Source organism: Anguilla rostrata, chromosome 14 (assembly GCF_018555375.3).
Source record: "Anguilla rostrata isolate EN2019 chromosome 14, ASM1855537v3, whole genome shotgun sequence".
Classification (NCBI taxonomy): domain Eukaryota; kingdom Metazoa; phylum Chordata; class Actinopteri; order Anguilliformes; family Anguillidae; genus Anguilla; species Anguilla rostrata.
The window spans coordinates 22,861,540-22,913,381 of record NC_057946.1 but is presented as its reverse complement, the minus strand read 5'-3'; the positions used below and the strand labels follow the sequence as shown (position 1 = coordinate 22,913,381).

General features: G+C 47.2%; 2 protein-coding genes across 8 annotated transcripts in view; both read left to right on the top strand.

Moving 5' to 3' along the window:
* ass1 (argininosuccinate synthase 1) overlaps nucleotides 1-4,503 on the top strand; it is a 33,331-nt gene extending 28,828 nt beyond the window's left edge. For all 3 annotated transcript variants that reach the window (XM_064308100.1, XM_064308099.1, XM_064308102.1), the window contains exons 13-15: nucleotides 1,988-2,144; nucleotides 4,031-4,096; nucleotides 4,268-4,503. In XM_064308100.1, coding sequence (XP_064164170.1) covers nucleotides 1,988-2,144; nucleotides 4,031-4,096; nucleotides 4,268-4,316 — 272 coding nt within the window. In that variant the 3' untranslated portion in view covers nucleotides 4,317-4,503. The remainder of the gene's footprint in view (nucleotides 1-1,987; nucleotides 2,145-4,030; nucleotides 4,097-4,267) is intronic.
* Nucleotides 4,504-13,195: 8,692 nt separating this feature from the next.
* On the top strand, nucleotides 13,196-47,047 carry fubp3 (far upstream element (FUSE) binding protein 3). Of its 5 annotated transcripts, none has more exons than XM_064307032.1 (20): nucleotides 13,196-13,399; nucleotides 21,012-21,123; nucleotides 31,314-31,347; nucleotides 31,647-31,696; nucleotides 32,637-32,708; nucleotides 33,898-33,955; nucleotides 34,428-34,590; nucleotides 34,902-35,000; nucleotides 35,546-35,644; nucleotides 36,304-36,403; nucleotides 37,110-37,213; nucleotides 38,084-38,212; nucleotides 39,033-39,174; nucleotides 39,860-40,020; nucleotides 40,485-40,558; nucleotides 41,154-41,230; nucleotides 41,841-41,909; nucleotides 44,388-44,459; nucleotides 44,835-44,965; nucleotides 45,291-47,047. In XM_064307032.1, the coding sequence occupies exons 1-20, from the start codon at nucleotides 13,301-13,303 to the stop codon at nucleotides 45,297-45,299; spliced, it is 1,854 nt and encodes a 617-aa protein (XP_064163102.1). In that variant the 5' UTR covers nucleotides 13,196-13,300; the 3' UTR covers nucleotides 45,300-47,047. The 5 variants fall into 5 exon arrangements, with proteins under 5 accessions (XP_064163102.1, XP_064163101.1, XP_064163104.1 ...); XM_064307031.1 differs by having other exon boundaries at nucleotides 13,198-13,399; nucleotides 36,304-36,406; nucleotides 37,113-37,213; XM_064307034.1 differs by lacking the exon at nucleotides 38,084-38,212 and having other exon boundaries at nucleotides 13,200-13,399; nucleotides 36,304-36,406; nucleotides 37,113-37,213.
* The last annotated feature ends 4,795 nt before the right edge of the window (nucleotides 47,048-51,842 follow it).

The window sequence follows — 51,842 nt, the reverse complement described above, 5'->3', positions numbered from 1 at the left end:
GCAGCCTGTCTCTAGAAATAGCCCCTTTGTGGCAGCCCAGTCTGGATCAGGTGTCCTTATCTCATTGTGTGAGGCGCTGGTTTTCTCCTCTTCATCCGCATAATAGGATTGGAGCCATTGCAGGGCTGTTTACAGGCAGGGTGATTAAGCACCTATGAGACCTGCGGTAGGAGTGGGGGGGGGCGGAGGCGGGTATGATTTAAATCATTGGAGTCTTAGACTTGGGACATTTAAGATCCTCCACAACAACGGCTCAAGGGTTTGCACAGAGACTGACACACAGTGAGTGTGTGTGTGTGTGTGTTTGTGTGTGTGTGCTTTCTTTCTCACTATACACACCTTCACCGTACATGCTGACACAGCTTTGCAAACGGGCCATGGACCAGGTCAGTCTAGATGGATCAGTGTGGGCGGAATGAGGGGGTTTTAGTGGGTCAGTTTGGGGTGAGGGGGTTTGAGTGGGTTTGGGTGGGGTGAGGGGGTTTGAGTGGGTTTGGGTGGGGTGAGGGGGTTTGAGTGGGTCGTTTGGGGTGAGGGGGTTTGAGTGGGTTTTGGTGGGGTGAGGGGATCGAGTGGGTTTGGGTGGGGTTGAGGGGTTTGAGGGTTTGGGTGGGGTGAGGGGGTTTGAGTGGGTTTGGGTGGGGTGAGTGGGTTTGAGTGGGTTTGAGTGGTTTGGTGGGTGAGTGGGTTTGAGTGGGTTTGGGTGGGGTGAGGGGTTTGAGTGGGTTTGGGTGGGGTGAGGGGGTTTGAGTGGGTTGGGTGGGGTGAGGGGGTTTGAGTGGGTTGGTTGGGGTGAGGGGTTTGAGTGGGTTGGTGGGGTGAGGGGGTTTGAGTGGGTTTGGGTGGGGTGAGGGGTTTGACTGGGTTGTGTTGGGGTGAGGGGGTTTGAGTGGGATTGGGTGGGGTGAGGGGTTGAGCGGGTTTGGGTGGGGTGAGGGGTTTGAGTGGGTTGGGTGGGGTGAGGGGTTTGAGTGGGTTTGGGTGGGGTGAGTGGGTTTGAGTGGGTTGGTTTGGGGTGAGGGGGTTTGAGTGGGATTGGCCGGTCGCAGATGCAGTGTATTCTCAGGTTGTGTTCAGGGGCCAGTGTGGATTAAGACAGACAGAGGGAGAGGAGAAGGAAAATGGAGGGGGTGCTCAGATGTGAGCGAAGAAAGCTCCTGTGGAGAAGGGGTTTGTGGGGGGGGGGGCTGATTTCTTTCTGCCCAATGGTGGAGTCACCTGAGCCTGAGGAGGGCGTGGGGGTGGGCTCACCTGTGGGGGCTGGGGGGCAGTGGGGCAGGGTCACCTGTCAAGTGGGGGGAGTGTTCACCTGTAGGCTGAGACCAGCGTTTGTGAGAGAGAAACAGATGCAGAAATCTGCTCATAAAGGGCGGTGGGGGGGCATCTCCCTTAACCCCCCCCCCCATTAGCACAGGGTGAGGTTCCTCCATCTGTTTTCTCATTTAATGTGTCAATGCACTTTGTATTCAGTGATGTAAACATCTCACATTGGTCAGTTTGGTAAGCAAGTTAAAGAAAGGGCTGTTCTGATCTACACCGCTTCTGGTATTTGTTCTGCTACTGTTCTTTTGAATAAGTACCGGTTTTTAAAAATTAAACAAGATTGTACTGCCCCTCTTGCCTGTTTGCTTTAAAATTGCATGCATTTGGTCAGCAGTCACTCTCACCCAGAGCAACATGATTCATACAATAAGGCTGTCATTACAAAAACGTATTCTGTTATAAATGCAATGGCAGGTGTAAGTAAAGCTGAAATACTAATAATATGTCATACATTAGTTTCAAGGGAAGCAGCTGTACAGTAGTACCTGAAGACCACTGAGTGTGAGATTGGAGAGAGAGGCATTCTGGGTACTGTAGTCATAACCCTTTTTCTTGTGAGGAATGGTTGCTGCTGTCTGACCATGGCTGTGACGGGAGTTATCTTCCTCTCGGTTCCTCCCTCCCCACCGTTCCGTGCCTCTCACCCGTCTGTGTGCGTCCATAGGGTTCTGGTACAGCCCGGAATGTGCCTTTCTCCGCCACTGCATCCAGAAGTCCCAGGAGAACGTGGAGGGCAAGGTGCAGCTGTCCATCTTCAAGGGCCAGGTGTACGTCCTGGGGCGCGAGTCGCCGAGGTCGCTCTACAACCAGGAGCTCGTCAGGTGAGGTGTGAGTGTGTGGCAGCACGTACAGATCAGTGTGTGTGTGTGTCAGTGTGTGACAGCATGTACAGATCAGTGTGTGTGTGTATCAGTGTTTGACAGCATGTACAGATCAGTGTGTGTGTGTATCAGTGTGTGACAGTCCGTACAGTTCTGTGTGTGTCAGTGTGTGACAGCATGTACAGTTCTGTGTGTGTCAGTGTGTGACAGCATGTACAGTTCTGTGTGTGGCAGCATGTACAGATCAGTGTGTGTGTGTATCAGTGTGTGACAGCACGTACAATTCTGTGTGCGTCTGTGTGACAACATGTACAGTTCTGTGTGTGTGTGTCAGTGTATGACAGCATGTACAGATCAGTGTATGTGTGTATCAGTGTGTGACAGCCCGTACAGTTCTTTGTGTGTCAGTGTGTGACAGCCCGTACAGTTTTGTGTGTGTCAGTGTGACAGCATGTATGGTTCTGTGTGTGTCTGTGAGTGACAGCACATACAGATCTGTGTTTCAGTGTGTGACAGCGTGTGCAGTTCTGTGTGTGTCAGTGAGTGACAGCACGTACAGATCTGTGTTTATCAGTGTGTGACAGCATGTACAGTTCTGTGTGTCAGTGTGTGACAGCATGTACAGTTCTGTGTGTGTGTCAGTGTATGACAGCATGTACAGTTCTGTGTGTGTCAGTGTGTCAGTGTGTGACAGCGTGTGCAGTTCTGTGTGTGTCAGTGTGTGACAGCATGTGCAGTTCTGTGTGTCAGTGTGTGACAGCATGTACAGTTCTCTGTGTGTGTGTCAGTGTATGACAGCATGTACAGTTCTGTGTGTGTCAGTGTGTCAGTGTGTGACAGCATGTACAGTTCTGTGTGTGTCAGTGCGTCAGCACGTACAGATCTGTGTTTATCAGTGTGTGACAGCATGTACAGTTCTGTGTGTCAGTGAGTGACAGCCTGTACAGTTCTGTGTGTGTCAGTGTGTGACAGCATGTACGGTTCTATGTGTGTCAGTGAGTGACAGCACGTACAGATCTGTGTTTATCAGTGTGTGACAGCATGTTCAGTTCTGTGTGTGTGTGTGTGTCAGTGTGTGACAGCATGTACGGTTCTATGTGTGTCAGTGAGTGACAGCATGTGCAGTTCTGTGTGCATCAGTGTGTGACAGCCTGTACAGTTCTGTGTGTGTGTGTGTCAGTGAGTAACAGCACGTACAGTTACAGTGTATCAGTGTGTTAATACAGGCATAGTGCTCTTAGCAACCTAAGAGGCTCCCCCCAAAAACCTGCAGTATCGTTGGGTTACCACTAGGTGGCTTCAGCTCAGCTGCAGCTCTGTGCTCTGAGCCGCAAGACACACTATGTGCTGAAGAACAAAGCGTCCGCAGCCTTGAAGAGCGCAGCAGCATCATCGTGCGCTCGTCTCCGCGATGAACCGCCTCTCAGGGAGCCCGTATCAAAGCCCCCGCTAAGAATAAAGGCCTAAAATGTCACCGCCGTTTTTTTTTGTTTTTTTGAAGAGCGCATTTTTCCGAGTGTTTGGCAGCGATTGAAAGCAGCGCGCTGACTGCGTGGTGCCGCCTTCATACGGACGTTAGCGGAAGGTTACCGCTAACCACTTGAGTTCTATTCTTCGAGCCGTATATGAGTGCAGTGGCAGTCTGTTCATTTGGAACAAACAATACGCTGTTCAGACAAGGGCAGACACTGACAGCAGCTTACTTGAGTTTCAGTCAAAAGAAAAGCTGCCATTTCGTACCTGATTTCATTCGCTATTATTAAAATTTTCCGTAAGGAGGAGAATTAAAAGAATATAAGATGAATTTTCTGCATGTAGACCTGAGCGAGCCATTTGTAGCCCTGTTGTTGGTGATATGTATTGACCTCTGACCTTTGACCTTCCAGCATGGACGTGCAGGGAGACTATGACCCCTGTGATGCGTCGGGATTCATCAGGGTCAATGCCGTGAGGTGTGTGGTGCTATCAGTGAATGTGGCGCTGGATAGGGCACAAGAATAATCATTATTATAATCATAATAACAATTGTAATAATAATAGTCATAGTAATAATAATAGTCATAGTAATAATAATAATAATAATAATAATAATATTTGCCTGTAATTGTCCCTCTGTGTCACAGGCTGAAGGAGTTCCACCGCCTGCAGGGTGATCCGCAGCCCAAAAATTAAGAGGGCGAGCTGGGGACCCCGCCAGACCCCACATTTTCTGCCTGTAATGTAGGTTTTGGGGTCACTGGTTGCCCATGTCACGTTCCCCCCCCAACCCCCCGCGCCAAAGAGGAATGACCTCTGGTGGCCGGTGGCTTGGCTAAAGGTTTTATGTAGTAGAGTAAAAGATGATTAAAATCATTTCCAATAAAACAATTTCTTTGCCATTTTTTATGCGGTGCTAGGAGGGGGGGTGAGACACTGTGGGAGGGGGGTGTGTCACTGTGTAGGAGGGAGGTGAGACACTGTGGGAGGGGGGTGTGTCACTGTGTAGGAGGGAGGTGAGACACTGTGGGAGGGGGGTGTGTCACTGTGTGGGAGGGAGGTGAGACACTGTGGGAGGGGGTGGTCACTGTGTAGGAGGGAGGTGAGACACTGTGGGAGGGGGGTGTCACTGTGTGGAAGGGAGGTGAGACACTGGGGAGGGGGTGTGTCACTGTGTGGGAGGGGGGTGTGACACTGTGGGAGGGGGGTGTGACACTATTTTGTCAACTAGTTAAGGAGGATTCTATCTTATTTATTTGATAAATGTAATGCCTTCTCCAGAGGTTGTCATTTGTTCTCCACAAATCATTACTGTCTTAATAGCACAATAACTTAACAAATGGACATATGGGGAGAAATTAGATCAAGAAAAAAACACCTATTGCGACCACTTTTTCTTGTGGAATCTTTGTCTTGTATTGTTGCCATTGACTTACATTAAAATGGGTGGCTGAGATGCCTATCCTGGAGCCAACTGCACTGGCGCTAGTGAGCAACAAGACAGAGTTTCCAAAACGCAGCCTGGTTTTTGGCCGCTTGGGTGGGGCGGTTTCAGCTGTGGAGAGAGCAGCGATGGAACAGTCTCAGAGGGCTGATGGGTATTGTAGTTTCTGCTCCCGTGGCCCGAGCCTGTGAAGAACAGGACCCACACTGATGAACAGGAGGCTATGTGGGTTGCCGTTTACACATGGCTGCTCCGGATCTCTTTTATGAATGATGGCGGGTCCCGTAAACTGCGACGTGCGCTGCATTAGACGCGGGTTCCTTCGTGACTGAGGGCTGAGACGCCAGAACGCGAGGGCCTCCTTCGTTTGCGCACCAGATCGGCGCCAGAGCCGCTCTTCACTTCCTCGAACTGTACGCGAGTGGCAGACCGGCCGGCAGCGGTGCGGCATCGTCCCCTGGGTGGCGACGCCCGGCGGGAGGTCACCATCGCGTCTCCCCCCCCTCCCCCCAGCTTTCGGCTGCACCGCGGGGGGGGGGGGGGGGGGGCTCTGTCTGTTCAGCCAACTCTGCGGGTGTCTTCAGCCCCCCTGTCTAATTAGAGCACAACCCCGTCTGTGTGTGTGAGAGAGAGAGAGAGAGAGAGGCAGAGAGAGAGATAGAGAGAGAGAGATAGAGACAAAGAGAGAGAGAGAGAGGCAGAGAGAGAGAGGGAGAGGGGCCCTTCACAGCAGACCCCATGCATGCCCTGCTCCAGCTCCTGTTGAACAGTGCCCAGCTCTTCTGATGAGGCCTGTGTGGAGGCCGAGGCCTGAGAGCTCCGGTCAGTGATTTGCCCGTCACATGACACTGATAGAGATGCACCTGATTCGCTAGAGGTCTTACGTGTGACCATCCGCCACCTACGGACTACTTTAGATTTCATTTTTGTGTTCTTTGTGATGAGCTGTGAGAATCTTAGACCTTCAGTCCACATAAACATCCATCCACTGGCACAGGGTGAAGTTACCCTTTACTGCAACCACGTACACGCAAATGCACACACATATACGTTCCTTGTGTGTATGTGTGTGTGTGTGTGTGCGCGCTGAAAAAAATGCATCATTGGATAAAACTGAAATTTTACTTTTGTTTTTGTTAAATCTGTATTTTTTAGGTGTATTGAAATGAACCTAAAATTTTTCTATTGAGAACACCTAAAAAATATAGGTGTGACAAATTGTAAAGTAAAAATTTTAGGTTTGTCTGATGAAACCTTTTTTTTCAGTGTATCTGCTTCTGGTATTCTCTCTTTACTGGTAAAACAAATTTATAATTAACATCTGCTCCAAACAATGGCTTTAAAAAGAGTGACCATTTATCGAGCAGCGAGGACGGCAGCGGAAGGGTCCCCATGGACGCTCGCTGGTTGGCTGGAAAGCGCCTTTTTCTACAGCTCTGTGACTGAAGAGTGAATGTGTACGCACCCTTTGAGCAGAGAGAAAGGTTAAAGGTCACTGCACAGGTGGGACCATCAGTGGCAGAGATGGAGAGAGAGAGAGAGAGAGAATGATGGAGGGATGAGGGTGCCTTTAAAGAGCGAAGGACTGAAAGGAGAAAAAGGCGAGACGAGGAATGAAGGAGTGAGGAATGAAATGCGAAAGGGCGGCGGTGGGGGTGTGTGGGAGCGCGGTGGAACAGGTCGGCCCACAGAAATGTAAATTGTCCCTTTAAAGCGGCGACAATGCCTCCACTCCATTAACGGCCTTTTCTGTCAAGCGACATGATTTCGATCAACTGTTGCCTCCACCCAAGGACATGTTTTTTTTCCTTTGAAAGAACACCGAGCTGAAAAGGAATGACATAATGGTTCTGAAAGGAAAGATTCTGTTTACAAAAGAAAAATGTGATCTAAAATCTTTGCTGGCTACGCTATTTTGCAGAATTATTTTCATTTTATTTCATTTGGCTTATCGGTTCCAGTTGGATCTGATGTCATTTTGGGTTTTACTAAGAGTGAACACAGCAAAAGCCTATATATGATTTTAGGCTTATGAAAACCCATAAAAAATTGCTGTAACTATACCCCGTGTGCTGCTGTATGTGTTTTAACTGTGAATCAGCTGTGTCCTGTTTGTATCTAACATACCTGCTATAACTGTGCATGATCGTGATCCTGACCAAGGCAATGTTTTTGACCACTGTTTTCAGATATACTGAAAGAGAAACATGAATAATATGTGGGTGGACGGTTCCATATTATGTTTTAAAAAGCTTGCATTTTTTATGTTTCCCATGCAGCTGCCTTTTAACTTTGGGATTTTTATACGTTGTGCGGTGGAAAAAGTGTGTATCCTACCTCGTGTAATTGCTGTCACTGCTCCACTAGAGGGCGCGCATTCAAACAAGGAACTGTACCTTGATCTGAACTGTTAACTTTAATTATTATGCACGTGTCTTCCCAGTTTATTGCCGGGAATACAGAACTTTAGACCGCGAAAGCAACACAAGCATAGACTTTAGACGCCTTGACAGTTAGCCTATCTGTAAAAGTGAGCAATGTACCAATATTGAGACTTCATTTTTGAGAAAACAAGTACAAAAGAAAGTGAGCTGCCTGAATTTTCACCATCAAAAATGAGACACTGAAGACCGTCACAACCGTGTCCATCAGATGATAACTGCCGCTCAGCGCATCAGACCTGGTGACTGGTGGACTCCCATGGAACCGTCTCCTATCAGAATGCTGACAGCCATAGATTTCTCTGTGGTTCCTTAACATTGTAGAAGGTCCCACTGCTTTAATAGTACATTACAGTCTGTCAGCAGACGCTCTTGTCGAGAGCCATTCACAGCGAAGTGACAACACAAGTGTTCAGAGAGCATTCCTCCCTTTCAGCCTTCACAGAGCACGGACAGGAGAAGGGGATAATGCAGAAACTTCACCTCGTCAGTCAGTAGCCACTTCAGACAGATTAAATGATGAAGAAAGAGAGGAAGGAAGGCTGCTTCTGCAGAGTGTTCGGACCAGGTCCTTCTCCCTACTGCAATAGTGACGTATCATTCCCTGTAAGATGGCGGGAGACGTCACGCTTGCCTGCCAGGACTAGACTCCAACTGTGAAACGCACAGATGACTTCCGGTCAAGACTTTTCCGCCATTATTCAAAACAGCGAATAGAGCAACTTCACTGATATTTAATAATACGAAATCAGCTATATAATTTTGACACATCCTCCATGTTTCATGGAATATTTTTCCTTATTCTCAAAGGAAATTATCCTTTATAATTGCACCTTTCTGTATGTTCTTTTTAAAATTTGTTCAGATTTGATCCAACCAGGCAACAGTCTTACCTGTCAGCTCGTTGAGAGGCGATCGCACAAACAGCACAATTTAGCTGTAATATCCTCACCACACTGGGGCTCACAGTAATCTGGGCCAGTTTTGCAGAGCTGAGAGACAGAGGGAGAAGAACGGGAGGGAAGAGAGAGAGAGAAGAACAGGAGGGAAGAGAGGGAGAATAACAGGAGGGAAGAGACAGGGAGAGGAACAGGAGGGAAGAGAGAACGAGACCCTTAACCCTGTAGTGGTTAACCCAGCAGTGTCCTCCTTAACCCTGTAGCGGTTAACCCAGCAGTGTCCTCCTTAACCCTGTAGTGGTTAACCCAGCTGTGTCCTCCTTAACCCTGTAGTGGTTAACCCAGCAGTGTCCTCCTTAACCCTGTAGCGGTTAACCCAGCAGTGTTCTCCTTAACCCCTGTAGTGGTTAACCCAGCAGTGTCCTCCTTAACCCTGTAGTGGTTAACCCAGCAGTGTCCTCCTTAACCCTGTAGTGGTTAACCCAGCAGTGTTCTCCTTACCCCTGTAGTGGTTAACCCAGCAGTGTCCTCCTTAACCCTGTAGTGGTAACATCCCCCAACCCTACTGGGGAGGATTTTCCCCTCTGCGCCTGACAGTGCATAGAGGGGAAACAGGCGTAATGGCCACACCCCAGACCTTTCAGAAGTATCTCGGCTCGCGGGGACGGAGTGTGGCACAGTGGGTAAGGAACTGCGCTCGTAACCGAAAGGTCGTAGGTTCGAATCCCGGTAAGGAACTGCCTTGTACCCTTGAGCAGGTATTAACCTGCTGCTTCAGTATATATCCAGCTGATAATGGATACAATCAAGTCAGTAAGTGTGTCGCTCTGGAAGAGCTCTGCTAAATGCCTAATGTAATGTAATCTCTCTGCTGGTGTCACGTCTATGGTGGGGCCTACCACTCTGCTGGTGTCACGTCTATGGTGGGGCCTACCTCTCTGCTGGTGTCACGTCTATGGTGGGGCCTACCACTCCTGGACAAAAAGTTTCTGTTTGTAAAGAAAGAAAATGAGCTAGGCGCACAGTAACTGGTGTCCCAACCTCAGTCGCGGTAGTGCAGAAGGCGATGTTCTGGGGTAATTGTTCGAAGCAGAACCTTGGTTTGTATGAATCTGTTTAATGAGAAAGGGAGACCATGCCTCTCCTCCCCTCCATCGTAGACACACTCTGAGACCAGAACTGCTTCAGGTGAGGGCTGGGAAGGAGGAACAGGAGGCATCATGCGTGAAACCATACTCCCGCGCCCTGTTCTCCTGTCTGCATATTGATTATACACTAAGCGGCAGCCTATTCACATAGCCATTACAGTTACAAATAGCTCCCAGCTACTTCTCTGTCATTAATATGGGAAACAGAGACAGGTGGTTTGGTGCAATGTGATAAATTCATGTGTGTAAGTGTGGATTCATGCATATGTGTGTTCTGGGGAGGGGGGTGAGTTGTTACTTGTAAAAAATGTTAAATGTTTCTGTTCAGCACTAGAATGATGTTGTTTAGCATCTGGAGTAAACAAAAGCAAAAGGAACCCATCCATTTTGAAATACTGCTACTGGATATATTTTAATGTCATTGCTGCTAGCTTGCAGGCTGATTGTTTTCCACACCATGAATTATCAGCCATTGTACTACTTTTTATGCTTAGTCAAAGCATATTTCATGTTTTTTTCTTGTTTTGTTTGTGTGGAAGACCATGGTTTATATAGGCACATAATATTATGTATAGTTCACAAAAATGTATCCATGTACACACATAGACACTCAAACACACAGACACTCACGCACATAGACACTCACACACATTCAGCTCTAGGCCACGCTATAGATGAGAGGAGCTTTTTCTTGCATGAGCTCGGGTTCAAATCCCCAAATCTTAACTGAGGACCCAAGAGGCCCAACAGGATTGGAGCAGACTGGGGGGTAAACTTGACACTCAAGTAGCCCCTTGTGGGGAAAGCCCCCCCCCGCTCCAAGCCCCCAAACGCATCTCAGGGAAGTGGGTGTTGACTAACTGGCAGGGTTCCCAAATCCTCACACCTGCTTTAGATACTGCCCCCCCTCCCTCCACCCTCCCACCGTGGGAGCAGTTGTCCCGGTGTATAATTGTTCCTAACACCCGACAGGGCTTTTGATGCCAAAATTTCACTTAGCGGTTCCCAACCCATCCTGAAGACTGGGTCCAATTTTCCAAGCCACATGTTAGCAATAGGCGAGCAGAACGAGACTGCTCTCAGGTTGCATGGGACTTCTTCATTAGGAAGTGTCAGTCTCAGCCGAGGTAATGGCAACTGCCCCCAGCCCCCTACCCCCCTCCCTCTTCATTCTTCTCCTCTCTTTTGGAGGTGATAAAATGCCCGAGGCTAATGGGTCTAGAAACCGGATACTTCTGTGTGAATCACCAGCGGAGGCCCAGCAGGCCTGCATTCGAAAATGGCCGCTCTCAGCTCTCATCTCTTCTCAAAGGGCAGGGGAGCACCACGCGGCCACGCTCAACGTCATTTAAAAAAAAAATCCACCTTCCCCCATTTCTCGCCACACAGTTTGGAATAGCCAGTCATATTTTATCGGCGCGACTTCCCGCAGCCTGGGCTGCGAGAGTGGGCGAGCGTGGGCGAGCGTGGGCACGCGTGGGCGAGCGTGTGCGAGCGTGGGCACGCGTGTGCTGTCTGCCAACATGTGGCTCGCAGGGAGATGCTTCACGTGCAGCTCGACTAGCGGGGATGCGGACGCCCGCTCCATTGTCGGATTTCTGTTCTTGTGCCACTTCTGAATAAAATGAATAAAACCTGGCCAAACCGTTGCTGATAAAATCTAAAGTACGGCCGCAATGATAACATCTCAAGCACAATTCAGTGATAGTATTTTCGGGTTAAAAAAAATGTGTTGCTGAAATGACTTCAATAGCACAAGCATTTCCAAAACCAAGTTGTGGGTTTTTGTGAGAAATAGAAAAACTTTGCTGTAACAAGACCTGACATTAAAAATGTTGTGTGCCTGAGACTTTCCTTCTGCAGCAGGTCATTTCTTGGTCAGAATATTAGGTTTACAAGATTTCAGGATGCAGGAACTGTTTTGCATAAACAGGCCTGAAAATTGGTGGCATTAAAATTAATTTTCATCTCAGTAAAAAAATAAAAACCCCAAACATCTGCCAGATGGGACAGTGTAGACGTTTCCACATGTTTCCACGAGTCAATCACAAGGTCAGAAAAAAACAGTTCAACGTCTGTCATGCCTCTGTTGTGTGAGTATTGATGTGTCTGTTTCACTGTGGAGTAATATTTTTCTGAAAAGCATATTGCATCCAGTCTGTGTTCGCAAGGACAGTTGTAGACCTGCAGTACCATGCATTGTCGCACTCATAAATTTACCCAGTAGCACCGCAGGACAGTGCAGATTTAGATTTAATACATGGCATGGATGAAAAATGGCCATGATCAGTTCTCTGGAAAATATTCAAAATGGTACAAAAATTCAAATTCCAAGGGCCTTGATTGACAGGGCCCTTCAAAAAATTGTGCAGGGATGGGGTGGCCTGGGGTGGTGGGGCCCAACGAGAGATCTTTAGTTACTGTGTGAACTGGACTTAATGTGTTCATGGCTATGAATAACTGTTACATAATGAGTATTGCACTTCATTGGATCAGTGTTTGTAGTTGTTCCAATGACCTTCGGAATACACTTATCGTACGTCGCTTTGGATAAAAGTGTCTGCCAAATAAATGTAATGTAATGTAATCTTTTCATGGGACCCAAAACCCCTGGTGGCATGCCTGATCACTATAAGGATATGTTTCTTTTTTGTTATACATCCAATGTTTAAATGTTTTTGGAAAACAACAATTCTGGGATTAGTCAATGGCAAGATTCGGGAACTCAGACAATGGCAGGTCTCTAAGCGGTTTACTGTGGTTTATCAGTACATAGACTCACAGAAACAGAACGAAACCCACACACCAAAGCCATCTCAATTATGAGCCCCACTTTAACTTTGGCATTTACCTCTCCTCTTCTGTCTACATTTGGCAGTACTCATCTGTTCCCAATTGGCCTAGGTCGCCTGCATGTGTGGGGCATATGGTGTGTGTGTGTGTGTGTGGCGGGGGGAGGGGGGAAGGTGAGACATATCTTGGTTCCTGCTCTTCATGGTCTGACATGTAAGTGAAATGCAGGTTTTATACTGCATTCTAGTGTCTGTTTTCATGTCACACCACTACATCAACACATAACTGTCATATAAAAAAGTCAGACCATGAAACACACTTCAGAAATAAGAAATCAACAGCCTACATCCATATTCATTAACCTTTTTACATTTTGTCTTCCATTGCATGAAGTGTAACAGATCTTGCTAATTAGAATAGTCAGGCGGAGTATGTTCGAACTACACTTGACAACTGAAAAATGCGTCATTTGTACAAGAATTACTTGTTAAATATAATAAAAATGCATTTAACTGTTACGACCACAGCAAATGTTCATCGCAAAAAACACTTCAGCTACTTTGTTCACCTAGTTTAGTAATTATAGTTTGGTGGTCGAAAACTACATTGAACATTGTTATAAGTACTAGGAATCTATGTAACCAAAACAGTCCCTGATCGGGGAAAAAAATACTTTCCATAAATACGATATTTTATAAGTTTAGAACGGAGGAGGGGGAGGGTAATGACATCGTCCGCCCCTCGCTCTTTTTCCGGTCGGCTCCCCTGGGAACAAACCACGTGACTTCTGAATACGCTCTATCATTCAATCGTTTCGCTCCTTCTCGCGAGAGTGGCTCTCGCGGTGTTTCTTGTCTGACAGTTTCCGCTTCCTGAGGTCGGCGCGTGCTGCTTCTTGCTCGCTGGTCTGGAGTTTTTTTTTCCTTGTGGTGCGTTGCTCGGAGCTGCTGTAGGGATGATGATGATGGCGGAGCTGGTGCAGGGACAGGCCTCGGTGGCTCAGCCCGGAATGAAAGCAGACGGTTTCGCCGACGCTTTACATCGAGCCCGACAGGTAAATGCGGTTAGGAGGAAGGGATTCGTACAAAATTCAGGTGGGAGTTGAGCTCGGCCTTTCGGAATGGGGGGAGGAGTGTACTTTTAAAACCACATAGCTTAACCCCCCCTCTCCCTCCCAAGAAAACACACTCGACACACTTATCATGCTGGCTAACTTGCTACCTACTTAGCTGGCAGCACAGTATCGAAGTGTTTGAGCTTGCATTACCGTACCTACAGAATTATGACCCCAGGGTCAAGAAATGTACACGACGCATTTTGTATAATTTTACCGAGTTGGATAGCGAAACAGCTGGCTAATAGGTAGATGATTAACGTAGATGGCTGGCTGGCTAACTCGCTACAAAGCTAACAAACAACTTCCAGGGCGTTGAAGTGGGATCAACTTTAAAAAAAACTGCAACCTGTTGTTAAGACCCAGAAGTTGTGATCGCTCGGTGGCTCGCAAACTAGCTGTGGCCTAGTTTCATAAACTAGCTACGAAGTCGATAAGCTAGCCAGTTAGCTAAGGAGGTGTTCATATATCGCCAGTTTTTAGCTTGGTCTCATGTGCATGCACCCAAGAAGATGTAACTAATTTAATTTGTGAAGTAAGTTTTCAATCTACACCGTTTGAGCGTAAACCGTTGTGACCAGATAACGGCGAACACATACTTGTGCCGCTGGGTACCTGACCAATGAGCTTGGTGTCTTAGTGGAATCTTTCTATTTCGCTAGCGCAAGCTAACTAGCAGTTTGGTTTGGTAGCGAACCTGGCTAGCTCAGTTGTCCGGTTATTCCGGGCTCATTCCCACAGCTAAGCCTTTGTTGAAGTAAAATGCTAAAACAAATCATTAGAGAGTGTTAAAAGTTTGAAAAAACACGTGTATGCTGGAAGTAGGTGTGCCGTGAGTGGTCAGCATATTGGCCATTAACCTAGACCCCCTTGTTAGCTGAAGAATGCTACAGCAAGTCACCCGTCTGGGTCTGATTATGAAAGTTTGCTAACCTCCTCCCATGCTATGTAATAACTAACAGAACACGCACGCAGCACTGAAACGAGTTAACGTGAGTGGTGACACTATTCCACCGACGGCATCGTGTGCATTTCTTTAATGCAAACTTTAAATAAGCCGTGCTGACCCTGTGTTTGTTGGTTAGCACTGGCGGCTCAACGCAAGGCCCGATTCGGCACCAAGCGTGTAGCAAACGACTGGTTTGCTGTTGCGATAACGCGCTTGCAACACATGGCGCCCTATTTTCCACTTTAAAAACTTGTAACGGCCAAACTCATTAATTTCATGATCCGCAAAATTCTGTCAACTTTATCAACAACATCACTGAAATAGTTACCCAGTCTTTCGCGGAAACTACCAGGATACTAAGGCGTGTTATGTATGTTAAATCTTCATTGGTGACAATGGAGGTTCTTAAAACCTGTCCTAAGTAGTTTCTTCCTTGTAAACAGTAATTGCAAGTGCGTGGCTGTACGTTTTGGACTCCGGGAAACACAATGGCAAATATCCAGTTCGCGTTCGGAATGGGTGCGTAATTTAACCATAATGAGGAAACTGGTCCAACTAGTTAACTTCCATTTTGCTTTTGAGAAAAAAGAAGCCGTCGTGGCATTGCATCATATACTCAATATTGGTCGCAAATTTCCTTGCCCTGTCAGTCAGTTTAGTCAAAATACCAGGCCTATTTGAATCATGGATTTTGCGCAACTGTCGTTATGACATGAATTTTAGCGGCGGACGGGGTGGTACTATGGGGATAAAGTTGCCCCGTTGTTGAACTTTGAGGTTCAGAAACAACCAGTAAGTTGGTTTATACGCCTTTAATACAAATCGGCTATATTACGTATTGGTTGCATTTGACAACTGGAGAAATATGTAAACCTGTTTTAGCTCCTATTTTATACTTGAACCCGTTATATAGCTGGACTGTCTGCAAATGGGTGTTATGCTTAAGGGTCCGTGGCAGACTCACATTATTTACTTTACATGTTAGCCTTATGCAGAGGATTTGCACAGCTTTTCTTCTTTTACATACAGTGCACTTATACAACTGGATGTTTACAGAAGCAGTTGGTTGAGTGCCTTGGTCAAGGACACAGCAGCAGTGCCCCAGCTGGAAATCAAACCCACTAGCATTGAGTCTTGCAGGTAGAGATGGGATCATGGATTGGGATTTGAACTTGCAACCACCCGGTTTCCCTCTGCTTTACAAAATCCATTTTCCTGTCTCTGCCCCTTTAGGTTTGTGAGTTAGAGCTTGTATAACATGAAAAACCAGATGCAGCTGAATAGGACGAATTGTACATCTACACCATTGTTTATTTCAAGTATGACTAAAGCCAGCAACCACACCCAAATTGTCTTTCTTTTCTAATATTTTCTTTATGTTGTAGCTTAGAGCTCCAGTTACAAATTATCTATAAATGATCTCAAAATGTCCATTTTTAAATTTCATTAAGAAAATGGTCAGCATATTTGCCTCAAGTCATTTAGCAGGCATTTTTTGACAGAGCAGCTTGAGTTGTTCGACCTGAATTGTGCTCTGGTGTGTCTGTGAATTGTGATGGGGGGGTGGGGGGTAGAGCCAACATTCAAATCTGTCCCTTCTAACCCCAAGTTGGAGAGCTGCACTGGTAGAACCGAGAGAACCACATTTCTCTTTGTAGAACCCTGTTTTCTTTGAAACTGAGCTCAGTAGTTTAACTAAATTTCAATATGTAAAAAGATTAAGGCAGTGCCTTTTAACTAAGTTGCATTAACTAATCAGCTCGGCTCTCTCCACCCGAGACCAATCCGCTTCAGCGCTGGACTCAATGTCACAGTTAGGCCGTCTGGGTAGTGTAGGGGTATAAGCACTTGCCTACCACCACTGAGACCCGGGCACTGGTCCCCGGCACTGGTCAGACATTCCTACTAACACAGTTGGCAACGTTTGCGGGTGGGAAGCCGGTGAGGGTATAAGTCCTGATCGTTGCATTAGCGGCGACTCCTGATTGGTCAGGGTGCCTGTTCAGGGAGGGGAGATAGCGTGAACCTCCACGCGCGTTACGCTCTCCCAGTAAAACTCCTCGCTGTCAGGTGAAAATAAGCGGCTGGCGACTCCACATGTATCGGAGGAGCCATGTGGTAGTCTACACCCTCCCCAGACCGACAGAGGATCGACCAGGACTGTGTGATACACACGGGGAATTGGTATAATGACTAAATTTGGGAGAAAATGGCAAAAAAAAAAGAATGTCACAATTAGCTTTTCACCTTTTTCTGTGGTGGGTAATGGGTCCTGATGTATGAGGGGAGATGGACAGTCATGTATGAACTTATTATGATTTTTTTTTTGTGTCACAGCCCTGAAGGCTGATTGGTTTAGGAACGGTGGCTGCCTGCGTGTCTGTGTCGAGCTTGCCGCGGTGCCAGCAGTTGGCGTCCCTGGCCACTGACTCGGGGCCGGGTTAAAGGTCACCGTGCTGCACCGCGGCAGCCCACCATCCGTACGGCACGCGGATAGGGCGGCTGTCGTAAACCGACGGGGTCGAGTCCATCCGCACGAGGTTCACATCTGCGATTCAGGGTGCGGCTTTACGCCCTGGCCCGCGTGTTGCACAGGAGAAGGCTGAGCCGGGCCGGGACAGGCACAAGGCACGCTCAATCGCGCACGCACGTTACCGTAATCAAGCCAACGAGGGCAGCTTCTCTCTTCTGGAACGCAGCAGAACCCCTTTTTGAAAGGCGTTTTGTGGTAGTTCATGTCCGGTTGTTCACATCTCTGTGTGACTTAACGTTTAAAGCAGTGGTCTCAAACTCCGTGTGGAAAAAGTGCCATGGAGGGCCGTGTGTATGCTGGTTTTTATTCCAGCCTCAGGTCTTGATTATATAATTAGTTCAGTTATTTGCTGAATTAGGGATGCAGGTTTGCACCTAATGGTGACCCGACGTCTATGGTGACCCACGCTGTCTAAATAAAAACTTGCTCATATTCTGTGCTTCAGTGCAGTTAAATGCATATGGCTGGGTGAGTAGTTGGACTGGATGAAGGCAGCAGTAATTGGTTGGAGTGAAAGCCCGCGTACTCACGGCCCTCCATGGCAGCGGGTTTGAGGCCGCTGGTTTAAGGAAGGCGCTGATGTTCCCCGCGCCGGTCGGGTTTGCGCCGGCGGTTCCAGCGGATTGGCCCGGTCCCGGCGACCCGGTTTCGCCGTTTTGCGGAGCGCCACCCCGGCCCGCTCCCGCCGCCGCCGCGTGACGTCAGGACCGCGCGTTCGCCCGCGTCCCGTGGAGGCGTGGCCGCGTCGCTCGAAGTTCTGCTGAGGTCGCACACCTGCTCGCCGCCCGTCACCCCCCCGCAGCCACGGAGACGGCGGTAACACGGCGACCGCGAGCGTCTCCAACGCGCGTCACGGGACAGCTGCTCCGGCGGATCAACGCGTCGTCTTTTTTTGGAACCTTGAGTTTGTTGTTTGTTTATTTCTTTTTTTTTGGTCGTTAGGATATCCTGCCCTTTATCGGTCGCTGTCGCTGAGAAGCGTTCGATCGCAAACGCGTGCCCGGTGAACGCCTTTTACGTTTCATTTAGGCGCTGAGCCGATATCGCTTACACAGCGACCTGCGAAGCTGGTCAGAAAAACTGAGTTTGCGGTGCTTTGGATTTTTAATGTGGTAGTCGTGTCTCTGTGTGTATTTGTGCTGGTTTGGGTAGATGTACGTGTGTGGCCCAGGCAGGCAGGTAGGTAGGGACCGGACACTCCCAGCTTCATAGCGGATTGAGCCAGTCCTGGTTTTACTAGACGCCGGTCAGTGAAACTGCCTGTTGGTGGTACACAAGCCTGCTTATGGTGAGGTCTGCTTATGGTAAGGTCTGGTTTGAATCGTATTGAAATGCATCAAGAGTTATTTCAAGCTCTGCTTGTCCCCACCGACAACAATTTTTGGTTTGGGGGTGGGGGTGGGGGTGGGGGTGGGGGTTGGGGTGGTGGGTAGAACTGGGACCGCAGCCAAAGTCATGCCCCATTTTACCTCTGGCCTCATACCGCGCTCAAAACATGCCCGTCCCCCGTCCCCCCGTCCCCCGGTAAACGATAGCTCCGCTGCCACTTTAAAATGCTACGGGTGCCACACTGACTTCACTTGTAAGCGATATCGGCTCAGTGCCTAAACGAAACGTAAAAGGCGTTCACCCGTCCTCTCTCACTGCAACTGCCTGTGGCATTTCCATGGTTACCAGTGGAACCCTGGCCTGCTCAAGCCCGCCCTGCTCCTGGAGAGAGGAAGCCATTGGTGTCCGGCCGTTTGAGTGACAGGGTCACGCTCCTCTCGTGACACAACAGAGCCCCAGTCCTGGGGAGCCCTGGCAGCCGGGCTCGGTCTGTGCCTGTAGAGAACAGCCTTTGGGGGCGGAGTTACTCGGGGGGGTCTGGTAAATTAGTTTTATCCAGTTTTATTGTATTTAACCCCCCCCCCCCATACACTCCACCCCAAGGCTCTGAATGAGCAGAGTGTTTTGTAAATGGAACCCAACATTGCACTGTTACGCGCTCTGCAAGCGATCGCGCTCTCAGATATGGGAGTGTCTTGTGTTGAGGCGGTTGGGAGGCTGGCTGGTGGGCGGGGTTGTGTTTTGGGCACGGCGGTGACGGAGGCGCTGTCAGCGGCCTGGAAGACGCCGGGTCGTCTGCCTCAGTCGCGGTGTGCGCAGGGCTCCACGGCGCTCTCCTTTTAGGAGCACCTGGAAAAATGATTTAGAAGCACATCCATTTGGGATGCAGTAGTGTGCTCCTTGGAAAAACCTTTTAGCAAAGCGCCCTGGTTCTTATCTAATCAGTTTCCACAGCAACAGCCAAGCTTTCAGAACATGGCTGCTTAAATCGACCCTGACAAGAATGAACTGAGCTGCAAATATATTGGGAATATATTTACCGAGATATTGTAATCTGGAATATATTAGTAAATGTACAAATTGTTGCAGCTTTATGATATTGCAGTTTTTTTTTATTTTTTAAAACAATGCATTGCGCAACATTTTTTTAAAAGCTCACGTATTTACAGTATATTGCAGTGTGCTCGCTTTTCCGTTCCTGTAAATGCGACTGAGTTAGAGCAGTGTGTTTATAAACAGGCCCTGTATGTTCAGACTTTTATAAAAAAAGAAACGTTTTTCTGCGTAAGTCTGCGTGGTAACCCAGCGCCGTCGAGCGCGCCGTCGTACTGGGGGTGGGGGGGGGGGTGGTTTCCGAGCGTGTTTACGTCCTCCTCCAATAACCTTCAGCCTTTCCTGGGCTTGTGATTTATCTCTGCTTCTGCATTGCTGCCATTCCAGCTGTACACTCTGGAGAAACAAGGTTTTAGCTTGCTGGAGGGGGAGAGGTGGAGTCAGTCTCTCTCTCTCTCTCTCTCTCTCTCTCTGTGTCTCTCTCTCTTTCTCTCTCTCTCTGTCTCTGTCTCTCTCTCTCTCGCTTCTGTCTCTCTCTCGCTTCTGTCTGTGTCTCTCTATCTCACTCAATTTCAATTTTCAATTTCAAAGTGCTTTATTGGCATGACAAATATAGGCACTTGTGTTGCCGAAGCAGTGGTTATAGCATACAACTATATACAATGAATCCGAGAATGTGAGTTTGTTATATAAAAAATATAAAAATATATACAAAAATATCAGTAAGTGATGTTAGGTGTGTGTGTGTCTGACTATCTGTGTGTTGTGTGCATGAGTGAATATTATGTCTGCTTGTACGCGTGTGCTGTGTGTAAATGTCACTCTCTGTCTCTCCATTTCGGTTCAATTGAAAATTGCTTAATTGGCATATACATTTTCAGTATTTCAGTGCACGTGTGGCCAAAGCTGCACAAAACGTATGACAATGTACATAAACTGAATTATAATATACGTATAACGTATAGGCCTAATGTCTCTCTGTTTGTCTGTCCCCCCCCCCCCCCCCCAGAGAGTAGTGCTGTTGGTGTGTGATGACGTCTGAAGGTGTGGAAACGTAATTGGGCGCTGTGTGTCTTAACATTGCCGCGAAAACTGTGTCAATTTGACGGCAAACGGAGCGCCCAGTTCTCCGTAACGTTGTGTGAACCACGCACTTCTCACCAGACAAACGCCGAAGGGCCGGACTGGAGGATGTTTGAAGCACCTTCCCCCTGCTGTATCAAGTTTGAGCATCAACCCCCCCCCCCCTCCCGAATGCAAACTTCTAATTGGATCTGGCAAGCGCACAGTTTTGTAGAAGGTGGTGCGATTAGCATTTCTGCGTGGCGTTGACTTCCACAGCCTGTGCGTGCGTTTAGAATGGGTTTAGTTTCCTTTCGTTTAGAGTGGGTTTAGTTTCCGTGCTTTGATGTCGCAGCTGGGCAAGACTAGGTAGAGTTTCCATCCGCAGCGGGGAAATGGGCAGTGCTTTCTGTTGTTAAAGTGCAAGTGTGACCGGTAACCGATATTACTCATGGCCTGTTCTGTTTTTCTTTCTGGGAAACGGAAATAAGACATTATAAAGAAGAGACATTTGGCTTTTTGTCCCTTTTTTGGTGTTTCGGTGCGTTCGTGCAACCACCTGTTGCTAGAAAGCATTGCTTTTGGTGTTGGCGTTTTAAATGTAATGACCTTTCTGTGATTTTCAGATTGCAGCTAAAATGGGCGGGGACCAGATGTCCCACCTGAACAGCACTTCCCCAGTCGTAGACCCCTCTCTGTACGGCTATGGAGGCCAGAAAAGGTCCCTGGATGAAGGAGGTAAGACGCTTCTCTACTGCAGACTGACTGACCGGGTTCCCCACTGCAGACTGACTGACTGGGTTCCCCACTGCAGACTGACTGACTGACCGGGTTCCCCACTGCAGACTGACTGACTGACCGGGTTCCCCACTGCAGACTGACTGACTGACCGGGTTCCCCACTGCAGACTGACTGACTGGGTTCCCCACTGCAGACTGACTGACTGACTGGGTTCCCCACTGCAGACTGACTGACTGGGTTCCCCACTGCAGACTGACTGACTGACTGACCGGGTTCCCCACTGCAGACTGACTGACCGGGTTCCCCACTGCAGACTGACTGACTGACTGACCGGGTTCCCCACTGCAGACTGACTGACTGACTGACTGACCGGGTTCCCCACTGCAGACTAACTGACTGGGTTCCCCACTGCAGACTGACTGACTGACTGACTAGGTTCTCCACTGCAGACTGACTGGGTTCCCCACTGCAGACTGACTGACTGACTGACTGGGTTCCCCACTGCAGACTGACTGACTGACTGACTGGGTTCTCCACTGCAGACTGACTGGGTTGCCCACTGCAGACTGTCTGGGTTCCCCACTGCAGACTGACTGACTGACTGGGTTCCCCACTGCAGACTGACTGACTGGGTTCTCCACTGCAGACTGACTGGGTTGCCCACTGCAGACTGTCTGGGTTCCCCACTGCTGACTGACTGACTGACTGGTTCACCACTGCCTGCAGACTGACTGACTGGGTTGCCCACTGCAGACTGTCTGGGTTCCCCACTGCTGACTGACTGACTGGGTTCACCACTGCCTGCAGACTGACTGACTGGGTTTGGCACTGCAGACTGACTGGGTTCCCCACTGCAGATTGACTGACCACTTTGTGTTGCATGTACAGTTATAGTTGAAATATCACCTGAATATCTTGTCTGTTTTAATAGTCTATATTCTTCATTATTTGGCTAAATCTCACACCCAGTTCAATGCAGCCAATATATTGCTATTTCCAAACTATGAAATATTATGATGTTTATGAACACAAGAAGTATACCTGATTACAGCTCTAGTGCACGCCACCGCTGTGGTAACTAGGGCTTCCAAAGTCATGAATTTTCTGTGGGTGTTATTTCTTTTCTCAAAGGTGTGGTCAAAGTGTTTTCCACTGGGTGAGCTTGTCTCACCCATTTGTCTTGTCGACTCATAAAGAGAAATTTAAAGATGTATTTACCATCACATCACTTCGTGTTTGCTTTACGGTCAGTCAAAATACCAGCTTGTTATTAATGGTTGTGCTACGCGGTAAGTTTGGTTTTGAATCTCCCCTGTGGCTGTTAAAGTAATATAACTAGCAAGCTACGTGGTTGGATAACGCAAAGCGTAGTTCGCCAGCTGGCTAACCCGGCCGGCTCTTATGTAAAAGATTAAATGGTAATGACACTGCTGGTTAGCTGGTCTATTTTTGCCTTCAGTAGCAGGTCGGTCTTAAGGGCCAAACATGAGCTGTCACTCTGCGGCTGTTGACCGGTGGTGTGAAAGCTCAGTGGCAGGTCGCTAATGCTAATCAAGGCGAGCGATTGGCTTCCTGCTGTTACGCACACGCGCGCGTGTTGGGGCGTTTACGGTGCGGCGTGTTCTCACAAAGGTCTCCAGTCCCATAAAGTGAGCCAGGCTGCGGTGTTGTGTGTGAATATCCTGCCCGTGTGCATCCATGAGCATCCGTCGCACAGTGATGATGAAATCATTAGTGGCATGATGGGAAATGTAGGACACGGGAAGGTTGGACTGGATACCATTTGGTACCGACTTGGTCTTGAACCCCCCGATCGTCTGGAAAGGGGCCTTAATTTTGTGAGCTTGGCTTCCTGCGACCTGATTGGCTCTGGAAAGTTTTAGCTTTTATGCTTTACGTTATTTGGTTGGCTTGAGTTTCTAGCCCCCAGGTTGAACCCCACATGAGCAAGACGATGAATTGTCAGTAGGAACTGGTGGTTGGTTTACTATCCGCAGAAGCTGGGCAGGCTTATTCCACAGTACCGTCGACCGTATAGATGCTCTCAGCGCCGAGAGGTCGTGAACGTGACACGATGCTCCTGTGAACAGGACGGGGCACAAGGGGGTGTATATATTCCCAACACAACGTGCCTCCACTGCCACCTGGTCTCCTCCGTTCCCCCGGAAACCGATCTTCGTGTCCTCCCTCCCTCCGGTGTCCCAATATAAACTAGTGAAGCGCACGGAACTGTAAATGGTAAAGTGGACTGCATTTATGCAGCACATTTTCACGCAACGACTGCACAAATGAACGCCTTCCGTTCACCCATTCACACACACACACCCTCTCACACTCTCATTCACCCATTCACACACACACACCCTCTCACACTCTCATTCACCCATTCACACACACACACCCCAATGCTGACGCAAGTACCAAGCTTCATTTGAAAAAAATGTAATGAATAATGACGACCAAAGAAGGACACAGCGATGCATACACACATTTTGTGTTTGTTTGCTGTATTTGTTTATTTCTGTGTGAGTATGACCAGTCCCCCCCCCCGTGCCTGGGTGCAGTCGGCCCATTGGGAGCCATTTGAGCCTCTGATGATCTGAATGTGCTTCAGCTGGGACTCTCTGGTGAGGGACAGGCTGGCAGCGTGTGCCGGTGCGCCTCTGCATAAAGGATGAGGGTACATGAAGCGCCCCGTCGAAACTGAGCGCCCGCCTTTTATATGTGCATCCCACAAAGCTGATACTTCCTAAATGATTTAAGTGACATTGTCTGAGGTCCTTTGCCAATTCCTTAAGAGATGCTTCTTGTCTTTAAAGTAAATGCTTACCCGGTCCACCTTCTCCATTTTCCAATAATCGAAAGCCCTGCCCTGTAGGCTGCTGTATTTGGCAGCTGAGCTCTTGATGCCTGATATGGATTTAGCAGAAAGATTTAATTCAAAACCAAGCACCACAGTAAGAGCACCTGCAAAAAAAATGGCAAAAAAAACACTAATAATCAACCACTAGTCTTTGCTAAGGACCTTAATTAGTGGAATCAGGTGTGTTACTGCTTGGTTGAAAAGCATGAAAAGCACCTAATCAAGAAAAATGAACAGCTTGTTGAAATTCTGGGATTACAATTGTGGTTGGAACGAAAACCAGCACACACAGGGGGCCCCCAGGACCGAGTTTGAGAACCACTGGGCCTAGAGGACCAGAATCATTTTGGTGTATATCAAGCAGACGTAGACGTAAGATATTATGGATGATTTTAAACGTCATTTTGGAGCTGGCGTGGGGGGCTAAACTTATTGACGCTAGTATTGATGTTGGCAAACCGCTTTACTGGTACATACAGAAATGCGCTGCGTTGTGTTTCGCGTTGCCGGTTTGACACAGGCTTGCAGGGGTCTGCATCGGTGCGGTTCGGCCGTGCTGGAGTGGCCGTGCGCGGCTCGCGCGGATCTGTCCGCGTTCACTGCGGTTCGGATGGCGGGAGACCCCCCGGTGCGATGCTGTTCCCCCGAGCTTATCCTGTCCCTCGTAGTGACCCGTGCCAATCCACTTCAGCTCAACTCTGGGCATGACATCACTTTTCTGAATGTAGCTACATGTCTGTGTGCGTTTTTCTGTGTGTGTATCTGTCTCTTTGTCTCCGTCTGCGTCTGTATGTCTGTTAGTGTGTGTCTCTGTCTGTATGTTTGTCTGTCTGTGTGTGTTTGTCTCTGTCTGTCTGTGTGTGTGTGTATCTGTTTCTGCATGTTTTTGTCTGTGTGTGTTTGTCTGTTTGTGTGTTTGTCTGTCAGTGTCTGTCTGTGTGTGTTTGTCTCTCTCTGTGTCTGTATGTCTGTGTGTGTGTGTGTATCTGTTTGTGTCTGTCTGTGTGTGTGTGTGTGTATCTGTCTGTGTTTGTGTCTGTCTGTGTGTGCTTATCTGTTCGTGTGTGTAGCGGCTGTAAGCTTTTCACTGTCTGTTGTGTTTTTCGTAAACACTAAAGTAAGTTCTTTTTGGGTGGCCAGACAAATTAACGTTGTTTGTAGTGCTTTTCTAAGTGTAAAGTAAGTGCATGCTGGTTTTAACGCCCTTTCTAAAGTACCAGTCTTCTCTTCTCCCTCCCTCTCTCTCTCTTTCCTCCTGTTCCCATTTTTGCGCCTGACAGACCAGCCGGATTGTAAAAAACATTAGTGCCTCCCAAAAATCGTAAGTAGTGACTGAGTTACTGTTCCTTCAATACATCTCAGGATGTTAAGATGTGAACAGTTTCAAAAGCATTCAAAACAGCGCTATTATGTGATTAATTAATAGGGATGGGATTTTCAGTCATTTTGATTCAGATCGAAGGATAGCGTAATTCCAAATTGATTCCTAGCGTGGGGAAGAATCTGTTTTTAGAACGCATCGTGGCCAGGTGAAACCTCTCGTATAGAAAATGGATGTACCCATAACAATGCACGTCTGGATTCAAGTTTTAACATCATAATGAAGGCTTAATGCTTAGCCTGTTGAGTCCATAAACACAGTCCGTGTCAGACATGATACAAAGAATTTCATTTTCAGCTCGTGAATGTTGCACGCCTCAAAACGAATATACAACCGCTTGGCTGAATACTCGATTCTGATTGGCTGGGACATGTATGCCGTTTCCTCATATAGCCTACACTCGACCCTGGAGCAGCGCCAGCAGAAGTTCAATCACCGCTCTGAAATAATGCGCCTCGGTTTGACTGGGTAAACTGGAAATTTGTAAGCGCAAGGAAGTCAACAATATCATACTTTCAACACCGTCAGCCTGATGTCCATGAATCACTGTATAGAGAGTATAGCTTGTCTAGTTATAGCTTTCTGCCAGAACATATCAGACTTGCAGAGTCAGTTCACCATTTTATTTCACTTCTTAAGACATATTTTTATAATAAAGCGTTTAATGGGTGATTTTTTAAAATTAATTTATTTTTAATGTTATTTTATTATTTTTATTTGTTACTGTGTTTTGTATTGACTATTGTGAAGCACTTTACCTGTATTGAGAAGTGCTATACAAATAAAGCTATTATATTATTATTATTATTATTATCTACATTACTACATTTAGGCTATGTTTTAGCCTCTGTTTTGAATATAATTCCGTTCTTGGCTAGCTGGCTACCTGCGAGACCATTTTGACTTAAACCAAACCGTTTTAATATTAGGCAACTCGGTTGAGGTACTAGAAAGACGTGGTTGTTGCGAGGTGGTATAGGGTATGGGATATTTGCTGGGATGGCCGTAAGTAACGTTTTAATTGCAATGCAATCGCATATTCTGAAATGCAGGTTTTCATTGAGTTGATTGAGGCGGTAAATTCTCCTCAGGCAGTTTCCCTCAGTGCTTTCAAACTTTGTGATGCTCAGCCCCTCGAACCTTATCCCTCTGGTACAACGGCTCACCAACAAAAAGCGTAACTGCAATCAAAACACGCGTTTCAAAATATACATTTGCTTTTATCTGTTCATATTAGATAAAGAAGCATTCTCTATTTTAATGCATTTCTTCTTTTTTTAAATGCTATATGACACATGAATAAATGGAGAACAAGTTCCAATGGAGAACATGTTCCTGCATAGCCTTTTATGTGAAAATATAAATCTTGAGTAGGCACTTATCGGACAAGTAATCGGGCAGTCCATTTCTCCTACCCATCCCTATTAATTAAAGGCAAATATTTAACTGTAGCGTGTAACATTTGAAGCGATTGAGTATGGTTTATATTTGCCAAACCATGCTTGACCTGCCAGCATATATGCAATAAATATTGGTAGCAAATTGTCAGATAATGTTAAAACCTTTTACATTACATTTTACATTACTGGCTGTTAGCAGATGCACTCATTCAAAGTGACCTGCACAGCTTTTGCATTTTTACGTAATATTCATTCATACAGCTGAATATGTGCTGAAGCAGTGCAGGTTGAGTTCTTTGCTCAAGGGCACAACGGCAAAGTCTCACTTCGAAATCAGACCTACTTTAGGTGACAAACCCAGTCCCCCCCAGAACATTGAGTTGTAAAGTCAGAAATCAGCTGAATCAATTTTAGCGCCCCCCCCCCCCCCCAAAAGCACGTGTCCACTTCTGTCCTGACCCTTTCTCGTTTAGTGCTGTAGTGTTCCAATGACATCACAACTATAGGCCGTACGTCGTATTGTTTGGGCTGTATGATGCGTAGATAAGACAACTATTGACGTAACCTCTTGGGAATACTGCAGTTTATTCTTTTGACCCTTAGCAGGCTATTCCAGACACGTTCACAACTTGTGCAGCGTTGGGCTGTCATAGCACATTCAACAAGAACACACAGTTATGAGTTTCTGTAATCCAGTTGGTGAGAGAGAATGAGAGAGGAGATCAGGGCATTAAGCCAGGCAAGGAGAAATGTTTGACACTGTTTACATATCCTCATTAGGTTAGTTTAAACCAGTGTTTCTCAACCCTGGTCCTGGGGAGCCACTGCCCTGCATGTTTTAGATGTCTCCCTGCTCCAGCACACCTGATTCAAATGAATGGGTTGTTATCAGGTTTCTGCAGAGCTTGATGATGACCCGTTCATTTGAATCAGGTGTGTTGGAGCAGGGAGACATCTAAAACATGCAGGGCAGTGGGTCCCCAGGACCAGGGTTGAGAAACACTGGTTTAAACTATTATATGCATACGTCTACGTGAATACATTTCAACCAGTTATCTGACAATAATATCACATTTGTCTCTTGTTCATTCACGGCTATTTTTCATTGCTTTTCTGACAGACGGCGAAAGGCACACAACCTGCTTGACTTGTCATTTTAGTGGAATAAAGACCAGTGGTATGTGGATCTGAGAAATTGAGTTGCAGTATAACCTGTTCCACTGCCAGTTAAAAAAATGATGTTTTCAATGTAGGGTTTTTAGTTACTTCTCCTGCATTTACACTCCACAGTGTTTCAGTCAGATACCTCAGTTCGCACGCACTGTTATTCTGCTGAGAGCGTCAACTTAAATGTTTCCAGTAAACTGTTCATCGATCCCCTGCGTTCTTTTTAAAGTGCGCTTCTGACGGTTGAGCAGCCATCACACCAAAGCCGATAAAAGTAGCCTGGCGTTTATCGTAGGCTTGGGGTAGGCCGTGTACGACGTTTGTTTCAGAAATCGTGGGCCGTGCTTGTCTTTTATCAAACAAAATTAGCCTTGTATGTAGGTTTCCATTCTCTTTATCAAATGTAGTTAATAATCATACTGACTTCAGCTAGATAAATGTATGCAGTTAACCTGCAGCAGAAATACAAAAATGCTCTTTAAATGTAATTATGACATCATATTAATGGCGATATGTTGATTGTAGTCTACATGTGGCTATATAATGTGTACGGTAGGTATGGCATAGGAGTAGTAGTGTGATGATGGAACATAGCACTGTAGGTATGGCCTTGTGGTAGTGGTGTGATGATGGAACACAGGACTGTAGGTATGACCTTGTGATAGTAGTGTGATGGTGGAACACAGCACTGTAGGTATGGCCTTGTGGTAGTGGCGTGATGATGGAACATAGCACTGTAGGTATGGCCTTGTGGTAGTAGTGTGATGATGGAACATAGCACTGTAGGTATGGCCTTGTGGTAGTAGTGTGATGATGGAACATAGCACTGTAGGTATGACCTTGTGGTAGTAGAGTAATGATGGAACATAGCACTGTAGGTATGGCCTTTTGGTAGTAGTGTGATGATGGAACGTAGCACTGCTCTTGCCATTAGTATCTAAAGTAAATGCTGAAGGTACCATTCATGGCATATTGCTGTGGTAGCAGGACGTAACTAAAGCGCCTGGCTAACGTTTGCCCACTTCAGGCTGTTTGATTAAGCCGTAGACTCCAACGCGTTGAAACTTGTTGGCTAGCAGTATAATTGTTTTTTTTTAAGTTGGTGTCGATGTATCTAGTGTTCGGTTCGGTGGACGTTTTTCGGACATCTTTTGTGCTGCCCTCTGATGCCATTGACCTACCCTGGAGATGCGGTCCTGTATCCGTTCAAAATGGCGGCAGTTTGAGACCGGTGACAGCGCTGAGTGCTGTGGGTAAAACCAGGCGCTGGTTGCTGGCCTGCCACCCGTTTGGGTGGTCTGGGGGCGCAGCGGTGAACCGACGGGCGGCAGCTGGTCGTCAGCGATCCCGTTCTCAAACCCGCCGTTGCTGCTCCCGAGTGGCTCCTCGGTCCGTGTACATTTGGGATGATCCGTTTTTCCTTTTCATTCCGACCGGGAGAGAGTAATAAATGTAGCCCGTGATGGGTTTCTTGATGGTGGGCAGGAAAACATAGCATTTCCAAAATTACATTTTAAGTTTTTGAGCGAAATGGTACATTTCTGACCAGATTGGAGAGAATCGCAGTGATTCCCTCTTATTCGGATCCCATAATTCTGAGTTACTTCCGGTGCATAACTATTTTCACAGAAATCATTAAATCAATGGTGTTGGCCATCTTGTACACTGAACCATCTAAGGTTTCAAGAGACTGCTGGCAAGTGTTTTGTCGTCCCACCCCTAGTTTGGAACAAATGTAGCTAACGCAATGCAAGGTTTTGTACCTGCAGTGTGAGTGTGTATGCTGTAGGTTATTCCTGAGGCCCAGTGTAAGTGTGTATGCTGTAGGTTATCACTGAGGCCCAGTGTAAGTGTGTATGCTGTAGGTTATCCCTGTGGCCCAGAGTAAGTGTGTATGCTGTAGGTTATCCCTGGGGCCCAGTGTAAGTGTGTATGCTGTAGGTTATCACTGAGGCCCAGTGTAAGTGTGTATACTGTAGGTTATCACTGAGGCCTAGTGTAAGTGTGTATGCTGTAGGTTATCCCTGAGGCCCAGTGTAAGTGTGTATGCTGTAGGTTATCCCTGAGGCCCAGTGTAAGTGTGTATGCTGTAGGTTATCCCTGGGGCCCAGAGTAAGTGTGTGTGCTGTAGGTTATCCCTGAATCTTAAACTCAGGCCTGGGGCCATTGTCTTGCGTTTTCCCATGACGTCGGGTGTTGGAGGCGGGGTGTGGTGTGTTGGTGGGTTCCCTCTGGCTGTGGTAACTAACAGTGGTTCATTTGCAGCACACAAAGTGTTGGATGTTTAACTTTCAATTCTTTTATGAATGTTTATTTGGACCCTTTTGCTTTCTGCCTTTTGTCTGTCAGGTGAATTGTACTTCCCATGGTGCCATGCAAATAAAATTTGCGTGTCAATTATTGGGGGGGGGGTGAAAATGGTCCATTTTCTCTGCGCTGCCATCCTGATTTGGTTTTTGCTCTCTAAATTATGCCCTTGGGGTTTGAACTGCAGTAGCGTTTAGCTCCCGCCCCCCAAAGGGTTGCTTTGCTAGTCACCCTGCTAGCTTTTTGTGAGCAATCATCTGGGGTGGTTCCGTCTGCTGTAGATAGGAGTATAGCTTAGCGTTAGCGTTAGCATTGGACTAGCCGTACACCAGGCAGGCTGTTTAGCGAGCGCTGCTGGAGTAGCCCTGCCCCAAACACCTCTTTCAAGAGGCGGGGCCTGTATGGTTGGTCCGGCCTGTATGGCTGGTCTATCGTGGGCAGTGTTGACTGCGCCACCTCGCCCTGGTCCGCCGCAGGGTGGCTGAATGCAGTATCGCACCCTGTACCCAGATCGATTGTTCAGGGCGGGTCATATGGAAATTCTGGCACTGGTACTGATGACTTGTATTTGACTGGGTTTAACAACTGCAAGTACATTCACGGGTGAAGTGGATGAGCACAAATCATCAGCTTACGAAGGAAACGTTAAACATTTTATTTGTCTAACAAATGAGAACTCGGGACCTGATTTTACTAAGGCCTTTAGCGTTCGCGAAACCTTTCAGCGCACACAAAACCGGCAGCACTTCCTATGATTGGTGCAAAGCAAATGACATGACCAGTCTTTGGACATGCTATTGGTCTTTCACGTGCTAAAGGTAATGGTAAATCAGGCCCAAGCGGTGTTTTTAAGCAGAGCATGAGTCTGGAGAGCTACAGAGAGTCTGGTTGGCAAAAATGAATTTGCAGCGAGAGGCTCAGATGAGTATGACCAGGCTTCTCTTTTAGCATGACATGCTGGCTTTATTTGCCGCATCAGAACGGCGCATTAAATGCATCGCCGCCGCAGCGCATGCGTCTTTTGCTCATTCTGTCTTTCTTTCTTCCCCCCGTTTTCTCTCCTTCACAGTGGGTAACCAGCTTGGTGGAATGGTGCATCAAAGGTGAGTCTTCACTAATTCGCCCCATGATATGGTAGAATATGGGAGAATTATGGTAGAATGCAGTGCTCATCCTCCATAGACGTGGTGCACTGGGCTAGGATATAGTGTCCAGCCTCCATACAGGTGTGTTCAGTGGTCATATGACCATCACTCAGAAGTGCCTGTGACACAATTGTCAGGTGCACTAATACTGCCACGCTAAAACACTTTTTGTGGAGTCCTACAGCCAACCCCTGCACCACCACCACCACCGACTTAAAACATCTACATGGTGTCTAATGTGTGGCTTTCTCTTGCAGGGCTATCATGACAGAAGACTTCAAAGTGCCTGATAAAATGGTGGGATTCAGTAAGTATTTTGCGGCGGTGTCCATTGAGCCGGATGGTTTGACTGCTTTGTTGTGCCCCATCGGCCATTCGGGCTCAAAATCGCATTACCGGGGGGAATGTGAGGGCAAATTTGGGTCCTCGCTTTTTCAGCCCTCTAGGGGTGCGCTTGTGTATACATTCAGTGGCTAAACAAATCTGAGCAAAAGTTCCTGTAGTCCGTCCCCATGTGAAATAATAGAGTAAAAAGTAATAGTACTTGAAGTGTAATTAAAGTTTATATAAAGTATGTTTGGTATAGTAGTTCATCACGTGGGCCAGTTCTCTGGTACATAATGAGTATGCAGGTGTGGAACCCACACATTACTGATGATGTGGGTATAGAATGGGGATTTGTGCCTGATGAAATGAATGGTTTGTAGAACCTTGTCCTGTATGTGTAAGTGCTTCATATGTCTGCCGTCCTCCACCCAACCAAATCTGTGTTTGGGGCAGGAGGCCGTGCTTGTTAGAAATCCTAGAGCCTTAAAGAGGAATTCCTTCCAGAAACTGAATGCACTGCCCGTTAGAAACCTGTGTTCCCTCAGACGGAGACCAGGGCTGTGTCCGAATCGGCACACTTGCCTACCGTTGAGTATCCAACTCCTGTGTGACCTGCATACTCAATAGTAGGCGAGTGTGCCAATTTGAACATGGCCCAGGAGGGTGCTTGTGTGGGTGTCTGTCCTCTGCAGTGATCTGCACTCCTGAGTGCATGCTCGTCGCTGCCTCGCTTTGTTTCTTAATTGTGTCGGAGTGCATAGTTGCCTACGGGCAGCTTTACCTTGACCATTGACTCCAGTAGTGCGCCATTGTGTTCAGTGTTGCCACGGCTTTGAAGGAAATTATGCGTTTCACCGCAAAGGGAATTTAATGTTTAGGCATGGCTAAATCCCCTACCCCCCCCCCCAATCTCCCCCCAGTCATCGGCAGAGGAGGTGAACAGATCACAAGAATTCAGCTGGAGTCGGGCTGCAAGATTCAGATCGCAGCAGGTACGTCCAAAATGAACACCTGTGGAAACGGCATTACGTGAGCACAAACCTGGCCAAGCTTTTATTCTCTTACAGCTGCCCTTAGTGTTTAACAGGAGATCTCACTGCACTTGTGTTTTTTCATTTATCCATTTGTGACTGATATTTACCTGAGCAGCTGTGAGGCACATCATATGAAAATGCATTTCATGCAGTGTAGGAACGTGCAGTAAATGCAGTGTAGTAACGTGCAGTAAATGCAGCGTAGGAACATGCAGTAAATGCAGTGTAGGAACATGCATTAAATGCACCTTGTGAACCTGTTTTAAATGCAGTGTAGGAACATGCATTAAATGAAGCATGGGGACGTGTATTAAATGCGGCATTGGAACATGCAGTAAATGCAGCATAGGAGCATGCAGTAGATGCAGTGTAGGAACATGCAGTAAATGCGGCATTGGAACATGCAGTAAATGCAACATGGGAACATGCAGTAAATGCAGCATAGGAGCATGCAGTAGATGCAGTGTAGGAACATGCAGTAAATGCGGCATTGGAACATGCAGTAAATGCAGTGTAGGAACATGCAGTAAATGCACCATGGGAATATGCAGTAAATGCAGTGTAGGAACATGCAGTAAATGCACCATGGGAATATGCAGTAAATGCAGTGTAGGAACATGCAGTAAATGCACCATGGGAATATGCAGTAAATGCAACATGGGAACATGCAGTAAATGCGGCATTGGAACATGCAGTAGATGCAGCGTAGGGACATGCAGTAATGCACTAGGAAATGCAGTAATGCAGCTGAGGAACATGCAGTAAATGCGGCATTGGAACATGCAGTAGATGCAGCGTAGGGACATGCAGTAAATGCGGCATTGGAACATGCAGTAGATGCAGCGTAGGAACATGCAGTAGATGCAGTGTAGGAACATGCAGTAAATGCAGCGTAGGAACATGCAGTAGATGCAGTGTAGGAACATGCAGTAGATGCAGTGTAGGAACATGCAGTAGATGCAGTGTAGGAACATGCAGTAGATGCAGTGTAGGAACATGCAGTAGATGCAGTGTAGGAACATGCAGTAGATGCAGTGTAGGAACATGCAGTAGATGCAGTGTAGGAACATGCAGTAGATGCAGTGTAGGAACATGCAGTAGATGCAGTGTAGGAATGTACACTGAGCAGTCTGTGTTGTCCCAACAGACAGCGGGGGCATGATGGACAGGCCCTGCACTCTGACTGGGAGCCCGGATTGCATCGAGTGAGTGGCTTTGGGTCTGAAGGGGGGGGGGGGTGTTGAAATTAAACAGAAGAAAGTTTTTCATGAAAAATGCACACACACTCACACTCGCACACACACAGACACAATCTCACACACACACACTTTCTCTCTCACACACACAAAAGTGAAACCTTTTTTATTGCATTGTGTGGATGGGTGGAGGTGTAAATATTGGGGATGAAGCCTTGTTTTGATTGGTGCAGGTGTAGTGTCTGGGATGAAGCATGGTTTTGATTGGGTGAGGGTGTAAGTGTCCGGGATGAAGCCTTGTTTTGATTGGTGCAGGTGTAAGTGTCTGGGATGAAGCCATGTTTTGATTGGTGCAGGTGTAAGTGTCCGGGATGAAGCATGGTTTTGATTGGTGCAGGTGTAAGTGTCCGGGATGAAGCCTTGTTTTGATTGGTGCAGGTGTAAGTGTCCGGGATGAAGCCGTGTTTTGATTGGTCCGCAGGCAGGCGAAGCGGCTGTTGAGCCAGATCGTGGAGCGGTGTCGAAACGGCCCCGGGTTCCACAGCGAGATGGACGGGAACAGCGCCGTGCAGGAGATCATCATCCCCGCCTGCAAAGTGGGCCTGGTCATCGGCAAGGGCGGGGACACCATCAAACAGCTGCAGGTGCGGCCTGCTGCCCCACTGCCCTGCGCCTCTGTCCACCGCCCCACACCCCCCTGCCCCGCACCCCAGAACTGACCCTTCCCACTGCCCCGCACCCCTGAACTGACCCTGCCCACTGCCCCGCACCCCTGTCCACTGCCTCCTAAAATGGTGTCGCTCTTTGAAATTTAAATTCACACATCTGATTAGATGAAATGTGTTTCCTTCACTGAAAGAATGTGCGGATTGTTCTAGCGGTACACTTCCGTAGTAAAAACAAGCTGCTGCTTGATGAATGTACGTTGGGTGGTGTGTGTTAATGGGATTTACAGGAGAGGACGGGGGTGAAGATGCTGATGATTCAGGACGGGCCCATGAACACGGGAGCTGACAAACCCCTCAGAATCACCGGAGATCCCTACAAAGTGCAGGTGGGTGTGCTGCGTCTCCCGGGGCAACCACAAAAACGCCAACAACGAGTAACTCCTCCGGATCAGGAGGAGAGACTGGAGCAAGGAGCAAGTTTTTCACCAATGGCGCAATATCTGTATTCACCAATCAGATGTCTGTTTTGCTAAGCCTTTCCTCCCTCAGCGATTGGTCGGATGAGTTCATTTCCTGTTGGGAGAATATTCTTGGATAGGGGGCCATGGTCAATGACAGGAAAGGTGTAGCACGTACACATCATGTGGGGTGCAGCACTAGAACCCCCCTAAAACCTCCTAAGCCGATAATTGGTCTCTAAACTAAGGCTCTTCAGTTTCACCTGTGTTCGGTGCGGGCCTTTGTTCCAGCCGAGCAGTCACACACCCAATTCTCCTAATTTGGGTGCTCGTCAAAGGGTAGCGGTTGATTCGTAGAATCAGGCGTGTCGTTGCTTGGTGCGAACAAAAGCCTGCACCCACGCCGTCCCTTTCTAGTTAGGCTCGAGGCCCCCTGCTCTAACCCCCCCCCCCTTCTCCCCCTCTGTCCGCAGCAAGCGCGGGAGCTGGTGGTGGAGATCATCAAGGACCAGGGGGACTTCCGGCCCGGACGCAACGACTTCGGCTCCCGGCTCGGAGGCAGCAGTATAGACGTAAGAGCCCGGCCCTCCCCCGTGACCTTTCACCTTTCGGACAGCCCGTCCGTTTCCGCCTGGTGGGGGGGGGGGGGCTGCCCGCGCTCGCCCGCGGCAGGAAGGAGCTTTTCCCTGGCATGAGGGCCTTTGGAAAGGGCAGTCCTGTAGGGCGGTGCGGAGGTAGTCTGAGCCCTTCTTAGTCAGCAGCGAGGAAACCAGTATTATGAGATGAGTCACCCATTTTAGATCTTCTTTTGACTGGTCGCCTAGTTTCACAAGCATGGGGAAGTAGGTTTTTTTTGTGGACAAATTTAAGGTACAGTTCACAGCTTGAGCAACAGATGTCAGCTGGGTTGGGGGGGGGGGGGGGCCTGGGGGCTGTGCCCTGGGGAGGTTGAGTGTTTTATTGGGTGTGGCAGAAAAACCCCAAACCAAAAAAACTTTGCCTTAAATGGAACATTCCATTCGATTGCTGTGACCGTTTTGCTTTTTCGGCCACCTAGTGGTGAACGTGGGTTACTGCCAGAGCCAGTTGGCCTGTGAGTGGCTGTAGTGTTTCGGAATAATCGTTCTTCCGTTCGCTCAAAATCCCAGAAATAAAAAGCGAGGTGAAGGTGGTACTTCCTGTTGATTATTTCCTGACACGCCCATTTTCCCACAAACCCCGCCCCCCTCAGGTGGCCGTTCCAAGGTTCGCGGTGGGGATCGTCATCGGCAGGAATGGGGAGATGATCAAGAAGATTCAGAACGACGCAGGTGTGAGGATCCAGTTTAAGCCTGGTGAGCTATTTTTTTGGGGGGGGTGGTGGGGGTCGTTGCTTCACCGAAGGGAAAGGGGGGGTCACTGGGAGCACATTCCATGGAGTTTCGGGAATTTCCATTGGGAATCTGGGATCCAGTAGCCTGGGAATTTGGGAATGTCGGAATTCTGAAGTAAAATATTGTTGTTATTGTTTTTTACCCACGTCGGTATCCATGGTTACTTGTTGGAATGAGAGATGCTGTATCAGTGGGATTTAGCTGGCAGTGCTTTCACTGCTTTGAGCACAGTCTCAGTGCTCTTGTTAGAATTATATTTTTCTTTTCGGTTATGGCACCAGCCTGTAGTGCACAGATGAGTCCCATGGTCTTGGATCGAATCCGGACTGTGCCACTGCCGACTGTGGCCAGTAGCTTCATAGGGCTACATACAATTGCATTCGCTATCTTGCAACCCCCTGCAGTCGACTGGGTGCCCGCAGACTGCGTGCTAAAGCCGCTAAGGGAAGGTCTTCCTCCACGACTGCCCTGTGTTAACTTGGCTGTGCTTTGTAATTTGGGGGGGGGGGGGGTAAGCAGCGAGTGTTGAGTTTAAATGACGGTAGTGTTCAGGTTGAAGGCCCAGTGTGTGAGGAAGCAGAGAGCTCCTGAGATTGAATTGGCCGGTTAATGCTGATCAGCTCCCTTTTTCTCCGCCCCCCCCACCCCCCCCCCCCCGCCCCACCAGATGACGGCATCAGCCCCGACCGAATCGCCCAGGTGATGGGGCAGCCGGAGAGGTGTCAGCACGCGGTCCACCTGATCAACGAGCTCGTTCACACCGCACAGGTACGGACGCGGGGAACCGGGGAAACGTTCTCACTCTGCGTTTAAAGACTCCACAAAATGGCTGCTTGAGCAGAACTAGCCTCCGTGTGAAAACACATCCGCTGTTGCGTCCTCCAGCGTTCGGCTGGGCGGGTTTGTCAACAGGCTCAAACGCAGCCGTAGCATTGGCGGTTTACACCCCGGACCAATACGTTACGCCCGAGTTTGGGCCACCGTGAACATAACGACACCGCCCACCGAACGCAGAAGGACGTAGACGAACATAACAACACAATATATATTTGTAATATATATAAAATATATTGACTGTGCTCCATTTATGTATGCACAATTTAGTTGTCACCATAAATGGTTGTCACAGCAAGCTAGTCGAGATCAGATCGTCAGATTAGCTGTAGCCGCTGTTTGCGCTAGCTTTAGTCGCGTCTTTCCCCAAAGCAAAATTCTAAATATATTTTCAATATATATTCAATAGGATAAAATAGGATTTAAAAAAAGTCAGCTGCTTACTTGAGGTGAGGAGTCATGCCCTGCAGAGTTGTGTTGCTCCTGGGAAGACGACCTGTAACCTTGGTGTGACTCTCCCTAACATGTTGCTCCACTGTGTCTCTCCACTCTTCCCTGAACATTTCGGTCTATTTAGCAGATGCCCAAACTGGGAACCTACATCCTTTAGGACACAAGCCCAGTCTCTTAACCATTATGCGACACTGCCCCCAAAATTTAGCATTTGGTTGGAACTAGCAAGGACGGTCAGAGGTGGTTCGTCCACTTGAATGCGACGTATTCACTGGTTGGATACGCGGCAGTGGCTTGATTGGCAGGTTGGGTAAGCCCCGCCCCCCCCTCTGACGCTTGTCACCCGCGCAGCCCGTCTCCTCCCAAACCCGTGCCAGGTGGCCGCTGGACGGGGCCACCCTCGCCTCCCCTTCGGCCGGACTCGAACCCCTGTCCCTCTGGCTGGGCGGGGGGGAGCTCCTCAGACAGGCGTACGGTCAGGTAAACTGCCCTCAACTGACTGCCTAAACCACCCCCCCCCCACCCCCACCACCACCCACGGTGCCCATTTCTGGGGTTTCGGGAACACGGTCGCACGCTTTGACCCTCGGGGGGTCGGTGAGCTCCACGTGGTGCTACACGGGTCACTTCCTGTCGCGGTTTTGTTTTCCTCCCCTCTTCTCCCCACCGAAGGATCTGCTCTCACGAGCGTGAACTCCGGAAGCCTCTGCCTTCTAGGTGGAGGCTCGGTCGAGCGTTGGCCAGGCTGCCGGACTTGACAGTAAATTGGCGGACGTTTCCTGACTGATTCACCATGGTTACAGCCGCTTACAGGTGTAATGTGCGGCCCCCTGTGGTCCTGCTGAGTGACTGTGTAACCCTGTGCAGCGCTGTGTGCACAGCCCCGCTGAAGCACTAGCGCAGGGTAACTGTGCCATACCTCTAGGTTACCTCCGTAACGAGCCCCAAAATGGAGACCGGAAACTGAGTATCATGACCTGAATCCACAAAGGTTCCACAGCCGCCATAGAAGGCCGGATGGAGTGTTGTGGGCGGGGGATGGGGGAGGGGTACCGAGCCGCAGTCTGGAGGGGTGAGTCCAGACTGCGGTGTCTAGACGGAGGAAGGTTGCTCCACCGCTCGGGGGGGGCAGTTCACGTGGGCAGGAATGGGGCACTCTACAGACACCGCTCGAGTTTTTTAAATGCAGTTGGGGGGTTTGTGATTGTATGTGTGCTGATTTTTTTTAAACGTATTTTGGGGGGGTTGTGACTGTATCGGTGCTGATATTTTTCTTTTTCCCGTGCTCTGTTTCCTGCAGGAGAGGGACGGATTTGGGGGCCCCGCCGGGCCCCGGGGCCGGGGCAGAGGCCGCGGGGAGTGGAACATGGGGGCGCCGGGGGGGCTGCAGGAAGTGACGTACACGATACCCGCTGACAAGTGCGGCCTGGTGATCGGGAAAGGTACGCCGGCCGCTGCCCAGCCCTGCTCCTGGAGGTCTGCCATCTTGGCTCGTCCGGCTCATGTGCTGTTCTAGCGCTCTGATGGACCTCACGGTTCGGTGCCGAGTCCGGATTGGCTCAGTGTTGAGTCCGGATTGGCTCAGTGTTGAGTCCGGGTGGGCTCAGTGTTGAGTCCGGGTGGGCTCAGTGTTGAGTCCGGATGGGCTCAGTGTTGAGTCCGGATGGGCTCAGTGTTGAGTCCGGATCGGCTCAGTGTTGAGTCCGGATCGGCTCAGTGCCGACTGTAGCTGCCCTGCAAGGCAACGCTAGGCCTAATCATGCAGCCTTGCCCGGATGAGCCAGGGGTGCTGGAGCTGCCGGATTTGGACTGTCGTTGTTCATCCATTGCACCTTTTATGGAATCTTAGTCTATTTTTCAGAATTTTTTCTTTTCACAAATGTTTCAAATTTGTTTAATTGCAGAATGTGAGGGATGGGGTCATTTATGGAATTACATCAATCTTGACTCTTGTTTTTAGCTGTTGCTTCCTTCTTGAAGCTTATTGGAGGAGGTCCTTGACGCTTTTGGCTGTGAGGTGTTGTGCTTGTCCCCATGATGGCTCTGGAGGTTGCTATTGGGCTGTGAGGTTTTGGGGTACTGACCCAGCGTCTCTCTCTCTGCTTCTGTCTGTTCCCCCCCCTGCAGGTGGGGAGACCATCAAGAACATCAACCAGCAGTCGGGGGCGCACGTGGAGCTGCAGAGGAACCCCCCGCCCAACACCGACCCCAACGTCCGCATCTTCTCCATCCGGGGCACCCCCCAGCAGATGGAGCTCGCTCGTCAGCTGATCGACGAAAAAATCGGGGTACGTTTACCGCAAGGCTGCCCCCAACTCTGTTCCTGGAGATCTGCCGTCCTGTAGGTTTTCATTTCAACCCTGATTTGGCACGCCTGACCCTACTAATCAGCTCTACGAGACCTCATCTGTTGAATGAGGTGCGCTTTGTTAGGGTTTGTAGTGAAAACCTACAGGACAGTAGATCTCCTGGAACAGGGTTGGGGTGTGGGGGCAGGTGGGGGCAGCCCTGGCGTTCAGGTTCCCCGCTCCCCGTTCCCCGCCGCTCTGTCGGGATGTGAGCAGCAGCGCCCCACGGTGGCCGCAGCCTTCCCTGCGCTTCGGTGCTCGGGGGTAAAAAGGCGGCGTTGGGGTTGCCGGGCGGCCCGTCCTGTTAAAGCGCTGTCGGCCCTCCCCGTGCTCCTGGTTACCGCCGTGCGGGTCGCTGGGTTCCCTCATTCGCTAACCCCTCCCCCCGTCCCCTCCCCCCACAGGGCTCCGGGCTCAGCAGCAGCAGCAGCTTCGGTCTGAACCCCTTCTCACAGGGTCCCGCGACACCTCACCAAAAGTACGTGCCCCCCGCCCCGTCTCCTGTCTCTCTGCTCAGTGTGTGTGTGTGTGTCTCTCACTCTGCTGTCCTGAATGTGTGTGTGTCTGTTTCCTATCTGAAGGCCATCCTGAGTGTGTGTGTGTGTGTGTGTGTGTGTCTTTGCAGTCCTGAGTGTGTGTGTGTGTGTGTGTGTCTCTCACTCTGCTGTCCTGAATGTGTGTGTGTGTGTGTGTGTCTCTCTCTCTCTGCCGTCCTGACTGTGTGTATGTGTGTCTTACTCTGCCGTCCTGAGTGCGTGTCTCACTCTGCCGTCCTGAGTGTGTGTGTGTGTGTGTCTGTTTCCTGTCTGACTGCCATCCTGAGTGTGTGTGTGTGTGTGTGTCTCTGTTTCCTGTGTCTTTGTTGTCCTGAGTGTGTGTCTCTGTGCTGTCATGAGTGTCTGTGTGTGTCTGTTTCCTGTCTCTCCAGTCTGTCTGTCTGTCTGTCTGTCTGTCTGTCTGTCTGTCTGTCTGTCTTTCCTGTCTCTCTCCTGTCCTGAGTGTGTGTGTGTCTCTCTCTCTCTGATGTCCTGAAGGTTGCCATGTCTCACTCTGTTTCCTCTCTCTCTCTGCAGTGGACCTCAGACCTTCATGACTGGCGGCTGGGGGACAACATACCAGACATGGCAACCCCAGGGCCAGCAGGACCCCAGTAAGTGAGCCCCCAAAAATCCCCAAATATCCATACCTGTACTTGGGGGGGGGGGGGGCGGGGTGAATCTGGCCTCAGTGCACGAACACAAAAAAATCCCCACATATCCACAGCTAAGGCAGGAGACCTGTGAAAGGAGGGGGGGCAGGGATGAATTTCCAAATTGTTGGAAGCATGGCCAAATGATCTGGGGGGGGGGGGCTGTGCCTTTACTTATTCCCCAGTGTAATATCCTCAGCCCTCCCCACACAGCGTGCAGCTTCTGACAGTGAGCAGACTGAATGGGGGGGACGGGGGGACTCCCCAAACAGTTCTCTAAACGCAAAGGAACTCATCGTACCAGACTCCGCTTTCCTTAAGCTTCCACTAACTCATGCCTTAAACTAAACTCTGCAGCTTAAAAACGGTCTGCTGGTGCATCCCATTCTCAAATGGCGGGGGGCGTATGGGGGGGGGTCTACGGAGCATAACCTGCACGGATTTTTCTCAGATTTTGGTGCGGTTAAGTCTTTGGGGTCTTGAAGGCAAGAATAAGAGGAAATAATAAATGGATCTGAACTCCTGATGCAGAGGCTGTTTCTCAAACAGTGGTATCTGTATTTGGTTGCAGGTCACAATGGATCCCAGGTGGGGCAGATGGATTATTCCAAAGCGTGGGAGCAGTATTATAAAAAACTAGGCAAGTGCCACGGGCCATACCCCCCCCCCCTCTGTCACTGACTCCGTACCCCCCCCTCACACTGCATCTGCCTAAATCTGGGGTCCCCCCCCCTCCTGGTCCCAGAGAGCCTGCTGGGGGTTTCTGTGTTGTTCAGTACTTAACTAATTAACTGCTTTAATTATCTTTAATTAACTCACCTTGCCTGGTTTCTTTGACCTGGATAGTTTTCTTATTTGAAGGCAATAACTGGGGACATATCGGTATGAGATGTTTTTGATGGTGGGATGGTAGTCTGAGGACATGAGTTTCACAGTTTTACGATTATTATTATTTATTATGCGACAATATGGATGGAAAAAAACCCGTGCAATTTATAAATTAACTTTTTATTGCATTTTTCACTGTACTTTTGGATCTGCAAATAAAATGCGTGAGCCTACTTTATATTAGGGATGCTATAAATTTGTCCATTCATTGATTGTCAGCCCAGAACATGTCTAATTTTCAATTAATCTGAAATAGGTTCGCCATCCCCCCTTCAAATTATTCTAAACAAAAGATTGCCAAATGTTACCTTGGCTACTGCTCTTAATGGGTAGCAGAAGGGGCGGGAGGGACTTTTCGTTCGCTTCGCTTGCTGTCCATTGAAAGGATGGCCAGCTCTCAAAAGAGTGCTCTGTGGAGTGATTTTTCAAAGCGCCGTAGAAACACTGTTCATGGCCAAATGTGTGCTGCCAAATTCTTTGCGTACCACCCGTCAGCGTTTCTGGTGCTAACCCACCTATGAACCAAACATCCGAGCCCAGGGATCACAGCCAAAAAAGCACCCACAGGGTTCCCACTCGTCCTGGAAAACCTGGAAATTTATCGACTAGTCTTCCAGTCATGGAAAACACCTGGAAAATGAGAAAATTTACAAAATGTCCTGGAAAATTGTAGGCTAGGCTATAAGTCAAGCTATTAAACAGTATATTCAGAGCTGAGTTTGCATATTTTTCTGTATTTTTCCTGTATTTTTCTCTGCTTTCCTCATTTTTATTAGCTGCTGAGATTACATGGCAGCACACAGTTTTGAATGGTTATGGTACTTGCACATTGCCCCCTCCCCCCCGAAGCGCTAACATGTTAGGGTTAGCTAAAGTAACGTTAGGCGATAAAGCTGTGCTTAAAAATCTTGTGCTGCTCGAAGTGGTGATTATGGGAGATGCACCTGCACATGCGTCCCACCAAACGTCCCTCTCAGGTCTTCCCTGAGTCAGTGAGTGAGTGACCACAATTTGCCATGCATAGCCCGCCGTGGGAAAAAACGATTAGTCGGTAATTGCCCTTTTCAAACAGCAGCTAGTCTGCGGTCAGAAATGTCGTTCACATCCCTACTTCATATGACTTTATATTTACCATTTAAATAAGGTGGGGGAGAAGTAGGTACATTTTAGCAATGCCGTATCCCCGCATAATCAGCTCAAATGAAAATGAAAGTACCACTCAGAGTACCGTGCTTCGCCGTGAACCGGATTGATGCACGAAGCACGTTGTACGTGTCGTCAGCCACTTTTCGCCTGAATGTTTTGCAAATTGGATTAGGCCTCTGGCACTCCCGCACAAACGAGCCTCTGCCAGCTCGCTTCACGCAGAACAACAAACCGCGAGAGGAGTGTTGCCTGGGCAACGTCGATCGCAGTGCCTGCAGAGTACGCAGAGTACTGTAGCTTCTAAAATTCTTCCGGTTTGAAGACTGCGACGTTTTTTAAGCCCGGTTCGCAGTGAAACGGTTTAAATCGTAACTTCTCTGGCGAAAACAAACCAGGAGACCCCTTTGGCCCTCTAAGACCAAGATTGGGGACTTTAACAAAGGTACTGAAATTTATTTATGGACTTCCTGGGTTGTCTCGCCCCCTTTCTCCTGCATAACTGTTGAAGTATTTATTAATGAGGTGTTGGTTATTAAGATGTCATTTTACGGGCGATAATCCACGAGCTCTTGACGATGAATAGAGTGATTAAGTGGGGATAGTGTAGCGCAGTGGTTAGGGAAGGTTGCAGGTTTGATTCCCAGGTAGGACACTGCCGTTGTACCCTTCAGCTTTGTACCTAACCAGAACTGCTTCAGTATATACCCAGGTGTATAAATGGATTGTATATATAAACTGTGCAAGATACTCTGGATAAATGCCTAAAATGTAATGGGGAGGGGGGGATTTCACAAAGCAGGATTACTGACTTAGTTGTGTGATTGTGCTGAGTAAAATCCAGAACAGCTCTTTTTACTTCAGTCCATGTTCCAGATTTGGGAGGGTTCCGGGTTTTACTCAGTGCAGCTATCCAGCTAACTCGGTGATCCTGCTGTGTGAAGCGGGACCCTGACAGGCCGTCCAGGCGGCCCCGTTAAACCCTATTGGTTGCTCAGGGTGTCCTGTGCAAGCTGCAGCCCTGCCGCATTGTGTCTGTTTGTTTCTGCAGCTTGTTTGCTAACCGGCTGTCGCTCTGTGTCCCCAGGTCAGCAGACCCAGGCCCAGAGCAGCGGCTCTGACTACAGCAAGGCCTGGGAGGAGTACTACAAGAAGCAGAGTGGGTACCTGCCCTGCAGGGATGGGGGGGGGGTCCCCCACCCACCCCCCTCCTCTTATTTAAGCACTGGAGCATGTGCATTGCACAGGGGGGAGTGTGTTGTGCTTTTTCTCGTTATGTTTCTGAAAGGGGTCGTGCACTCTTGCCTCTTGCCTTCATACAGATGATTTGACTTCTCGTTCATTCTGCTCCTCTTTAATTATTATTATTATTAGTAGTGGTGTTTTATGCGAGTGGTGTATGTGAGGAGAGGGGTGTGTGAATGCTGCAGGGCCAGATGCAGTGGTGCGTTTTCAGTGGCGCATGCAGGGCGTTTCGCAGAGAGGAGCGAGCAGTGCTTTATTTATTTTGCCCTGCTCCCCCCCCCCCCCCCAGGTCAGGCCCCCGGGCCCGGCTCCCAGCAGAGCTCCCCCCCGGACTACAGCGCCGCCTGGGCAGAGTACTACCGCCAGCAGGGGGCGTACTACGGCCCTGGCACCCAGCCCGCACAGGCCCCCGGCCTTCAGGTACAGCCCCCGCCCTCCTCCCCCCCCCCCGCCCTTACCTGTGTACTTGGCATCACTGACTTCTTTTCTCATGTTGGTCCTGGGAAAGTTGTGCGCTGAGTTTGTTTGGCTGGGCCGCAACAGCAGGGCCAGCCCTACAAACGCGAATGTCTGTGACTGACTGACTGACTGATGAAGTTACACTATTGGTCGGCCGGATCATGTGTGTTAGGTTCAGCCATATACTAGGTTTTAACCTGGTCTTGTTTGAATTGTCAGTGTTCTCTCTGTTCCATCCTCACTTAGTAACTGTTTCATTTACTGTTTTTTGTTTTTTTTGTTCCAGGAACATTAGAGTGGATTCCCTTTAGTTGAAGATTTTTTTTTTTTTTTGAATCGCTGAGAGGATGAAAAACAAAACCTTTTATAACAGAGGTTTCTAGATTTGCAACGCCTTGAAGACTTTTACTTTTTTTCTTAGTGAGAAACACTAGCTGTAGAACGACTTATACAATTAAAAAAAAAGAATAAAAATATTTCTAAATCAGGAACATTTAATTGTTACTAAATACTTGTGTACACCATTATTTGAATGGACAATTTCCGGGATCCCTTTTGGATTTGAGTGAACTGTTTTGTTTTTCAAATACTTTTTTTTTTCTTTTTTTTTTTTTAACTGAAATATGAAAACACCAAAACGTACCCCGGAATTGTAACATTTCAGAAAAACGCAATATAATCTATTTTTTCTAGTTCTGTTGCAATAAAATCGTAATTAATGGCTTAGCAGTCTTGAGCACATTATTGTCCTTGTTGTTTTTTTTTTGTCATGAAAGAACAGATGTTTTAAGAATATGTAAAGAAGTGTTGTCTTTTACTTTTACATAACGCATTTTAATTCAGTGAGACGAAACTGTGATATTTTGTTACAGGAAAAGGGTATTCTTTTGTTACAAAATACCAGGGGTGTTGTCAAAAAATGGCAGTAAATTCCTAATGTAATTCCTGTTTCTTGGCTTTGTGTTCTGTTATTCAGTATCATTTTTATTGTACTTCTGGTTTAAAAAAGGTGCAATATCTTATTTCATTTTTGAAACAAAGATGGATTCTAATATTTTGACAAACGTTAACTTGTAGTTTCTTAGATTATTTTTTTAGGCATTGAAAATGTAATGGATAATTTTTTTAAATTACAGTGCTCTGGCATGGGAAAAGGGGGGGGTATTGCATTTTGCGAGATTTTTTTTTTTTTTTTTTGCCTTTGCTATCTTGTTAAACTATGTATGTATGATCAAATACTTGACTAAATACTTTATTTAAAATATATATTATATATGATTAAATCAAAGAGTTTTTCAGCAAGTCATTTTCACAGGAGAAAAACTGTCCCTATGCTCTGCGTTCTTTTCATACTGAAAATGTTCAAAGATGGTGAATGTGCTAGTTGAAATTCGATGTTGCATCTTGCTTGTGTGGACAAAAATAAGCGATGATAGAATTTTTTTATGTGTACTCTGTGCTTCAACCTCAAGACTGCTAAGCTTCAATTGGATCCTACCTGTGTAATGATTAATAGTAGTTTTTTATATTCTAAGTATTGAGATCAAAGTTGTCTTATTTGGTACCGGCCAGATCACTCTATGCCCCAACCAGTACACACTGTGGACTCTCTTTCAGTCCAATGCTAATACCTTTTTAATTATTTTTCTTTCTACTATGTGTGATCTAATGTATGTATGATTGATTAGTTACAAAATGAATCTAGTATTAACTGCATTGCCTAATGAAAAGGGATATTATAATTTCAAAAAAATGTTTAATTTTAGTGTTTTTTTTCCTCATGTACAGATAACAGTGTATTAAAAAAAAAAAGTCGAAAGTAACTGTGTTTCTGTTGAAATGTTTGGGGAGGGGGGAGGAGGGTTTTGCTTTCTTTTGGCTTGGTTTTAATTTGGGCACATTCCAATGTGTAATTTTGTCATTTGTGAGTTGAAATCAGGGCTCCTTGGGTTGATCCAAGACTTATAAAGGCAATCTATCCAGTATACTGAAGATATATTCAGAATTTCATGTTCTCAAAAATAAAAATGTTTATTCCCTGTAGATATTCTATCCATTTCGTTCTCTAAAAAATTGTCCGCACGTTTCTGTTTTTATGGGCGTCTAGGGTCTATGATATGTGTGTTATAAAGCAGTTATTAACTGCTGTGTGCTAAAGAACTTCAGATTTTCTTGCTTTTTTTGACATCATTACCCTTGTGAGATTAAATTTGAGTTTCACAAAGTTGAACTAGCTCGTCCGTTCCTTAGGTATTTCAAGGAGGGCGGAAAACTCGTGATCGGCAGCGATATTATACGACTTCAATAAAAAAAATGTGCAAACATCCAAGATAAGTCTGTTTGGGGTGGGGGTAATCCATCAGCACCTGCACAAACATTTGGTCTTGAATGCCCTATGCATTTGTTGGGATGATTTGACAGTTTGAAGGGGTGAAATCTGGCAGAGAATCCAGGTGTGCAGCTAGGCTAGCTGCCGTGCCTCTGTTGGTGACAGACAAAGATAAATTATTTTTCAAAGCTTAAACAACGAAGCCAATTGCACACAAATTTGGAAAGGTGGTGCTTCATTGCCGCTTCGTCCCCTAAGGTGGACTCGGAGGTAAATGAGACCTGAAACGGGGCTCTACGGTGCTCCCATTTTAGGAGCATTTGCCCCTGACAAAATAATTTAGGAGCACAGGTACTAATATGCAGCAGTGTACTCCTGAATTCTTCAGCTTAGGAACACACGTGCTCCTTGGAATAGAAGCGTGGAGCCCTGCGAAATTGTGCGTATTTATTTATGAACAAATGAAGATATAAAGGAGGTGCGATCGAGGTTGTCATCACCTTCCACAGTTTAAACTGACACGCCGCACCCCGTCCCCGTAAGGATGTGAAATTTGTGGCTCGGTCGAATCCCAAGTGGGGACGAGCGGAGCCCAGAGTCGGCCAAGCAGCAGCTTCGGAGGAGCCCCCTTTAAGAGCAGCATCCCCTTTAAGAGCTGCATTAAAAGCCATCTGCCTTTATTACTCTTCACTTAAGGCCGTCAATCAGACAATAGATTCATGTTGTATAGAGGTAAGGGGTATTTTGCATTCAGGCCCCCCCCCCCTCCCTTAAATCATGGCTTCTGTGTGTGTGTGTGTGTGTGTGTGTGGTGGTGGTGTTATTTAATTTCAAGGTCTGGCTTGTGTGTTGGCTTTTTCTTTTCTTCAGTCTAATTTTGAGAGTCCATTAAGGTGCATTAGGCGCATTTGAACACACCTAACAGGCAGTTGATTTGCACATGGTTTCAAAAGCCCACGTGTTCTCTGCCCTGCAAGCCTTATAAGGAGAGGCTGCAGGGAGGAGTTGATTAGCATGGCTGTCGTGATTCCAGTCCGGTCAAAAGGTATTTTACCAGCGTTGAATTACAGTGCAGTCTGTCAGTATTGGGACAGTGACACAATTTTGTTCATTTTTTTGGTTCTGGACTGCAGAACATTGGATTTGAAATATTATGATGCATATGAGGTTAAAGTGCAGACTGTCAGCTTTTATTAGAGGGTATTTGCATCCATAACAGGTGAACCATGTAGGAGCTGCAACCTCTTATGCACAGACCCCAACCCCGTTCTGTGGGACAACTTTAATATTATGTTAATTTGCCAAATACTTTTGATCCCTTAAAATTGGAATGGGGAGGGGGACTAAGTATTTTTTTAAAGCCCTGTAATTCCTACATGAATCACTGGATATGGATGTGAATACCCTCATATTAGAGCTGACAGTCTGAACTTTATCCGTGTTCACTGCTGCAATACTATAACCAGACCACAGAGCCAAAACAAAACTGTGTCACTGTCCAAACATTTAAGGACTGCGCTATAGTGTCAATTTATTAAATTGATCAAAATATATATAATTTTGTCCGAAACATTATGGTGGGAACTGTATACTTTTTTTGGAATGGATGTGTACCCATTTTATGGCTCAGCTGAGTCTTGGAAATGTTGTTTTGGAAATGTATCGATATGTCAATCTCTTCATGAATTTGATTTATTGCCCATATCTGGCTTCTGGAAGCCTGGTTTTTGTCCTTAGCTGGTCCATATTAGCCCTTTAGCCGAGTCCAGTACGCTTAGCTGGTCCATATTGCCCCACTGGGGACAAATAAAGTTCTACTTGATATTAGCCCCTTAATTGGTCCATATTAGCCCTTTAACTGAGTCCAGTACCCTTAGCTGGTCCATATTATCCATTTAGCTGAGTCAGTACCTTTAGCTGGTCCATATTAGCCCTTTAGCTGAGTCCAGTACCCTTAGCTGGCCCATATTAGCCATTTAGCTGAGTTCAGTACCCTTAGCTGGTCCATATTAGCCCTTTAGCTGAGTCAGTACCTTTAGCTGGTCCATATTAGCCCTTTAGCTGAGTCCAGTACCCTTAGCTGGTCCATATTCTGGTGGGTTCTGGTGACTTCCAAACTGCTGCTCCTTCTGCATTGCTCCTCAATGTCAGCTGGAACACTGGCCTTCATCAATGGCGGAAGCAGGGGGAAGGGGGAAGGAATTCAATATTTGGTCAGAATATAGAGCATCTGCCCGGCTAGACTGTAGTCTTTGTATTTCAGTGCATCTTAAGTCTCACACACACACGCACACACACAAACACACACACAAACGTGAGTGTGTGTGTTAAAGGCAGAGAGGTCTTTGTGCTACACTTCAAGGGCACAAAAAGACCATTACAGCACGTCCTTGCACACTGAAGAAGTCTGAGGAAAAATGATGGAAGAGATTAAGTATGATTACATACAATATGGTTTTCAAGAACTGATACTAGGTTTGAATGTTCTTTCATTTTGTTCTTTTTGTCAGTCATGAAAAGAACTGATTTCATTGCCATTTTAGGAAAAATCCTCAGTTTATCTTTCACATGAAAAATTGAATTTGATGCCTATTTGAGCTTGATACTCATTTAAAAGTATTTTTTTCTGTGCAAATATGAGAAATTGAATGCCAGTTTTAGTAAACATGTGAAAACGGTTGAATTTTTTGCAATTGCACCATACAATGTTCAGTGTTAAATAAATTCTTACAGAGTAAATATGGTCACCATTTGACTCATATGTACTGTTAGAGTTGAATTAACACTGAACATTTTATTGTGTGACTTTTAATATGAATCAGTAATGTTCTGATCGTGCCTGAATTTGTGTCACACCAAGCCCTCACATGGGCCCAAACACAGTTACGCTCCTGAGATTCGGCAGAAAAAAAGTTTAAGTTTTGAAATTTTTTTAACATAATACAAGTGTCTTGGATGACAAAAACATGTTGCAGTGAAAATATTTTGAAAAATATTATTTATTTTTATTGGATGCCCCTTGCAGTATAGGTATCAGCGTAGTAGAATATATGATTCTTGAGATTAAGACCAGAGAATCGTGTCCCCTACAGGGGACAAAAATGAATTGCCATGTTTTAGGAGGTTATGTAAATCTCTACGTGTGTGCGTGTGTCTGTCTGTCTGTCTGTCCGTCAGTGCATTTATGTGAATGTGTGTGAATCCACATGTAGACATTCCTTTTTAAATGCTAAAGATAGAGTATGCCTTGTGTGGTTTATATTGAAGTAAATGTACTAATTTTGTTGATGCAATTTAAAGGTAATATACAAGTAATATACAAAGGTAATATACAAGTAAAATTAATATACAAGTAAAATTAATAATTAATAAAATTCATTACAATAAAGGATAATACTGACGGTTGTAACCTCAATATCACAAAAAATAACTTTGCAGAGCTAACCGATGTTGTTTTCAGTGTCTAACGAGTTGTTGGCATCTTGCGTTTTTTACATGAACGTATGTGCATTCGTTGTTTTTTTTTTTAGTTTTTTGAACTGCGTTCATATTTAAATTAAAATTACCTGAATTGCTTGCGGAAATTATGTTTGCATTAATAGTTTGACAACTGTTTTTACTGAACGTATAAAGTGATCAACGTAGTGATATGTAATAAAAGCAAATAGGCTAAGTTACATAAATATAGGCCTATAGTTCACTCTGGTGCTAGATATTTCGTTGCGTATTGTTCTTTATGTCGCGTCGATCATTGGCTCGTGTCTCTTCAATTAAAAGAATGATGCAGCAATTATTTTCCGTTTTTGGCTTTGGTGTAACGTATTTCCACTACGATTACATTGCGTTGTTAAAGTGTTAACCAAAACAGATAGAATTGTGTGACGGAAAAGAAACCGTAAAGCGTTGTTTGTTTATTCATTTTCAAGACGCATAACAACATTGTAACTGAGCCTGTAATTGTAATTGAACGTATAATTCGATTCGCGTAGCCTTTTTAACAGCGCGTCTTTAATAGGCCTCTGTGACCCTGGATATTGCAGACTATGTAGAAGCAATTTAAACTGAGATTAATTGGCAAAGATGACAATGAAAATGGAACAGGCTACAAAAATGAATTGAATAAAGCACATAATGAGAAATAAATAGGCTACAATTTGATTTTTAAAGGGAAACCAGCCATTAACACGGCCTACAGAAACCACGATCTCGGGGACACAGTGAGACCAACGACAAGCATTAACATTGTATGAAAACAGAAATGTATGACCTAGCCTATACGTAACTTAATTCCGAATGCAGTGTTGAGAACGGAGCGCGACTTCGGTTGAATTGAATGCCTCGGTTTTGGTTCCCTGATATGTAGCCTACTATTTGTTGTTTATACGTAGATTAATTCGTTATTTAAAATGTGCTTTTAAGACATCGGCCTAACACTGCACACCTCTAAACCTGGACGGAATATCGGTAAGGTTTGAATGTGAAATGCATTTTCGATAAAACAAGAGTTGT

What these genes read in the sequence shown, in the direction of transcription:
- fubp3 (XM_064307032.1), top strand. Translation starts at nt 13,301, where the DNA reads ATGATGATGATGGCGGAGCTGGTGCAGGGACAGGCCTCGGTGGCTCAG. An exon ending in TGATAAAATGGTGGGATTCA is followed by an intron (nt 31,697 to 32,636) that starts GTAAGTATTTTG and finishes ATCTCCCCCCAG; the next exon opens with TCATCGGCAGAGGAGGTGAA. An exon ending in TCAGACAGGCGTACGGTCAG is followed by an intron (nt 38,213 to 39,032) that starts GTAAACTGCCCT and finishes TGTTTCCTGCAG; the next exon opens with GAGAGGGACGGATTTGGGGG.